The sequence below is a fragment of the Herpailurus yagouaroundi genome, unplaced genomic scaffold (assembly GCF_014898765.1).
Source record: "Herpailurus yagouaroundi ecotype Mexico unplaced genomic scaffold, PumYag 205, whole genome shotgun sequence".
In the NCBI taxonomy this organism is placed as follows: Eukaryota; Metazoa; Chordata; class Mammalia; order Carnivora; family Felidae; genus Herpailurus; species Herpailurus yagouaroundi.
This window is the reverse complement of record NW_024412436.1, coordinates 3,028,999-3,101,087: the sequence shown is the minus strand read 5'-3', so window position 1 is coordinate 3,101,087 and position 72,089 is coordinate 3,028,999. Positions and strand designations below refer to the sequence as shown.

The window sequence follows — 72,089 nt, the reverse complement described above, 5'->3', positions numbered from 1 at the left end:
CTGGAGCCTGTTTCCAATTCTGTGTCTCCCTCTCTCTCTGCCCCTCCCCCGTTCATGCTCTGTCTCTCTTTGTCCCAAAAATAAATAAACTTTGAAAAAAAATTAAAAAAAAAACACTATAAACATTTACATACAGGTTTTTGTGTGAGCTAAAGTTTTCTTTTCTCTTGTACAAACACCAAAGAATAAGACTGCTCAGTTTATGGCAAATATATGAATAACTCTACAAAATTGGCAAACTGTTTTCCAAAGTGGCTGGGCCATTTTGCATTCCCACCAATGATGGAGGAGTTCAGATTGATCCACATTCTCACCAGCACTTGGTTTTGTCAAGGTTTTTTGTTTGTTTGTTTACTGTAATTATCCTACCAGGTGTGTAGCCATTTGATTGAAGTTGTATTTCCATGGTGATAAATGGTATGAGCATCTTTCCATGTTCTTATTTACCATTTGTGTACCATGTTTGAAGTCTCTGTTCAAATACTTTGTTCATTTTTATGGTTTTGCTACATTGGTCAAACTGATCAGGGATAGCAACAGACAGAGATGTAGAGAAATTATTGATTTATGAGATGAAAGGCCATAGTTGAGATTTTACAGGTATATATAAAAATGATAAGGAAACACTGTACATAAGTTTACACTGACAAATTCAACAACTTCAAATGGGCAAATACCTTGAAAGACACTTATAGACAAGAAGAAATAGAAAATGGTAACCCTATACTGTTAAAAATTTTGTAAATCTGAGTCTAGTTAACACACAATGTTATGTTAGTTTCAGGTGTATAACAGTGATTCTTCATGTCTGTAAGTTATGCTATCCTCACAAGTGTAGCTGCCATGTGTCACCATATAATGCTGTTACAATACGATATTATTTATTTGAATCTTTTTTTTCTTAGCTAAAGTTTTATCTATTTTGCTTATCTTTTCAAAAATCAGCTCATGGTTTTGTTGATTTAAAAAACGTTTTTTAAATGTTTATTTCTGGGAGAGGGAGCAAGACAGACAGAACATGAGCAGGGGAGGGGCAGAGAGAGAGGGAGACACAGAATCAGAAACAGACTCCAGGCTCTGAGCTGTCAGCACAGAGTCCGATGTGGGGCTTGAACCCACGGACAGTGAGATCATGACATGCCGAAGTCAGACACTTAATTGCTGAATCGACTGAACCACCCAGGTGCCCCTTTGTTGATTTTTTTTCTATTGTTTTATCTAGTCTTTATTTCTGCTTTGATCTTTGTTATTTTTTTTTCTTCTGTTCTCCTGTTTCTAGGTACTTGAGGTATAAGGTTAGGTTGTTTATTTGAGATTTTTCTTTTTTCCTGAAGTAGGCATTTATGAATATAAATTTCATTCTTAGTACTGCTTTTGTTGTATCCCATTCATTTTGGTATATTGTGTTTCTGTTTTCATTCGTTTCAAGATATTTTTTGATTTCCTTTTTGATTTCTTATTTGACCCATTAAGTTGTTCAGGACTGTGTTAATTTCCACATATTTGTGAATTTTCCAGCTTTCCTTCTGCTATTGATTTTTAATTTCATTACACTGTGAAGATACTAGATATGATTTCAGTCTTCTTAAGTTTATTAAGACTTGTTTTTTGACCTAACATGTGATCTATCCTGTGATCTATCATTCCTGGAGAATGAGACACGTGCACTTGAGAAGAATGTGTTCTCTGCTGTTGTCAGATGGAATGTTCTCTATGTATCTGTTAGGCCCATTTGGTCTATAGTGTTGTCCAAGTCTACTGTTTTCCTATTAATTTCGTCTGGATTTTCTATCCATTATTGAAAGTGGGGTACTGATATTTCCTACTATTATTGTATTGCTATTTCTCCTTTCATTTCTGTCAATATTTGCTTTCTATATTTAGGTGCTGTCATATTGGGTGCATATATATTTATAATTATATATTTTCCTGGTTGTCAGCAGGGCTTTATTCCTTTATGGAGGCTCTAGAGGAGAATCCATTTCTTTGTCTTTTTCAGCTTTTAGAGGCCATCCACATTCCTTTACTCATGGCCTCTGTTCTCCATCTTCAAAGCCAGCAACAGTGACCAAGTCCTTTTCAAACTACCATCTTGCTAGTCCGCCTTCTGTCATCACATCTCTCTTTCTTTCTTCTTTTTTTTTTTTTTACATTTATTTATTTTTGAGAGACAGAGAGACAGAGCACAAGTGGGGAGGGGCAGAGAGAGAAGGAGACAGATTCCGAAGCAGGCTCCAGTCTCTGAGCCATCAGCACAGAGCCCGATGTGGGGCCTGAACTCACAAACCACGAGATCATGACCCAAGCCGAAGTCGGACACCTAACTGACTGAGCAACCCAGGCGCCCCTGTCATCACATCTTTCTAAGACCACTGCCAGGAAAGGTTTCCCTAAAGAATTTTAAGGATTGTGTGGGCCCACCTGGATAATCCAATATAGTCTATCTTAAAAAAGTCCTTAACATTAGTTATGTCTGCCAAGTCCCTTTTGCATATAAGGTAATATATTTACAGGTTCCAGGGATTAGGATGCGGGTATTTTGGGGGGAGGACGAGAGCATTATCTTGCCTACCAAAACACCCACTATAATGGTTAATTTAAAACATCAGACAATACCAAATGTTGGCAAGAATATGGAGCAGTTAGAGTTCTACATTGCTTCTGAGGATGCAAAATGGCACAACCATTTTGGAAAACAATTTAGCAACCTCTTCAACAGTAAGCATATATCTACCACGTGACCCAGTAATTCCACTTCTAGATATTTACCCAAGAGAAATGAAAACATATGTCTACAGAAATGGGTGTCCACGAATGTTCATGGCTGTTTGCATAATAATACAAAACTGGAAACAACCCAAATGTCCATCAATATGTCGATTGATACAAATGGTGGGATATTCACATTATGGATATTACTCAGCATTAAAAAAAAAAAAAACCTAATTGCTGATATACACAGCAACATGAATAAATCTAAAAACATTATGGGGGTGCCTGGGTGGCTCAGTCAGTTAAGCATCCAACTTCAGCTCAGGTCATGATCTCATGGTTTGTGGGTTCAAGCCCCATGTCGGGCTCTGTGCTGATAGCTTAGAGCTTGGAGCATGTTTCAGACCCTGCCTCTCTCTCTCTCTCTCTCTCTCTCTCCCTCCCTCCCTCCCTCTCTCCCTCCCTCTCTCTCCCCCTCTCCCACTCATGCTCCGTCTCTCTGTCTCTAAAAAAATGAATAAATGTTAAAAAAATGTTTTTAAACATTATGATAAAAGAAACAGATGGTTTGATTCTGGCAAAGAAGCAAAAAGCAAACTGAGGGCAAAGCACAAGCTAACACCCTGCACCCACCCCACCCCCAGGTGGGGGTGACATGATATGGGTGACATTTCTCAAAGAAAAGAGAAAAACAAATGGTTAACTAATAGAGATCATAATCATTCAGGACACGAGTCTCCATCAGTTTACAACTGTCTTAATGATTAGCAAGAAAAATGCAATCTCCAGAAACCTATAGATTCAATTTCCGGGACTCTAAAGTCACCCTTGCCTCCATAGGAAAGAAAATCTTATATAATCAGTCACTCCTCACAACCCCAGTGCAGCTTTTTCTGCCTATGGGCCCTGTCTCCATACTATAATAAAAACACCTTTTTGCACTGAAAATGTCTCAAGAATTCTTTCTTGGCTGTTGGCTCCCAAACCCCACTTCAAACCACATCAATATCATGAATGAGAAATTCTTCAATATATATAGATTAAAAAAAAAAGGTAGATAAGTGATTGCTTGTGCCAGGCATAGAGGACAGACAGACTGAATCAGGATGGGGAACATTTGGGTTATTTATACATTTGTCAAAACCCATCAAACTGTAGACTTAAAATGCCTTTCCTTTACTGGATATCAATTATTCCTCAGTTTGGTTGTTTTAAAGGGTATAACAAACAAGGAAATTGGAAATTCATATTTAGATATAACATAATTAAATTACATAATTACAAAGATAAAAAGAAGATTTCAAATGCCATCACTGTTTTTAAATATATATATATATATATATATATATATATATATTAATTTAACCTTTCCCTCTTATTGCAACCCAGTGGATTATACATTTTTTGAGTGAAGAAACCAATCCCATTCAGCATGTGGAAACTGTGGTGATGGTTAAGAGCCTGAATTCGGAGTCAGAACTGGGTTAGAATATCTGATCCACCATTTATTTACTCTTTGACCGTGGGCAAGCTAAACATTATAAGCTACAATTCTCTCATCTATAAAATAAGAATGGTAATAGTTTATGTATTTTAGAGTTAATTATGATGTTAAATGAAGTAGCATACATAAATTTATAACAGGGTGATTATGGTAATGTTAATGATTGTTATTAGGTAAACTAGAGGTTCAAAAACCATATGTTCATTATTTGACTCTGAACACTTAAGCTGTGTCTTCTTCATTTAGAAAAATTGGGATAAATACCCAAAATGTAGATTAGGGTGAGTAGGGATGCCTGGGTGGCTCAGTCAGTTGAGCATCTGACTCTTGATTTCGGCCCAGGTCATGATCTCAGGGTCATGGGATAGAGCTCCGTATTGCTTAAGATTCCCTCTCTCTCTCTCTGTCTCTCTCCCTCCCTCTGCCCCTTGCCCCCACTCATGCTCCCTCTAAGAAAAAAAAAAAAAAGATTGGGTGAGTACAAAATGAGTTAATCTTGTAGACCATACAATTATATGAAAATCATTATTTCAGCTTCATCTTTAAATTGGTCAACTGCATTTTTAATACTATAGCAGCAGTGAGGCGTTTCAAAGTATTGAAGAAAGTGATTGCTACTTCTTGAGTCTTATCATTTAACATAGAAGAGAAGGAATACAAAGGTACATAAAGCTCTCTGTGACAGAACCATTTAAATGCAAATAACCCCAGTAATAAACCTGCATTCCAAGGATGGTTCCTGGAAGGCTTTGGAGCTATAACAGTTAGGCTGCCTTGCTTTGTAAGGCCTTCTTGTTACTGTCACAGTTTGCCCCAACAAGCAAAACTTCCTCCTGGAAGCTTTTCCTGAACTCCAGACTTAGTAAAGTGACTTCTTTGTTCTCTTACTGCATTTACTGTATATGAAGGGCATAATTTGTTTATGCTTCTATCTTTTCTAATAAGAGTGCTTAAAAAGGTATAAAATCATGGATTTCCAATTACATTTCTAATCATAGTGCTTGGCACATAGTCACAACTAATAAATGATAACTGCTACTGTATCAGATATAATTACAGCCTTCAAGGAGCCTGTAATCACCAGGTACGTAATCACCAGTTTACTTGTATGTAAACAAATAAATGCTGAACATATTAATGCTTGTCATAATGGCAGCATGAAACAAGTAGAATGTTGGCATAAAGGAGGGAATAACCCACTCATCATGGTGGATAGAGGTAGGGTGAGGCTCACAAAGGATGAAAAAAAATTTTAGCAGAGAGCATAATTGGGAAGGAGAAGGCAATAGTACATATAAAGACACAAAAGCTTGAAACATCAAGGGATGTTTTACTAACTGCAAATAGTTTGAGGTGTTTAGAGAATTAAGTTTGAGTAAGAGCAGTAAAAATAACTTTGAAAAAGCCAGCAGGGACAAGATGATGTAAGAGAATCATCTGGTGTAAGAGAATATGATATTTGGATATTTTCTGCAGGCATGGGGAGCCACAAAACTGTTTTTATTTTTAATATTTTTATTTATTTTTGAGAGACAGCAAGAGACAGAACATGAGTGGGAGAGGGGCAGAGAGGGAGGGAGATACAGAATCTGAAGCAGGCTCTAGGCTCTGAGCTGTCAGCACAGAGCCCAACGTGAGGCTTGAACTCACGAACCACGAGATCATCACCTGAGCTGAAGTCAGACGCTTAACCGACTGAGCCACCTAGGCTGCCTGAAACTATTTTATTATAGGAAAGTCATGTTGAAATTGATTGCTTTTGGCAATACTAATTGTTCTATATTTTACCACACAGCAACATAGGGCAGAGGTGAAGGAATTACATTTTTAGTCTCCAAATATGATGCTTTTAAATTTCCTGATATGCTTCAAGAGTCCATAGAAAGTCCTTTCTTACCTTGTGACTGCCTTTGGGATATCATCAAATGGCCATGGTGGTCCAAAGAGTCCACATCCACTGGCTATTAATGCAGCCATCTTCTCACTTTTCAAATTAATTTGAGCTCACAATGCACATCTTAGAGCAAAGAAGATTTCAATTAAAAAGGACCCTTTAAAATACATCCTCTTCTTAAGAGTGGTAACCTCTGTTTTCAACTGGTATGACATCAGACAATAACTATGACATCATTGGGTTGCTGCAAGGGCGAGGACAAGGACCCTCTAGGACAATAAATAATGACACTCTGTGCTTTTCTCCTTCCTCAGGTTCTCTTACAGCCTGAACCATACTTTGAGAAAATAGTTGTGTGGTATGTCAAGCTGGTGATTCTTAAAGACATGCAGTCAAATGAATACTGGGCACAGTGTAAGTGGAAGATGTGCGCATTTAGTCGTACATGATTCATTCACATACAAAACCCCAGTGTTTGTGAATTTACATATGTGAATGTATACATACATGTTCAATTGGAGGTTTCCTGCAAGAAAGCATAGCTGTTGTAGCATAGCTGTTGTTATGCTTTCGGAAAAATGCACATGGCATGGTGAGGAGGAAGATCTGAATATATTCATCCAGATTAGCTGCATTTATTAATTTAACCAAAATTTGTGAGAAGGCATTGCTTTAGACTTAAGTATGCAGAAATGAATAGATGTAGCTCCTGACTTGAAGAATTGTACTAAATCCAGTAGGGATACACATAGGGTGAATAAATGAAATTCAAATACATTCTGTGGTAGAGCTATTATGTACCTCTGTAGAAATCAAGACGATTATGGAATCATTAATCAGGCATTTAATGCCGCTTCCAAACAAGGCATTTAAGAATTGAGGCTATAGGGGCGCCTGGGTGGCTCAGTCGGTTAAGCGTCCGACTTCGGCTCAGGTCAGGATCTCACGGTCCATGAGTTCGAGCCCCATGTCGGGCTCTGCGCTGACTGCTCAGAGCCTGGAGCCTGTTTCAGATTCTATGTCTCCCTCTCTCTCTGACCCTCCCCCATTCATGCTCTGTCTCTCTCTGTCTCAAAAATAAATAAATGTTTAAAAAAAATTCAAAAAAAAAAAAAAAGAATTGAGGCTATAAAGTGAATGAAATACAGACCTTACCCTAAAGGAGGAGTTCAAAGTCTATGAATAGGCAATCAGAGAACAAGTAATTGGTGTCTCAGCCATATTTCCCACACACCTACACCCCAAGTCAAGTTTTAATTGGTTTTGTTTTCTTTTTCTGGATCCTGTTGTTTCAAACCACCTTACCCATTAATTTTGTTCTTATAAGTAGATGACACACCATCTCTTTTCAACTTATTGCTTCAATTCATAATCTCTCACAGTGAAACAAGTTCTGTGCGAGTTGTAGATATTAAGTGCATCCAATCTCTCATTCTGTACACATTTGTTTAGTGCATATTATGTGTTCCAGGCACTATTCGAGTTAAAGTAGAAGTCCCAACAGGGTAAATTCAGGCAATGGCTATATTAGCAACCAGATGTTTCCTCCGAAGTCTTAGTAGCAGAAAACGTATAGAGCTGTAAAGTGTACGACAACTACCACCACATACCTCTGCTGAAATGAGTTGAAAGCTATTTGGTCCCCAAGGAGTGCTCTCTCTTCCTCACCTCTTTAAGAAAGGTATTGCCGTAACATAAATGTGACATACCCTCCGGGTCATTAAGAACAGAACCAGAACTTCCAGTTCATTCCAAGTCAGTTCCTAGCAACAAGGAGTTAGCAATAATATCTTTGAAGTTGGGTGAGAAATGAATTTGTGCTTCTAGGGTCAAAATATACTATGTCTCAGTGGGTGACATAGTCCCATAAGTAGGGGGCTGACATTAAATCACATGTTACTTGACTTTAAAGCTTTTAACTTTGGGGCGCCTGGGTGGCTCAGTCGGTTAAGCGTCCGACTTCAGATCAGGTCAGGATCTCGCAGTGCGTGAGTTCGAGCCCCGCGTCGGGCTCTGTGCTGACGGCTCAGAGCCTGGAGCCTGTTTCCGATTCTGTGTCTCCCTCTCTCTCTGCCCCTCCCCCGTTCATGCTCTGTCTCTCTCTGTCTCAAAAATAAATAAACGTTAAAAAAAAATTGATAAAGCTTTTAACTTTGATTTTTCTTTTCTTCCATTTCTTTTCCCTTCTCTTCCCCCCCCTCCTATTTTTTCCTCCCTTCTTTCCCTCCTTCCTTTCTTTCTTTTCATGTGTAGACAGCACATGTGGCATAAAAACAACCACATTGGAAACAGAATTGTATCTGATTTTGAACATTTCCTACCAAATCTGTCTCTCTTCAGTGTAGACTTTGCTGTATCAGGAGACAGAGTAGGTATATATCAACAACCCTGAGAAATGGTTGCAATGAGGTCAGATTCTTTCCTGTGTGTGTTAGTGACAAAACAGCTTTAATTAATTAATTAATTAATTATTTGTGACAAAAACAGATTTAAAACTCATTTCATGTTAGCTCATCTTTCAGTACCTTGTCCAGGTTGCCCTTTTGGTTTTTTTCTTCAAAGAGGGAGGGGTGAGAAATAAGATGATCCTATTCCAAACTTGACAAGTTGTAAAATATTTCTCTCAAATCAGTCTTCTTTCTGCGTTTCCCCCTCATTGGGATGGTAACTGCTTTTTCTTTCCAAAATGAGTCAGGTGAGGATGTCAACATTGCTCTGAATAAAATATGCTAGTATGCCATCACAAAAACAAAACAAAGTTGAAACAAAGTAGGGAAAACGCTGCTTGTCCACTTCCCTAAATTGTTCTCCTTGGAGCATGGTGATATGCATTTCTTTTTGAATCATTTCGTTGATATTAAACCAGGCCCTTGTGCTTTCTAAGCAACAGAAATTGACAAGAGGCCAAATGGACGTTTCATTCAAGGCTTTATTGGGGCTTTTGCTTGAGCACAGGGGAGGCAGAACAAAGCAAGAATCCTCAGGCTGACTCTCCCAGGAAAGGTAGAGTTTTTTAAAAGAAACTTGGGTGGAAAAGGGTGATACCTAAGCAAGTAGAAATGGGGATTTATCAGCACCTGTGTATTTTTTTTAATGTTTATTTTTGAGAGAGACAGAGAGTGTGAGTGGGGGAGGAGCAGAGAGAGAGGGAGACACAGAATCTGAAGCAGGCTCCAGGCTCTGAGCTGTCAGTACAGAGCCCGGTGTGGGGCTCCAACCCATGTACTGTGAGATCATGACCTAAGCTGAAGTCTGATGCCTGACTGACTGAGCCACTCAGGGGCCCCAGTACCTGTGCATTTAAAGGAAAGGTCATGTTTCTTCATGTTAATTGCACCTGTAATTAACATGTTAAACCTCTGCCCTGGGTGTGATTTTTCCTATTATAATGAGGGGAAAAGTCAGTGAAAGTTCAGCACTGGGGTCCACCTGGGTGCAGACTGGTTTAATGTGTCTTGCCTACTCTCCATAGTAAGCATCCTCCCAAGGACATAGAGTTTTAGGTGTTTGCTTGTTTGTTTGTTTCCCTGGTGGAGGCAGCCAAAGAATGCTGGATTTGTGGTCAGGGTTGAGGGGACCCGAGTCTAGTCCCTTTTTTCTTATCCTCACTGAACTCTGTCAGCTAATCAGCTGACCAAGTTGACAAGCTGATGGAAATTCCTCCATGTGAACTAAGGAAACATTAACAAACATTTTTAGTAAGATTGATTTTATTTTACTTTATTAAAATATTTCCATGGTTCCCAGAATACCTTTTGTTTATAGACCTTCAGATTTGGGGCCAGGATTGATTCTAAGATTATTCTGTTGCCTATACATTTGAGTTATAATATCATTAAAATTGAATAAATCTGAAAAACTTTGGAAGTTCAACTCTATCAATTAAAGAAACTCATATTCTACTTTTTTGTTTTGCTGGTTCATTAACTCAGAGCAAAGAAAAAACAAAACAGGCCACAGGAAATGCTCTCAGCAAATGAGTTTTGAAATACTACTTATAGACAAGGAGAGAAATCATCAAATAAATTGAAAATTACTCTTAAACTTTGTCATAAAGTAGTAGGTTTTGTGTTTAATTTTTTGCATGTAGGCCATTAGGGTGAAGACTATATAGAAACTGGGGCTTTTGCATCTTTTTTCTATTAAATAATACTGTCCCTTGTGGAAAGAGTAGTCAAGGAGAGGAAGATTGGATGATTGTCCTTTATTTACTTCCACCTTAGTAAACATTTATTTTGTTTCAGTTCTATTGGTTTCTACTGGCTCAAAGGTAAATTTGTTCTATTGCATTAAAAAACTATGCAGGGGCACCTGAGTGGCTCAGTCGGTTGAGCATCCAACTTCAGCTCAGGTCATGATCTCACGGTTCGTGAGTTCGAGCCCCACATCGGGCTCTGTGCTGACAGCTCAGAGCCTGGAGCCTGTTTCGGATTCTGTGTCTCCCTCTTTCTCTGACGCTCGCCCGCTTGCTTTCACTCTGTCTCTCTCAGAAATAAACATTAAAAATTAAAAAAAAACCAACTATGCAGTCATATGTAGAGAAGGGGGATGAATATTGAGGACATCGGTCCTAACAGAAACACAATTATAAGAGGGAAAATTATATTTTACAGATGAGGAAGTAGAGATAGTTGGTATAAGTGAGCAGAGCTCAGACGAGTTTCATAAAATTTTCCTTTTTTATTTTTACCTTTTTTATTATAAAGTAACACAGATATAGACAGCTGTATGAGTCAGGTGCAGACCTTAGTGAATTATTGTATGGCAAACACCCTTGTAATCAGATGGAGATACAGAACTTTTCCAGCCACCTCAGAAGCTCCTCCCAACATCAGCCCCTTTCTTGCCTCCAAAGGTACTCATTATCCTGACTGTGACAGCAGCCACATCCTTGCGTGTGCATCCCTAGATACTGCAGTTAGATTTTGCCCATTTTTAACAACTTGATATGTCTCTTAAGTCTCTGTTTAAATTTACATATTTTTATTCTATCCCCTTCTTTTCCTTACATTATAGCTATTGAGGAGACAGCAGATTTTTACCTCTAGATTTTCCACGTTCTGGATTTGCTGAGCACATACTTATGATGGAGTCTAGTCTCTTTCTCCTGAAAAAATATATTTTGTACTAATTTGCAGCTAAATCCAGAGGCTTGATCAAACTCATGCCGGACTCCTTTGGCAAGATAATAAGTGGTGTTGTATTATTTACTCAAGGAACACAGTGCCTGCTGTTCACTTCTTTTTGCTGTCAGTAACCCCCAGTGCTCAATGCTACCAGTGTCTTTTCAATGTCTTTGTAGTCACTTTGGTTGCTTGAAGCTCATGCTTGAGTATATTTCTTAGGAAGGGCTCATGGTGAATTGCCTGTTGATAACAGTTGTCTGTGCTTTTTGTACTTGAAGTTCAATATTACCGGATACAAATCTAGCAGGGGAGGGCCAGAGAGAGAAGGGGAGAGAATCTTAAGCAGGTTTCATGCCCATCATGGGGCTCGATCTCACAACTGTGAGATGTTGACCTGAGCTGAAAGAGTCGGGTGCTTACCCAACTGAGCCACCCAGGTGCCCCTCGATGCTATCTTTCTAATGTGATTTGGAAGGATCACCCAAAAAATTATGCTGCCACTACCATCATTCTAGAGTATGCTCCAGGGAATCTGAAGCCCAAGGAGATAAAGTTATTTGTCCAAGATCACACAACTAGCGGCTGAAGATGGACGTATACGTAAAGCATCTTGATAATGCCAGGTACAGATAATCTGCCTGACGCATGCTCTTTCCTTCCTTCTTTCCTTCTTCCCCTCTTCTTCCCAGCCTTCTTCCTTTCCTTCCTTTCTCCAATTCTCCTCATTCCCTCCAGAGCCTATATTTAAAACCAGTGATTTCTGACTTCAAAGCCTCTGCAAGCTCATTTAATGTGCTATGCATCTACCCCATAATGTGAAGTCGCTAGAGCTTGTCAACAAATTTAAACAAAATTAACTTTACTAAAACCTATAGTCATCTTGCTCTAAAGAACACTTTCCACTATGTTTTTATGCTCACATTCTTTTCAAATGGAATCTACAAATGTTAGATTCTTTGACACATGCCTCATGAAAATTGGTTTGTTAGAAGTAAATTGGTCCCCTTATTTTAATTAATCCATTTATAGAGATTTTATATAATCCTTTAAAAGCCTTCTTTCTTATCTTCTACTACAGGCCTAGGAAACTACATTTGATTAGGAGTCAATGAAATCTGAATCTGAAAAACCTTGATTTCACTTTCAAATTTACAGAATTTCACAGAATTTAAAGAGATTTTTTTAAATTAACATTTCTTTTTAAAAAAAGAGATTTTTAAAAATTTCACAGAATTTAAAGAGATTTTAAACTTGGCCAAAGTTGAACATTCCGCTTTTGAAAAATCTTCTAAAAGATCAATTTTGAATAGAAAGTTATGCAGCTCTCAGACACAGGTCCCTAAAATTCTAAGCTCCATTGGTTAGGGTGCTTGTCTACTGATGATACTTGACTGAAACAGATTCATTCAAAAATTGAATGCCCCATGAAGGCTCCCAAAGAATTTACACTGTATACTCTGTCATATAAACATTCCAACTTACTAATTCTCCATAATCCTCTATGTAAAGCCAATCAGTAATTAGATCGTGGGGAGCAGAGTTTTGCTTCAGGTATGAAATCACCACACAAGTCCTAAGGGATTTATAGCTCTATTTTAAGCTAGCGCTTTTATAAAATCCTGTTCCAGTTTTTGGCTCTGTAATGGATTTCCCAGGTTGGTGATACACCACACAGAAAACACCGTTTCCTTATTTTTCTTTCCTTGAACTTCCTGCTCTTACTGTGCAGGCTTAGTTCATACTGTTTGAATTTACTTATTGTGGTTTGCATAAAATTACCATTCACTCATCTACACATAGTAGATAATGGTTATTTGCCTATAAATCTAACAGGTACTGAGTTTTATTTACCCTCCTGCTCTGTGGGCACTCTCTGAACAAACCGGCAGTTGTTCTTGAAACATTTTCCATTTTTATGAGATTTGGACCTGTTTCTCCTTGTTGCTTTGTGTGCTTTTTAGCAGCTTGAGGCTCCTTCTTTCATGGTGTTTACTCTGGAGCTGGTGTGAACAGAGGCCCTTGGAAATGGTAGAGTGTTAATATCCTGGAGTGTGTCCTGCTACATGTAAAAGATCGCGTCGCTAGGCTGCCGGGAGCTGCAGCGGAAGCCGGGCTTTCACAACATGTGCAGATACACTCACAGTCATGAACGGTCACACACCTACGCTCACTCTCTCACGCTCTCCGACTGCGCATGTGCAGAAACGGTCCAGGAAACCCGACTCCACGTTCATCGGGATGTTGCTTTGCATTCATTCTCAGAATATTTGGAGCCTCGCGTGTGTTTCTCATTAATGCTCATGTTTGATTGTCCTAAGTAATTTTTTTTTAAGTTAAATCAACCTGAATCAAAAACTGTCACTTTGCTTTAAAGGAGCACAATTAGCTTGCTCTGTGGGCACAAAAAGCAAAGAAAGAAAGAAATGAAATATCTGTGTTTCTTTACATGTGTTTCCATAAATGAGAGTGGCAGTAAGACACGGGAGTACATTTGAGGTTCAGGGGATTTTAAGGAGCTTTTGAACAAATCAAGCACAAAGTAGCATTACTTATACAAAGAAACTCATTCAAAACAGAGCTTGTTAACGGAATGTGGTTTAAAATCATGTGTTTTAAATAGATCTTCAGAACTGAAAGTTACTGGGCCAGAGACTGAGAGGTAATATAAGCTGATAGCTGAATATAGTAACTATAAATTTGGAGGTGCATTGTTTCACCCCAATCATATGCAGGATAACGTACTTGGGCCTGAATGACTTCATAAATTTCCCAAAATGCAGTTTTTGAATCTACTTCTGTTTTGCCTAACTACATAGGGGCTCTCCCCAATCTCAGCTTGGTAATGCTGTGCCCCTTTTAGGACAACAGGGAGAAAAAGCTACCTGTCTATCTGTCTATCTATCTAATCTGAACCTAAGTGGCTAAATCAAGTGTTTTAAGATCCAGATATCAGTTTCATGTTGCCTTCTGACTCTTAATTATTCTTTCAGTTCACTCTTTCATTCTACATATTTTAAAGTGTTTTTTATATTAATCTTTTTTTTTTTTTTTAATTTTCTATATTTGACATCTTGGGTGGCTTGGGGAGGGATTGCCCTCCAGAGGCTATCTAGTTCCTAGAGATAGCAAACGCCTGGCTTATGAGCACGCCTTTCATATGCAAACCAACCAATCATAGCTCATACCTCCAATCCCCTCCATTTTCAAATTTTCACACACCAGGCCAGTAGTCTCCCTGCCCTAAATCACCCCAGGGCCATGTACTAGACAACGAGGGACCACCCTACCCACTGAAATTATTCAGTCTATCCAATCCTAAACTTATGCAATGTACTTACCCTGCTTCACTCATTCCTTCCCTCAAACCCCTAATTTTCCCTTTTTTCCTTCTGCCTCCTGACAGATCCAAGTGCTTCTCCATGTGGCTCTGCAAGCCATGAGAGTTGAGATTTGTAGATAATAAACCGTCTTTTCAATGGTAGTCATCTTCGGATCTGTCGACCCGCCATACCTGATCTAAACAAATCCTGGGTACATTTTCATACCCTTTGGCACCCATTCCTGTTGTAGACTCCAGGCTTCTCTCTAGCTCTTTTTGTTTCCTATTACTAAAGAACTTTCTGACTGTGGACCATGGCTACAGCTATTAGACACTTCTTTTCAGTGAGGGACCCTCTTGTAAAACTCCTGTTCCAGGGAAGCTCCTTGAATGACGGACGGTTAGGCATCAGCCTGCCCCTGGCTTTTGTGGTAAAGGTACTCCGTTCTGCCAGGCATAACCCAATCTCCACTGCTGCCTCAGGGGTGGAGTAGAGTACATTTGTGATGTGCTTCTCCTGCTGCACCTGCCCTAGGCTCTGCCGTCATCTCAAACCACAACCAGCCTTATGTCCTTCATTCATCCCAACTTCAGATCCCAATCCTCCCATGAAATATAAGAGCCTTCTGCCCAATCGTCCAGGCTCGTTTCTGTTCTTTCTTATATACTTTCTCCACCATCTCCACCCAACCATCTTTCTACTATCTAGTCAAAGTTGTACCAGTACTTCAATCTTCTATGAAATCTCCAATAATGCCCTCTTCCTTGCATTTGACTGTATTGAATTGAACATTTTATTATTTGTTGTCTTCTTCTATTTTGTGTGCATTTTTCTTATCTAGTTGGGTTACTAGCTTTTAAAATACTTGTAAAAAAACCTGAACTGTAAAAAAAAAAGCTTGAAATTTGACAGAGGACTTGAGCATATTACTTACAAGTTGTATTAGTCTGCTTGGACTTCCACAACAAAATCCCACAGGCTGGGTGACTTAAACAGCAGACATTAATTTTCTCAGAGTTCTAGAGGCTAGAATTCCCAGATCAAGGTCAGGTAATGTGGGTTCCTATAAGCCAACTCTTCTTGGCTTATAAACATCCACCTCTCACTGAATCCTCTCATGGCCTTTCCAAGATGCTCTCATACGTAAAGAGAGAGAAAGACAGTTCTCTGGCATCTGTTCTTCTAAGGACACCACTCTCACCAAGATCAGGGCTCTTTCCAATGATCTAACTTAACCTAATCCCTTTCCTAGAGGCCCCATCTCCAAATACAGACAGAGATCTGGTGCTTCAAACATATGAATCGTAAGGGGACAGAAGTCAAGTGACTATGACCATATCTTTACATTTAAAAAGAAAGATAATACTACTCAAGATTTCTGCCCAAAGTCTACCAAAGGGCTGGACCACGTTAAGTGTTCAGAATATAAATCTTAATTTTTTTTTTTCAACGTTTATTTATTTTTGGGACAGAGAGAGACAGAGCATGAACGGGGGAAGGGCAGAGAGAGAGGGAGACACAGAATCGGAAACAGGCTCCAGGCTCTGAGCCATCAGCCCAGAGCCTGACGCGGGGCTCGAACTCACGGACTGCGAGATCGTGACCTGGCTGAAGTCGGACGCTTAACCGACTGCGCCACCCAGGCGCCCCCAGAATATAAATCTTAAATAAAGAATTAAATTCTGTGTATTTATCAAATTGATATAGCAGAACAAGAAGTAAATTTGTCACCTGAGATTCTGGAATTAACTTTTCTGGCTTTTAGTGTTCGGTATGGAGAGCTGGATATTGGATACATAGGAGAGCTACTAGAAAGCCTTCACATGTTCACAGCTGGTTCTTTCCATTGCTACTACACACAGGATGAAATAGTCTATGGTGTAAAATTCTCCTCCTCTCCAAAAGGAAAATTTTAAGAATACTTCAGAGAGAATCATCTTGTTCATTGTATTATCAATCTAGCATCACATTCCAGCATGAAAATCCCAGAATTCTAGCAGAAATATGGAGAGGCCATTTAAAATCACACATCATAGCTGTAGAGGCCAGTTTTTTTTTTTTTCCATTTGGAATTTAGGACTCTTTTTTAGTAAGCTCCACCCTGTCCTTCCCAGGTTGATTAGACTTTGTGTCTTATACTCTTCCCAAAGAAACTCAAATTCCTTTTGGTGAGTATTAGGCAAAAAATTCAATTCAAGTTAAAATTGCCTCCCCAGGCCACTCTCTAGAATTTCAAGTTAGTCATTCAGTCCATCATGGTTCCTAAATCATGGATCTTTTGAAATAATATTTCCTGGGTGCTGCCACCTGTTATTACAAGCACTTCTTTTGATTTACCCCTAACTTTCTTCTTGTTCTTACCTTCTTTCTGCTTTATTCCACATTGTCACCATGCCCAAGAAAAACATATATTCTCTTCTTTAAGAATTCTCTCGTATGAACTACTTTTCTCAGTTAATGGAATCACTTTTGATTCCTTCTACTTTCACATCCCACAGATGTAACTGATCACTGAATCATGAAGATTCTCTCTCTTAAACACTTCCAAATTCATTCATCCATTCAACAAGGATTTCTTGAGAACCTTGTATGTGCCAGGCTATATAGGGGCTTGATGGTGAATGAGAGGGGCCCAGTCCCCACCCTCATTGGTTTTAGAGTCTAGTGGGCAATGAGTTTTCACTCCCTGGGAAAGTGCTAGGCTGAACTCCCCATAGAAGCGATGTCAGGGCACAGAGAGAGTAGCAAGTACAAAAGAAGCGATGTCTATTAGCGAAATGGAACTGACTTCAGCAATTAGAAGTGACTTCTAGATGGTTGCCTCACCTCTAACTGATCTTATATTTGCTGATAAATCTTTCTTTTTTTAAATTTTTTGATGTTTATTTATTTTTGAGAGCGAGAAAGACAGAGCGTGAGTGGGGAAGGGTCAGAGAGAGAGAGGGAGACACAGAACCTGAAATAGGCTCCAGGCCCTGAGCTGTCAGCACATAGCCAGATGCAGGACTTGCACTCATGGACTACGAGCTGAGCTGAAGCTGAAGCTCATGACCTGAGCTGAAGTCAGACACTTAACCAACTGAGCCACCCAGGTGCCCTAAACCTTTCTTTCTAAACACAGACTTTATGACATGCTTGTTTAGGAGCTACTGTTAAATTTCCATTACCTACAGAAGAGCTAAACTCAGCATATCATATATAACCCTGTGTGGGATACCTGTAGCCATTCCACATTAGCTGGGGAAGTGCTCAAATAAAAATACACTTTGAACTTCCATGAATTTTCTTCTTCCTCCTATATTTGTTCACCTGATGAACTCATTTTAGATTCAGCTTTAATGTCATCATTATGAAAACTTTCCTAACCCTTCAATTTCTCAAGTAAAATTAACTGATTTTTTTGTCTGATTTTGTAGCTTGTCACAAGCGCATATTGTTCCCGTGACTGCCTCTTTGTCCAGACTATATATTTTTGAGCCGTCAGACTATTTTATTTTTGTTATTTTTCTAGCTCTGAAAATGGCACCGAACACATCAGAGGTCTTCCGCAAATACATCCTCAATTAAGTTAATAAAGAGTGAATTCGACTCTTTTCTCTCTTCACTAGGATCAATGCACTCAACTCCTTTTTGTTTGGTTTTTCTCCTTCTCATTTGCAGAAATCATTTATTCCAAGAAACCTCTTTAATAACAGTTGAACTACTTGTGGAGTGCACTGTTGAGTTAATAGGAGAATGATCAATCTTTAGTAAAGCTGGGCTACAATGACATACATTTTCCTATGCAGGTAATAACATCTTGATATTGATTCTTGAAATATAAAATGATATTGTCATTTGACTTTTTCAATTGTTGGTTTTTTTTCTTCCTTTTTTTTTTTTTTCAACGTTCACTCATTTTTGGGACAGAGAGAGACAGAGCATGAACGGGGGAGGGGCAGAGAGAGAGGGAGACACAGAATCTGAAACAGGCTCCAGGCTCTGAGCCATCAGCCCAGAGCCTGACGCGAGCCTGACGCGGGGCTCGAACTCACGGACCGCGAGATCGTGACCTGGCTGAAGTCGGACGCTCAACCGACTGCGCCACCCAGACGCCCCTCAATTGTTGTTTTTTAAAATTTTTTCCCATGCTAACTAGCTTAATACAAATTTAAATAAATAAATAAATAAGTATAACGTTGAGTTTGATTCTGTTGAAGTGTTGACCAACAAATTTGCAGGTCAAAATGTAAGGACCACCATAATAAAACTTATATTATTGGCAAACAGAGAGTAATCTGAATTCTTCCATGTTTTAGGATCTCCCATATTCAAACTACCTATCTAGGACTTGATAATACAGAAAAAACCCACCCTGCATATTGTTCTTTATACAAAGGATGCTGTTTTACAGGTGTGCATTTGCTTATGCTGTGTTCTCTACCTAGAATATTCCTTGCCACTCTCATTCTTTTAAAGAACTGCTCTTTAAGAAGTAGCTTTATTATTGCCTCCTCTATGAACCATTGCCCAAGCCTCCTGACAGGGTTAAAGTAAGTATCCACAGAACCCTGTTTTTATTTTTATCAGAGCACATTCTGTATTATATTGGAATTATTTTTTTACCATCTATTTTTCCCAATTAAGTGCAAACTCTTCAAAGAAAGGATCCATGTTTTATTAATTTAGTTTATTTTAGTGTTCCTGATATACAGTAGGTAGTCAGTAAATGTTTATTTACTTTATTGAAATTTGATGATTAATATATTGTATATACCAAGTGTATTTTGGGGGCTGGCACACATCCAATGTCTTCATGTTTTTCCAGCAGGTCTCTTTCATGGTTAAGAATATGTGTCTTAAAGCAGGAAAGACTATCCAATGGAAAAAAGACAGTCTCTTTAACAAATGGTGCTGGGAGAACTGGACAGCAACATGCAGAAGGTTGAAACTAGACCACTTTCTCACACCATTCACAAAAATAAACTCAAAATGGATAAAGGACCTAAATGTGAGACAGGAAACCATCAAAACCCTAGAGGAGAAAGCAGGAAAAGACCTCTTTGACCTCAGCCGTAGCGATTTCTTACTTGACACATCCCCAAAGGCAAGGGAATTAAAAGCAAAAATGAACTACTGGGACCTTATGAAGATAAAAAGCTCTGCACAGCAAAGGAAACAACCAACAAAACTAAAAGGCAACCAGTGGAATGGGAAAAGATATTTGCAAATGACATATCAGACAAAGGGCTAGTATCCAAAATCTATAAAGAGCTCACCAAACTCCACACCCGAAAAACAAATAATCCAGTGAAGAAATGGGCAGAAAACATGAATAGACACTTCTCTAAAGAAGACATCCGGATGGCCAACAGGCACATGAAAAGATGCTCAACGTTGCTCCTCATCAGGAATATACAGATCAAAACCACACTCAGATATCACCTCACGCCAGTCAGAGTGGCCAAAATGAACAAATCAGGAGACTATAGATGCTGGAGAGGATGTGGAGAAACGGGAACCCTCTTGCACTGTTGGTGGGAATGCAAACTGGTGCAGCCGCTCTGGAAAACAGTGTGGAGGTTCCTCAAAAAATTAAAAATAGACCTACCCTATGACCCAGCAATAGCACTGCTAAGAATTGACTCAAGGGATACAGGAGTACTGATGCATAGGGGCACTTGTACCCCAATGTTTATAGCAGCACTCTCAACAATAGCCGAATTATGGAAAGAGCCTAAATGTCCATCAACTGATGAATGGATAAAGAAATTGTGGTTTATATACACAATGGAGTACTACGTGGCAATGAGAAAGAATGAAATATGGCCCTTTGTAGCAACATGGATGGAACTGGAGAGTGTTATGCTAAGTGAAATAAGCCATACAGAAAAAGACAGATACCATATGGTTTCACTCTTATGTGGATCCTGAGAAACTAACAGAAACCCATGGGGGAGGTGAAGGAAAAAAAAAAGAGGTTAGAGTGGAAGAGAGCCAAAGCATAAGAGACTCTTAAAAACTGAGAACAAATTGAGGGTTGATGGGGGGTGGGAGGGAGAGTGGGTGATGGGTATTGAGGAGGGCACCTTTTGGGATGAGCACTGGGTGTTGTATGGAAACAAATTTGACAATATGCTTCATATATTGAAAAAAAAAAAGAATATGTGTCTTACAGGGGCCACCTGGGTGGCTCAGTCGGTTGAATGCCCAACTCTTGATTTTAGCTCAGGTCATGATCTCACTGTTTGTGGGATCAAGCCCCACGTCAGACTCTACATTGACAGTGTGCAACTCCTTGGGCATCTCTCTCTCTCTCTCTCTCTCTCTCTCTCTCTCTGCCTCTACACTCTTTGTCTCTCTTTCTCAAAATAAACTTAAAAAAAGGAATATGTATCTTCCAGTAGTTAATATCAAGATGTTAATGAGGAATATAACAAAAGAATGAATTGTATAATTTTAGGAACCAAGGCATCTCAGTAGAGGAAATCTATTTTGGTGGACATGAGACTTTCTAGTTCTTGTTAAATTATGCTAAGTAAGCCACTACCTCCTATTGCTTTTTACTGCTACCTTTAAGCAATTTTGGAACTCCACAGATCAGTTCACTGTGAGTTTTTCCCACATGACCAAACCTCCCAAATGACCAAATCCAATTTGGAGAAATTCTGGCTAAAAATAATCAAAAGGTTCCTTTTAAGTGAGCTAACCAGCATTTCTCTGATGTATCCAGCAGGAATGTGACATTTTGATTTATTGATCTCTTCAGTGTTTACTCTTTAGGATACTGGTTAATGACGGCACGTTATTTCTGCACCAGCTCTGCAAACCCAAATCCCAGCATAGTAATTGGACTTGTATACATTAAATGCCACTTGAAGACCTTTCTAATCTGGCTTCTCATTACCTCCTCTGTCTACCCACCACATATTCTCTTTTCGAGTCATATAAGAGTGTTTCTTCGGTACTCTATAACTTAGCTCATATAGTTTGCTTTCCCTGGATTTCTCTTCCCTTGCTTATTCTCTTTAAAATTCTGACTCATTTTCAGTGCCACTTGTCCTAGGAAAATAGTCATTGCTTCTCAAAATAAAATGAATTGCTCCTTCTTCTCCCCTAGCACTTTTATCTTGATTATAGAATTTATTACAGTGTTATAGTGTTATAGCTTGATGCATCCTTGTCTGCACCACATATTTTGAATTCTTTGAGATAAAGGGTTTTATCTTTCACATACTTTTTTTTTCTTCTTCTCAGCTATTTCAGTTCCTAGAAACCTAGAGCAGTTTGCCTCAATGGAGGCTTGTAGTAAGAAGTAATATCAGTAAATTAATGAACCAGCATATCCTGGACACTAAAACCAGGTTATATAATTAGAATAAATATTTCTTTTTGAGCTTTAGAATTGCATTAGTCTTGTTGTTTTTTGTTGTTGTTGTTGTTGTTGTTTTTTTATGTTCATGGCATTAGCAAAGTGAACTGTGTATATTACTATAACATAGAATGATGCTAATCATCCAAGCTAGAGTCTCAGTGGCAATAGAGAAAATTCAGGGATTAAATGGATGGTTGGTTGACTGACCTAAGGATTCCTTAACCTCTGAAAGCAAGTGATACCTGTGATATTCATTGCTAGCCAATGCAGAAACTTATAGGCAAAGTAGATGCTGACCATGGTGCTGAAGAGTTAAATTGCATAGGATGATCTCAGCCATATGGTCTTACACAATATAAAATTAAATCAGTGCCAGTCTAGTGCAATTTTATTTCATACATTATATTTTAACATGTGCCTATATATAATGCTATCAATGCCCACGCCACTTACCATTTCTAACTAGTGTTTCTTAACACAGAGTAGATTGAAGTAAATCATTCCTGAATCTTTTCATTTTTCTTCAGAGGCTTAAAATGTGAGTGTAGTTATCCATCATACTCTTATCACAGCTAATTGTGGAAGGACTGTAGATGACTTCATAAAATTAAGGCTTAGCCAAGAAAATCATGATACAGGTATCCATAAGCATGAGAGGCAGGGAACTTCATTGAGGAAAATCAGATTTACTGTGTAGACTGATATTCATCCTCAAATCTACTTGTTGGATAACTTTTTACTTTCAGACATACTTTTAATACTTGTAGTAAGAAGTAAGGAAAGCTGCTTAGAGTAGGAAAGTTCTGAATTAAGTGGACCTGATGTTATTAACCTTGAAAAAAATTAAACATTTTTTTCTATTATGTTAACTTTACTTGTGGATGAATATTTTCATATGAGCATGTAGCTTGGGCCTAAATGGAAATGCAGTGTGGAAGTATTGAAATGTCACTATATATATTTCTTCCAAAGTCTGTTTAGGTGAAGATCATTGGATAATAGTATCTGAATGTAGAAGAGAAGAAATAAAAAAACAATCTTTCAAGCACTGTTGCCAAAGCATTTTAAAGGAGAATATCTAAAGCCACATTTTAAGGTTTTTTGTTCTGTTCTTTTGTCTTACTTATCTCACCTGATTCCTGAAAGAGTGTATTGAGATAATGAATATAAACACATTTTATGAACTAAAACTTCCTGTGCAAATGGAAGATTTTGTTATTACTATTTTAAATTGGGTCTGGATTCTAAGCCTTTTCAGCTTTTATCCTAGTCTTGAACTAGAATGTAGAGACCCTGGATAGTATGTGAAGACTTCCTCAGGGAGAAAATGCCTGAAGAAAAAATTAAAGGAATAGATCACCAGATCTTTGACCTTGACAAATATTTGTTCTCAAAATTGATCTGCCTGACAAAGCACCTATCTTGGAGGGGCAGGTGTTACTTTCCTAACTTCCTTTTTCACAGATGTTTTGTTTCTTTTTTCTCATGTCCCAATATAGATATCATATTCAGCATAATATTATGATTCAGGCTTTTTTGGGTTAAACAAATCTCTATGGCTCCAATCAATAGGACAATGTGAAATGTTAATATAATATTGAGTAAATGGTTCCTTCTGGATAACAGCTGCATCTGCAAATAAAATTTCCGCTTTTTTGCTTTCAACAAAATGGAAGGAAGTTAAACATTAGCTAATATCTAATTAAAAATAACTTTTGGGGGGCGCCTGGGTGGCTCAGTCAGTTGAGCGTCCGACTTCAGCTCAGGTCACAATCTCACGGTTTGTGAGTTCGAGCCCCCCGTCGGGCTCTGGGCTGATGGCTCAGAGCCCAGAGCCTCCGATCCTGTGTCTCCCTCTCTCTCTGCCCCTCCCCCATTCATGCTCTGTCTCTCTCTGTCTCAAAAATAAATAAACATTAAACAAAATTAAAAATAACTTTTGGTAATAGGTCATATGGGATTTTTGATATAGAAGATAAGTATAAATAAATATATAGCTATAGTGTAATAAAACTTCTATTCCCATACCATAAGAACTGTTTCTCAGTGTCTACACATATTAAAATAAATTGTAATAGCATTTATGATCATTCCTGTTTCATTTTAGTTATAAATTATTTATCTACAGATATATTAAGTAATTGAAAAATGAAGCTCAACCTATCTTATTAAAAGATGGCTTTCCAATAAAAATTTTATTTTCTTTAAAAATTATTTACTGAATCTGAACAATACTTATGTTTTGACTTCTTAATTTTGGAATGCCTAGGGTTTTTGGTATTTTTTCTCTGTCCATACTCAGTTCTTTCTCATTCCATCTACTCTCTGGACTTTAAATTCTACATGTATGCTGATAACTCCCAAATTTATATCTCTAACCTACCTTATGAACTCCAGAATTATGAATCCAACTACTTCCTTAACATCTCCACTTATATATCTGACATCTTAAAGTCCTGAGGTTTTCTCAAAACTTGCACTACTCACAGTCTTTTCCATTAGTTATGGGATACTTCATCTTCCCAGTAGTTTGGACCCCAAACTTTTAATTTATTCTTGATTCTTTATTTTACATCTCACATCCAGTCTGTTGAGAAACTCTATTAGCTTTACCTTTAAACTATATCTGGAATCTGATGGCTTCTCACTGCTCCAGTGCTAACAACTTGGCTTGAATCTCCAAGATATCTTATCTGAGTTAATGCGGTAGTCTCCTAACTGGTAGCCTGAATTCACACTTGTCATCTTATAGTCTATTTTCAATCAGCAGTCAGATCATCTTGTTAAAACAGTTGTATTATGTTATTCCTCTCATAATCCTGGAAAGGTAACTGTGATAGTTAATTTTATGTGTCAACTTGGCTGCGTCACAGTGCCCAGATACTTGGTCAAAAATTATTCTAGATATTTCTGTGAGGGTGTTTTTCAATGACATTAACATTTAAACTAATGGACTTTGAGTAAAGCAGATTGCTCTCCATAATGTGGGCATGCCTCATCCAATCAGCTGAAGGCCTGAATAGAAAAGACTGACCTCTGCCAGCAAATAGCCTTAGGATTGGGGCTGCGACACTGACTTTTCCCTGTGTTTCCAGCCTTGCTGACCAACCCTGCAGATTTTGGACTTCGCAGTTTCCATAACTGAATGAGCCAATTGCTCTAAATCAGTATCTATCTATCTATCTATCTATCTATCTATCTATCTATCATCCCATTAGTTTTGTTTCTCTGGGGAATCCTGACTAATAAAGTAAAATTTTATAAGATTTTCATTTTTTACCATATGGATATCCAATTATTCCAGAACCATTTGTTTTGGTGCACTTGTAAAAACCACTGGACTCTACATGTGTGAGTCTATTTCAGGTTTCCATTCTGTTCTATTCTCTTTCATTTTGCCAATAACACACTGTCTTGATTACTGTAGCTTAAAAAAGTTGCCATATATATATGGCTCTCTCTCTCTCTCTCTCTCTCTCTCTGTATATGTATATGTATATGTATATATATACATATATATATTCTTTTTTAATTACTATTTTATTTCATTTTAATTCCAGCATAGTTAACATACCATGCTATATTAATTTCGGGTATACAGTATAGTGATTCAACAATTCCATACATTACCCAGTGCTCAGCACAACAAGGGCACTCCTTATCCCCATTTCCTATTTCCTAAATGTGAGACCTGAAACCATAAAAATCCTTGAAATAGCACAGGCAGTAATTTCTCTGACATCAACCATAGGAACATTTTTCTGGATATGTCTCCTGAGGCAAGGGAAATAAAATAAAAAATAAATTATTGGGACTCAATCAAAATTAAAAGCTTCTACAGAGGAAAGCAAACAACAAAAAGTCAACCTACTGAATGGCAGAAGATATTTGCAAATGACATATCTGATAAAGGGCAGTATCCAAAATATATAAAGAAATACAACACAACACCCCCAAAACAAATACTCCAATTAAAACGTGGGCAGGAGGAATGAATCGACATTTCTCCAAAGAAGACATCCAGATGGCCAACAGACACATGAAAAGATGCTCAATATCACTCATCATCAGAGAAATGCAAATCAAAATTATGATGAGATATCACTTCAGACCTGTCAGAATGGCTAAAATAAAAAACATAGGAAACATGTGTTGGCAAGGATATAGAGAATAAGAAACCTCTTGTACTGTTGGTGGAAAGAAAAGTTTTGAAACCGAGTGGTATGAGTTCTTCAACATTTTTCTTTGTTTTCAAGATCTTTTCGACTATTCTAATGTCCTTAGATTTTCGTATACATATTATAGTCAGCTTATCTATATCTATCTATCTATCTATCTATCTATCTATCTATCTATCTATCTCTATCTATCGCCTTCTGGGATTTTTTAAAGTTTATTTATTTTTGAGAGAGAGAGAGAGGGAGAGAGAGAGAGAGAACAAAATCAGGGAAGGGGCAGAGAGGAGAGAGAATCCCAAGCAGGCTCTGCACTGTCAGCACAGAGCCGATCATGGGAGATCATGACCTGATATCTGAAACCATGATCTGAGCCGAAACCATGATCATGACCTGAACTAGAAACCAAGAGTCAGATGCTTAACCGACTGAGCCACCCAGGCACCCCACCTTCTGGGATTTTGAGTGGAATTGCATTGAACCTAAATCAATATGGTGATGACGATGGGAATGGATTGACAAATGCCCTGCATTTGATGTATCTTCATGTAGGTCTACTTTAGTTTCTTTCAGCAGTGTTTTATACTTTTTAGAAGAAAAGGTTTACCCGTCTTTTGTTAAATTTATTCCTAACATTTTAACGTTTCTTGATGCTATTGTAAATAGTACGGTTCAAAATATTTTTCTAATTATCTATTGCTGCTACATAGAAATGCAGTTGATTTTTATATATTGACTTTGTACCATGCAAAATTGTTAAAATCACTTATAATTCTAGTAGGTTTCTTATAAATACCTTAGGAGTTTTTCTCTTTCTTTACTTTTCTTTTTTGTTTTTTATAAGTAGGCTTCACACCCAGCACAGAGTCCAGTGTGGGGCTCAAACTCACAACCCTGAGATCATGATCTGAGCTGAGACCAAGAGTCAGATGCTCAACCAAATGAGCCACCCAGGTGCCTCTAGTACCTTAGGAGTTTTTATGCATGTAATCCTGTCATCTGCAGGTACAATTTTTCCTTTTTACATTTTAATGCTATTTTTATTTTGGTTTAGTGTACAAGCTAGATCTCCTGTGATTGGAGTGGGCATCTTTATTTTGTTCCCAGTCTTAGGGGAAAAGCATTCACTATTTCACTATTAGGCATAATATTAATAGCAAGGTTTTTGTAGATGTCTTTTATAAGGTTGCACATGTTTTCTTCTGTAATTATGTTGATGAAATTAAAAAATGTTTATTCATTTATTTTTGAAAGGTAGAACAGGGAGGGGGGGAGAGAGAGACAGAGAATCCCAGGCAGGATCCGTGTTGTCAGTGCAGAGCCTGACTGGGGTTTGAACTCACGAATGGTGAGATCATGACCTGAGCCAAAATCAAGAGTTGGACACCCTGAAAAATTTTTGTATCATAAATGTGTGACATCTTTTTTCTGCATCTACTGAAACAACCATAATACTTTTTTTCCTTAAGTTGTTGATGTGGAGAGTTATACTGAGTATTTTTCAAATGTTAAAAAAAACTTTGTATTCTGGTGCTAAATCCAATTTGTCATGGTGTGCTATCCTTTTTATGTATTGCTGGGTTTAGTTTGCTAATGTTTGCTAAAGAATTTTGCATCTATGTTCATAAGGTATATTGGTCTGCAATTTTCATTCCTTTTTTGTTTTTCTTTTCCTTGATTTTAGTATCAGGGTAATACATTCTCATGAGACCCGCCGCTAAGTGTCCCTCCTCCTCTTTTTTTGAACTGTTTGTACAATATTCATAGTATTTCTTTTTAAAATGTTTTATAGAATCCACCAGTATATCCTTCTGGGTTTGTTCAAAGATTCTATTTTCTGCTGTTTCTAACTTATTGAGAGTATTATCTATCTCGGGTATTATATTTTTTCATTTCTAGATTCCCCATTTGAATATTTTATATAATCTCTTTGCTGTAATTTCCCATCTCTTCATGTAGGTTGTCCATTTTTCCATTAGATTTTAAAAACATTTTTATCATGATTACTTTAAAGTTCCTGTCTGATAATTCCAACATCTGGGCCATCTCTCGGTTTGTTCCATTTTATAGTTCCATGATGGGGCATATTTCCTTGATTTTTGCCAGTCTTGAATTGTTGATTGAATGGAAGATGCTGAGTAGAAGTGTACTTTGTAATGAGGTAAATAACATTCCCTCTCTGAATAGGGTGTTTCTCTTTTTCTGTGAGGTCATTAATTACAGAATGAAGTTAAAGTAGTCTGTAATTGAACTGGGTCTGGGTCTAGTGGTTGCTTTAATTATGTTCAGGGCACCGTGGGCTCTGCATTTTCCCCATGGTGGGCTATTGTTCTCTTGTACTTGCTATAAAACCTGGAGTGCCAGACACATATCTCAGTTGTCCTTCCCTGGCCTCAGAATTTAACAGGCCTGTGCATCTGTGCCAAAAGATGGGTCTCTCTCAATGCTCTTTCCTCTTCTCTAGGATTAGACTGCTATTGTCTCATATTTGTCAGTGCCCAGGATGCAGGAGGGTTTTCTCAGTTCTGTTCCTCATCCCTTAAATTTGGAGAGATTTGTGTTCTTGTGTCTTTAGAGTGGGGCCTCTCTACACCCTCCTTTGCTTCCCTTAGCATCAGACTGTTGTTGCCTAGTGCTTGGTGCAAGGCTTGGGGTGTGTGTCGGGGTGGGGGAGGGACAGAGGGGAGGTAGAGGGGATTCCATCTTGTTTTCCACCTCTGCCCTTGGACTTAAGCAGCCCTTACTTGCAAGACCCTCAGAGGGAATCTCTTTCAAGTCTCGTTTTTCTTCTCCAGTGGCAGACAGCCACTGCCTTATACTCAGTACAGGGTCCAGAGCAGAGAGAGGCTTCGCTCACTTTTCCCACTCTGTCCTCAGGTTTTGGCATGCCCTGCGTACCTGTGACTAAGCAGATGACTTTCTATCCTCCTGTCTTGTTCTCAGTCATTTCATGACCTCTCAGTTATAAACACCATGAAAAGAGTGGACGAACATTGCAGACCGTCCTTGTGTCCGGAACTCTCGAGATCCTGTAATGCCATGCCAGCTCACATGTGGCCTTTTGACATTTAAAATTTCCACTGTTTTGTCTTACTCATGGCTGTGGTAACTTCCTTTCCATCCTGCTGCTCTGTCAAAGGGAAACAGCCGTGTCTCTCCAGCTTTCTACCCGTCTGGGTCTAGTTCATTAGGCTACCTTATGAGATCTGACCGAAGTCTTTGCCTAGTTAACTCGTATTATCACTTACATTTTAGCTCAACCTTCATTTCTTAAGTGAGAGTTGCTGTGTTCTAGACCATAGAACACCCTTGCTTTTCCCTCCCACAGGTTTTTGCTCCCCTTCCCTGTTTATAATAGTGATCATACTTTTATAATAGCTATCATACTCCAAAACGTCTGGAGCTTTCTTGAAGACAGATATTATGCCTTTATTAACTCACTGCTATATACCCCAGACTGTACTGTAGAGACTGGGATTAATAGGCACTCAAGAAAATAACTGTTGGGTGGAATTGAAATTCTCACTTGATTTCCTGGGAGATATTTTGGGTTCTTGGCTGAATGATAAAGGAAGGGAGAGCACTTCTTTTTGGATTTGAACAGCACCATCTAAACCCTAGTCATTCCTCTAACAGTTTGAATTATCATCTCCTTCCATTCCTAGTGTTGATGGGAATGTCATATGTCTTTGAAGTTATGATCATGGTCTCTGGGCTTATATAGTCTGTTTCGTGTCCCATCTCCTCAACCAGTAGCCGAATGACCTTGGGCAAATTGCTTAATGACTCAGAATCTCATTTTCCTTATTCATTAAATATCTATCTCATTGAATTGGTGTAAGAATTAATTGAATTAGTGTGTACAAAGACCCAGAACCTAATATACATTAAATACAAGGAAAGTATTGTTTTCACTACTTTTTGATGCCTTCCTTGTTGTTTTTCCAAGAAAGGAAGAGAGTTACTATCCATTAAAAGGGCTTTCTAAGAAGGAACAAGAAATTACACATATTTCTGTCCTCTAGACCCAGTATATTATTAAATTCCCTCTTTACTTTCTTCTTTCCTTGGTCCCATCTCAATTAATTTACTCAGGGGCTATTGAACAAAAGGGCAAAAGAAAGCCAAAAAAGAATTCGGAGAGTCAAATATGAGTGTGTCAGTATTAATCTACTGAAATTTAATCAGGCAAGAACTATTTTATCCACTTGGAGGTGGTTGCTGATATTTACAGACTGTGCATTATCCAGAGGCCTAAACATTCTTTGTCTTTAACAATTCCAACATGAAATTAGGTTTACAGACATTGTGGGAGTGCTGAAAGGTAAGCCTTCCAACCCTAAAGTATACTCAGGGAATTCCTGTGAGAGCTGACGTTCCTGTATGACCTTTCCAGCTCTTTCTTTGGACTCTTTTCCTTCTCTGGGAAAAAGGGCCTGAAGAGCAGGTTTCTTTGTCCAAGATTCTTTGTCCAAGAATCTCCTATTGTGACTTGTTCATCCCAGGAGCAAATTTCAATTTCTTCGTTGTCAGTATCTGATCTAACCTGTCCAGGCTTCTGGTTTAACTGCGGATATATGGTTTGGCCACCACCCCTTTTCAGTTGAAGCCAACCAATGCTGGCACAGTAACAACACTGTCAGGAGAAAAACTTTGGACCGTATGGCAGTATTAATCAGAAATTGTATCGTGAGTACTAAACCAAACCTTCTGTCAACCGTGGCAGCCAAAGATCAAGGTTAGGCGACCAGGCTGGCCAGAGAAACAGATTAGCATGAAGGACATAACAGATGCAGCAAACTGCAAGAAGATCAAGAATGCAGAGAATTAACATCAGATTTCTGGGCCACAGTTAGGAACATTAGCAATAAGCGTCAGATGGTTAAGACAAGAAGGGGACTGTAGAAAAATCAGAAAACAGGACAACTGAGGTAGATTGTTAAGCCCAGGTCAGGAACTCTTTAGGTCAACATCAGGGTCAACATCAAAGTCTATTGATCCAGTCTCCCATCAAGGACAGCATAGTATCAAGGAGGTAGGTCATCAAGATGAAGAACGCCTCAGAGCCTTAAATACTTGGCTACACCCGGAAGTAATGCTGTCTGCCCCTTATCCTGCCTTGTTTCTAATCTGCCTTTTCCCCGAAGCTTCATGGAAAAGGAACAGAAGTAAGGCCATCAAGCGCCTGTCCTACTTTGCTAATCTCCTCTCTAATCCTAGGTATCTTTGTTGCATTGGTGAAACCTAGAGCACCCCCCCCCCATAGCCTTTAAATTATCGCACCATCTTAGGGGTGCCTGGTGGTTCAGTCGGTTAAGTGTCTAACTCTTAATTTTGGCTCAGGTCATGATCTCACAGTTTGTGAGATTGAGCCCCACGATGGGGCTCTGTGCTGACAGTGTGGATTCTCTGCTTGGGATTTTCTGTCTCTCCCTCTCTCTCTGCTTCTCCCCTGCTCACTCTCTATCTCTCGAAATAAATAAATTGCTTGCACTATTTTAGACCCTGAGGGTCGATATATTCTGATGGTAGTGATAACAGGGTTCACCAAAGGTCCATTAGTCTCCTGCCCCAGCCCAACCACCTATTTCTGAGTAGTGCTTTCTAGAGGCAACTCTTTTGGCTGTTTCTTCTGCACTTTCTAGATGACCTCTAAATAACATGCTTCTACTACTGCTTGTCATTATTTTTCAGCTCTAGATATTACCTGTTGACATCCTTATAGTGGACAATGAAGGTTCAGGTTTCTCACACCCCTGTCTCTTATCCATACTTTACTCTTGTTTTTTTTTTTAAGGTGTTAAATTGCAATGTTTTTGTTAAATTCATATTCACTATTTGCAATATTATAATTGTATAAGTGACATTCATAGCTGGGCCATGTCATTATTATTTCAATTTTTATTCTTTTATGATGTTTAGCTTTCTCTGGAATCACTAAATCCCTCCTTTTATAAGTCTCTTAAGGTTTATACCCACCTATCACAAATTTTGCCTCACACTTTTTTTCACATTTATTTATTTATTTATTTATTTATTTATTATTTTGTTTAATGTTTACTTATTTTTAAGAGAGAGAGAGAGAGCCAGAGCATGAGTCGGGGAGTTGCTGAGAGGAAGACAGAGACACAGAATCTGAAGCAGGCTCTGGGGTCTGAGCTGTCAGCACACAGCCCGACATGGGACTCGAACCCATGAGCTGTGAGATCATGACCCGAGCCGAAGTCAGATGCTTAACTGACTAAGCCACCCAGATGCCCCATCGTTTACTTATTTTTGAGAGAGAGAGTGCAAGTTGGGGAGGGGGCAGAGAGAGACGGAAACACAGAATCCAAAGCAGGCTCCAGGATCCGAGCTGTCAGCACAGAGCCCGACACGGGGTTCGAACTCACTGACTGTGAGCATGACCTGAGCCGTTGGACACTTAACTGGCTGAGCCACCCAGGTGCCCCACCGTCTTACACTTCTCATCTCTCCCACTATATCCAACACATCAGGTAGTTGATTCGATTCCTCCTGGAGACTTCCATCCTCTTGTTCTAAACTGGACCAGTGAGTCTTTAAAACTGCTGCATGCCTGACAGTAGGGAGATTTTTCGTTAACATTTTCATATTAGGGATGTTCTTCTTCTTCAATGACAGATTCCCCATTTTCCCAGATTTTGTAAATCCAAAACTACTACGTGCCCTGTAGTCCCTTTTTATTTAAAAAAAAAAATTTTTTTTTTTTCAACATTTATTTATTTTTGGGACAGAGAGAGACAGAGCATGAACGGGGGAGGGGCAGAGAGAGAGGGAGACACAGAATCGGAAACAGGCTCCAGGCTCTGAGCCATCAGCCCAGAGCCCGACGCGGGGCTCGAACTCACGGACCGTGAGATCGTGACCTGGCTGAAGTCGGACGCCTAACCGACTGCGCCACCCAGGCGCCCCTGTAGGACCTTTTTAAATAATTACATTCTATCCTTTCATTTCATAATGTGAACTTTGAGCTACGAGGGTATTTTTTTTTTTTTTTTTTTTGTCTCAGTGCTATCTAATAGGATTCCAAAGCTTAGCTTTAACAATCTCAGACCTTCCAAACAGCTGGTGAAAGAAATATGAGAAAGATCAAAGGGGGGGGGGGGGGAAAAAACAATTCCTCATTCTTTTCAGTTGCATAAATCCATTTTTCTTAATCAATTAACTGATTTTTTTTTTTTTACAGGTTTCATAACTTCATGAAAAAGTACTGGTGAAAAAGGTGGCATTGAAAAAAGACTGAGTTTATCTTGGAAAACTGGACTATAAGACAAAATGAAAAAAAAAATTAACAAAAGAAGGTTAAGAGGTCTTACTTCAAACAACAGCAAAATACAGCAAATACATTTTGAGGCCATTGAAATTTACACAACTGAAGGCTGCTTCATTCACTCGGGAAAATCCTGCAACAATAAAACTGTATATCCCTGACTGAAACATATCAGGGAAAGTTATCATTCACCTTGATAAAATGATGATTTGGAAAAGCCTTTAGAAGTCTTGAGTCTTAAGGATTGCAGTCTTAAGATTTGTGTAAAAATAGGTTTGATTATCGTGTTAGTTGTTCAAAACTGTTTGGGAACCATTATTTGTACAAGGGAAACTTTTAGACCCTGGACATTAGAATTTGTGGCTATGTCCTTTGAAATCTACTTTTTTTTTTTTTTTTAAAGTTTATTTATTTTTGAGACAGAGAGAGACAGAGCATGAACGGGGGGAGGGGCAGAGAGAGAGGAAGACACAGAACCGGAAGCAGGCTCCAGGCTCTGAGCCATCAGTCCAGAGCCTGACGCGGGGCTCGAACTCATGGACCGCGAGATCGTGACCTCAGCTGAAGTTGGACGCTTAACCGACTGAGCCACCCAGGCGCCCCTGAAATCTACTTCTGAACATAGCACAGCTAGGGATGTTACTTCTGAAATCTGTAAATCTGACTGGCTGTTTTACTTAACAATTTGCTGCCACGGCAACATATTCAAATGGTATGTCTCTCTTTTTTTTTTTTTGGTGAAAAATTATAAATGCATCTGAGGTTTATTTGTTGAGCTAGAAAAGGACTATAAATTAAAAAAAACTCCATGACTTTCCTGTGTTCTCTACTCAAATAAAATGCTAAGGGCTCTGTGTCATTTAGAATTAACAATCCAATGTAGCACATTTTTTAGTATCTTCCTGCAAAACGGTGCATGGCAGGTAATTTTTGGTGCCTTCTTCCATGTCAAAAAATTCTTTCAATACTTCATAATCGATAGTTCAGCTGAGTAGCAGCATTTTAGTACTGAAATAACGTTTTTCTCATAATTTTGAAGATCTTCTATGATTTCTTCTAGCTGTCTCTGCTACCATTCACAAGGCCAGTGCTGACAGTCAGAACCACGGTCATCCCTCACCTGGCTTACTGGAGAGACCTTCTAACTGGTCTCCTTGCTTCCCTTCTTGTCTTGCCAGAGAGCTTGTTCTCCACATAGCAGCAGGGTGAGTGTTTTCCTTATTTTACTTACCTTTTAAAATGGTAGATGATCAAAAAAACTATTTTTAAAAGAATACACAGGTGTAGAATAGTTTTAGACACCAACTTTCATTCCGACTGCCAGTGTTCCGTGATTTTCCCAAACAACTGTTCTAACCTTTGGGGTTTGCTCCCTTTCCCTCAGATGTTGTGCAATACAGTCTACAAAAGTCATTACTGATCTGCTCACCTGCTTTTCCGTTGGTCCTCCTTTTGTTCACAGCGGCTTCGCGTGGCTCTTCAAATCTGGAATTTTGCTTTCAATCACTGTATTGAATATTAACGTTAATTAATATTAAAATTGCTGTTAATTTTCTATTATTCTGGTCGCTCTTTGGCTAATGCTGATTTTAAATGTGGTTCTAGAGTTGCCTAACTTTAAGAACCACCAGTTTGGGGCGCCTGGGTGGCTCAGTCGGTTGAGCGTCCGACTTCGGCTCAGGTCATGATCTCACCGTTCGTGAGTTCGGGCCCCGCCTCAGGCTCTGTGCTGACAGCTCAGAGCCTGGAGCTTGCTTCCGATTCTGTGTCTCCCTCTCTCTCTGCCCCTCCCCCCCACACGCTCTCTCTCTCTCTCTCTCTCTCTCTCTCTCTGCCTGTCAAAACTAAAGAAAACTAATTAAAAAATAGAACCACCAGTTTTCACGGTTTCCTAAAAATGTGCACGTCCTAATTTTTTAAACATTTGGTAAAACTGTTCCGAGTATGTACAGAACTTTCACACACCTCAAAAACCAACGATGGGTTTTGGGCCGTGATAAAACCTCCAGAGTTCAGATAAAGGAAGTATAGGCGATGAGGAGAGGAACAGGGAATGAGCAATGGGAAAAAGGAAAGGCAAGGAGAGGACAGAGTGGATAAGTGAATTACAGCCAGGAATTTTTTTTGCACTAGGTTTCTACTCCTTATTCTATAGAATATGTGGAAGTGTAAAAAAAGAAAAAAAGTCTTGTGATGGTTGGCTTATGACAGTTGGCTTCAAGACTCATTTTCGTGTTGAGAGGGAAGAATTCTCTGTATAATGATTATTTTACTGACCTAGTCAGTAAATCTAGGAGTTGTTTTCTACCAGAGGTGATGGATTTGCTGTGATCTGGCCATAATCTGTTATGCAGTCCTACCACTGGCAGGTTTCACAGATTTATAAAAGAGATGAGTCAATTAGGAATCCGGTTATAAAGTGGAACAAAAGTTAGGAGGCTTAATTTGGCTTCAAATGCAAGTCTGCCTTGCTTATTCTCTAGATACCCTGGATGTATGCGTACAAATGTGCGCAGAGAGACCGGTTATTTTAAATGACGTCCCTCAACCCGTCAGTGTTCCCAACTGCACAAAATATACATGCTGGCCAAAGCACTGTTAAAATCAGCCTGGAAAAAAATGACCCCAGGGAGTCACGTAATTTATGACTTTGGTTGTCACTAGGTTTTGAATTCATCCAAAGTACTTTTATAACTGGAAAGATAGGAGATTTCACAGTGATCCCAGAGATCTTGATAGATGCGCCAAGAGCAAAGGGGGGACAGCTTTTCAGCCTCACTTCGTTATTGTCTGGCTTTCGTCAGAGCCAGTGTTGGAGAGAGGTCCACTGAGCCTGTGCAGAGAAGGACCGGTCAGTGAAGCTTCAATGCTTACCCTGGCCTGACGTTGGCATTTCATGCTAATGCTTCTGTGCTATGTGTACAATTTAATAGCTGATGTCACCTGTAACTAGGATTTATACAATCATTCTTCTGGGCATGCTGGAACTACAAAAATAAAAACACGGAGACAAATCTGCTGTATCCTTAATATCAATCAAAAGACAACGTTAGTTAAAAACAAAAGGAAAAGCAAAACATCCTTGGTCTAATAAGTTACCTTGTGTGAAAAAGGAAGATTGTCCAACATGTATAAATCATGGCAACTTCTGTCTGCAGTAAGCACTTTTTCCCCCCTCAGAATTATCATTCCGTAATCAGAAAATCCCTGGAGTTTAAAGTGTGCCTCGTACGAATGTCACTTCCAAGCTTCAGTGCTAATCCAGAGGAAATATTATCCTAGCGGTCTCCAAGGTCCAATGTGTAGGTGTTGGATACATGATAAACTCACATGGAGCTTTCTTAGTGAGATATAGTCCTCCAGAGGATTGAATTTTTTAAGGCTTAGTACAACCCAACCCTTTAAATAAGATTTAAGCTTCCCTTGTCAGGTTCTTTTAAGAGCTTTTTAAATTTTTTTTATTTGCTGCTTTGACCAGGTTCTAATCCCTAGTCCCTGGTGACAACCTGGCCATCTCAACTATTTCATGTCTGGTTTCCCAGGGCCCCGTATGGCTTGTACAATGGAAGATATTTTTTCCCCTCTCCCACTGAAGAGCCTCATTAAAATAATTTGAGACGGAAAATTGCAACAGCAAGACTTTCTTGCTGCTTTACTGCTAATATACTGGTTTTTTTTTAAACTATTACTGCCCCCCCCCTTTTATAGGTACTTCTTTTCAATAGATTAAATCATGACGGAATACTAGGTATTGGGGATAAAGAATGGGTCTACTGGTCTGCTCCTTCATCTTGGACTTCCCAACCTCCAGAACTGTGAGAAATAAATGTCTATGTTTAAGCTGCCCAGTCAATGGTATTTTGTTATACTAGCCTGACAACAATTAAAATTTGTGAATACTTTCTTGTGCTTAAAATTAATGGGGAAATTTCAAGGTCCCAGAAACAAAAAGGGGACTCGAAGCAAGAATGTAAAGTTGGAGCTGATACTATGGCATCCCACAGGATTAGCTGATATATATACACACACACACACACACACATATATATATATATACGTATATGTATATGTATATGTGTATATATATATACATATACATATATATATACACATATACGTATATATATATATATATATATACACACATATATATATGTTCTTTTCAGATTCTTTGCAGCATATTCTTTTCAGTATTTAGGGCTCCTAAAAATTGATATTTGGTCCTGACATATGTTCAGTTTCACAATATCAGAGGCTAATTTAAATAGAATGCTTAGCTCCAAACTTAGTTTGCTAAATGCACAGTAGGATAAGTAGGGAGGCTCATATACTTATGAAGACATTGTTGAGTAAAACACTAGGGACAAATTAAGTAGGAGCCAGGATATCAGGTACACGAGAAGTATTGTGATGGGCCAGGATATCAGGTATACGAGAAGTATTGTGATGGGAGCACAACACCGTTTTCAAGGGCAAGTCTACGCGGAATTCTCATATATAAAAATTAAATTCGGCTCCTCTGGCCAATGAGAGGGTAGGGAGGCCAAGGCCCACTTGCTTGCCCATCTCATTGTGCTCGTTCCCTAATCCATAAAGAAGACCCATAACTCCTGATAAGGCAGATCTTTTTCACATTCCAACCCACATTTCTACTTCTTCTTTCAACTTGCCTTCCTACTGAAAGGAGAAAAAAGGGTTGAAAACTGAAATATGAGGACGTCAACCTGAGACTTCATCGTATTTCTGAACTCTTTAAGTATGATAAAGAAAAGAGGTATACTTTTATTTTCTTTTATTAATACTTATCTAATTTTTTGGTTAAGGAAAATGTGCAAAGATTAATTTGCCTGGATAGTGTTCTTTGCACTTTTACCCATCCAAAGTCCTGTTGAAATATTAGATTATGGAAATTATGTGAAATCAAGCTTAATTATATTTTAAAGGAGAGTGTGATAAGAAGTTGAGTGTTTTATAACTTACGTTATTATATTATATTTATTATATTATATTTTATTATGTTATATATAACATGTTATAAAGATACATGTAATATAAATAATATATTATATATAATATATTTTAAGAATAGATCATATAAAAATCCACAATAATACAATTACATATAATATATAATTTATATGTACTATGTACAATTTATGTGTAATGTTTTATAGTTTATAATTTCATCAACTAACATAAGTGAGGGAAATGAGCAAAGTACAAACACACACACACATACATGCACATATACACACACCAAACAGATGCTTTAGGCTGGGACATTATTCCCTTCATTAGAGATGTGAATATATTTATTTTTAATTTAAATGCTGCGGAATCAAACCCCCTAATGAGAACTAGGCAGCCCAACTGATTTCTCTCCTCCTCAGTAGGACGGGAAGGGGTCCTTCAAGGGCTGCTCCAGCCTTCCCGTCTGTTGAATTGAATGACTTCACCTGAACATTATGGGCTTAAATATTTCTTCAGCTGCAAAGGGTCATTTGCCTCAAGCCCCATTTGCATTTAATAATGAACGTGAAGTTGAAACCTGACTGCTAACATTGAATCTGATGGCTTCGTATACCTAACACGCAGCCTTTCTGTATTCTGTGAGGCTCTACCGTGGGTGAAAGTAGTCATCTAAATCTCCTCTTGGGCCATATATTCCAATCACATATCAGGTAATGGGCTTTATCAATGACTTCCAAGTTATAATCAGGGGTGATTTTGATTGGGTGCCTCTTCCTTAAAAAAGCAACATAAAGAAACAGGCAGATACTCTAAGTACAAGGTAAATTGAGGCCTGGTGATCTGTTTGAGTTGCTCTTTTTTTTGCACTATTTTTCATAGCGATGTCTCACCTAGCTTAAAGTCTATTTCCATGCCCATTTTAGCAGAAAGGCACATTGAGTTTATCAAGCAGAATTACTCATTCTGTATTCTCACCACTGATTTTCACTGAAACCTGTGTACAAGAATATACATTGATGATTTTATCCTAAATTTAATTTCACTGATTTTGGCTTATCGTTTTAGCCTTAGTTAATTATATATATTATCATATATATATATTACCATATATCATATGATATATGACATCATATATATGATATCATGATATATAATGATATATGATATATGATTATATATATATATATATATATATAGTTAATCTTTCATTGAATGCCTATGAATGGTAAACTCAATCTTGGCCTGAAAATATCTTTATTTTATCCTCTTTGTTGAATTTTCACTTTAAAGTATAATGGAATCTTAATTTGATAGGTAGTTTACATTGAGTGCATTTTTCCAAGTATTTAACTTATCACACTACTGAATGAATATGTTCTCTATAGATTTTTTTCCCCGTATCCTTTTTTACTTCTGAATCTCTCTTCCTGCTAATTTACTGTTTAACAGTGGTTTATTCCTCACCAAGTGATCCCTTGTGACAAGGCAAACCAATCTGAATAAACTTGAGTTCCCACCTTCTCTTGCTACTGTTGTATTTCTTTCCTCTACATTCTTTGCTTTCCTTTCCTGCCTGGAAATTAGATGCCTGTGGTAGACTGGAGATCTATATCATAACCTCACTCACTCTGTGTGAATGTAAGTGAGTGCTGTGAGGGGGTAACAAACAGAACGTCTCAGCTGGGAGAGAAAAATTATTCGCATAAAGAAACAAACGCAACGAGCCAGAAACTGGTGCAAGCTATACCCGTATGAGAAATAGTCGCGAAATCTAAGACGACCCACCGAGATAAACAAAAGCTGACAAAAGCATTTTGTATAAACCAGTGAGCCTTTCCTCCCCACTCAGGAATACGGGTCTGCAGTATAGAGATCTGAGAGCATTTAATGATCCTTCTCCAAACATAAGTAATTCATGTCCATTTTAGAGCGAAAGAAATTAGTTCTGTAAAAACCGAGACACCTGCCGGTATCGACTGCCAGAGAATGGGGAGCAGTTGGAGTCAGTGGCTGCCAGTCTGTCTCCTGGGACCAAACATCCTGACCTTTTTCAGCCTAGGAGAGGTTGTCAAAACATTACGGATGTTGAGGTTAAGAATGTGCCTCCTGTTAGATGCATTGACAAATACAGGTAACACAAGGGGATCCTTTCGTTCTCCTTGGCCGCTGCTTAGTTTTCCCTCCAGCAATAGAAAATTCTGAAGGATAGATGAATGAGCTCTAATAGCACAGTTCATTTGGATGTCTTTTCTCTTCAACTTTGCAATGTATCCAGTGAGAATAATCTCCTGCGTAGGTGGTGAAATTTCATGGGAAGGGACAGCGTCCCACTGAAAACAACCCAAGAAGAGCCACAGGTACTAAGTATTTTCAGGACCTGTAATTTATCATCAGCCTTCTTCCAAAGACTGTAACGAGAATACCTACCACTTATTGAACATGGACTGTGTGCCAGGCACTGTGGTGTTCTACTTGGAGTATCTTTAGTCCTCACGAAAATTATATGAGATATATACTATTATCATTATCTTTGTATTACAGAAGACGAAAGTGAGGCTCAGAGACCCAGAATTTGTCAATGTTGCTCAGTATGTAAGTGGTGGAAATGAGTTTCTGACTTCATCAAATCTGTTTAAGTTAAGAGTCTTTCTTCTTGGGGTGCGTGCACCCCTCAGCTGGTTAGGCCTTCAGCTTTGGCTCGGGTCGTGATCTCCCGGTTTGTGAGTTCAAGCCTCATGTCGGGCTCTGGGCTGACAGCTCAGAGCCTGGAGGCTGCTTCTGATTCTGTGTCTCCCTCTCTGCCCCTGCCCTGCTCACACTCTGTCTTTCTCTCTCAAAAATAAATAAACATGAAAAAGAAATTTGTTTTAAGTCTTTCTTCTTAACACCATGAAATGCTCCTGTGGTTTCCCTGTTCTGTTTGATATCAGCTGCTTTCTCTCCATCCTCATGAAAATTGAGTGCAAATAAAGCAGGATGGTATTTGTGTTAGATGAGACTCCGGGTGGCTAGCACAGAAAACCCAACCCAAGCTGGAATTAACAACAGATTTAGATAAATGTGCCGTCTTCCAAATGAAAACTGGACCTGAGAGAACACTGTGTGTTGATTGGCTCAGGGTGGGATGACATATCCCTTCATGAACCACACGCTGCAGCAAAGGAAATGGTAACTTGGATTACAGTTTGGGCAATTCCTGAAGCCAGGGATGGGGACGATTCCATCAAAATTGAATAGCTGCCCCTTGAGGTAGGGTGAGGGAAACGGGAAAATAGAAGCAGAGGAAAATGAAGGGAAATAAGTCAGAGTCAAAGAAATAGAACCCTTACTTTCTTGGCCAGTAAGACTAACATGTCACTGAAACATAAAGAAGGATCATGACTAGATTCCACATCTTAGAAAACTTCCACTGATGATTTGTGAATTAGCTATCTATCGCTGCATTGAGACAAATTATTCCAAAATGTAGGTGCTTAGAAGATGAGACATTTATTTCTGTAGGCTGGTTACTTGGGTATAGCTTAGCTGGCTTGGCGTCTTTTATTGGGTTGGCTGGGGGAAGATCTTCCAAGCTCACTCAGGATTGTTGGCAGAATCTAGCTCCTCCTGTTGGACTCCAGGCCTGTGGCACTGAGACACTTTCCTTGCCATGTGGGCCTCTCCACAGGACAGCTCACCAAAGGCACTGGCTTCCCTCAGAGCAAACAAGCAACAGAGCAAAGGAAAATGTCCAAGACAGGCTTTTTCACAACCTAATCTTGGAAGCGATACCCTATCGTGTCTGCCATATTTTATTCTTTAGAAGTGAGTCAGTAAGTCTACCCCACTTTCAGGAAAGAGGAAGACACAGATGTGTGACTAGCAGGCAGGAGCGGGGGATCTTTGGCGGCCATCTTAGATGCTGCCTACCATAATGCATAAGGTGCGCATTGGTGCATCTGTGTGTGTGCTTATGTTTGGGGCTGGTGGGTGGTCTGTGGTCCCACATGATATGGGTCCAATGGAGCATTGAGTTCTTATGGACTCTCCTGTTAGGAACATTAGAGGGATAAAAGGGTAGTCATGGTGCCTATAGGAAAGAGACAGCCTTCACAAATTGAGAGTTTGAGCTGGTTTAATAAAGGGATTATTTATGGGTCTCCGGGATGGCTCAGTCAGTTAAGCATCTGACTTTGGCTCAGGCCATGATCTCTCATTCTTGGGTTTGAGCCCCGTTCCAGGTTCTGCACTGACAGCTCGGACCCTGGAGTCTGCTTTGGATTCTGTGTCTCCCTCTCTGTCTGCCCCTCGCCCGCTTGCGTTCTCTCTCTCTCTCCCTTTCTCTCTCAAAAATAGATAGTCATTAACAAAAATTTTTAATTAAAAAATTAAAAAAAAATAAAGGGACTATTTAAAAAGGTGTAGGTAAGCATAGCAAAATTGCAAGGAATAGCGCATTACTCCTGGGCTTGTGACAGGATGGCACGTCACTACCCGGAGGGCTGAGGCAGTAGAGGAGGGAGCAGTTATGAGAAGTAGGACAAGATATCTGCATGAGAAGACGCCAGCCAGGAGCTATGACTTTCCACCAAAGGAAGAAGTCAGCCTATGGCATCTCCACAGGGAAGGTGCCAGGGGAATAAATACATCGGCTTATTCTCCTCCAGTCTCCTGCTGGCACCACCCATTGGCTGGACCCAACTAGAATCCAGAAGGCAAGAGAGTCCGCTGATCTCAATACAGGTCAGCCTCCAGGGTACAAAGTATGTGGGAAGGGTAAAGGGCCTATCAGAGGTACAGACACTAAGTGAATACTTATGAGGAAAACCATCCCCACGATAGACAGAGAGGAAGAAACAGGCTAACCTGATGAGGTGTTGTTTAGAGCAATCTAGAAGGAAAGATTTGCTGGCAGAGATGGGTAGTGAATATCAAAACAGGTTTTCATATAACTGCGTCTCTTGGAGAATCCTTAAAAGTGGGAAACCCATATCCGCCTCTACGAAATGATGTGGGCAAACTTGCACTGATGAGAGGAGCCTGGGTGGCGAGGATGACTTTGAAGGGTCCTTGTAACTTGAGGATTCTGTGTTCCAGGGGGAGTGATGGAAATCAGGAAACAGGATCTCCTGCAAAATGTTCCCAGCGCTTTGAAATGGAAATTAGGCTAATTCCAATTTAGGAATCAAATTAGAGCAACTAGTCAGGGTGTTAGTGGGTTGTGCTCGTCCCTGTTTGAAGTTACAGACGGACGCTGCTTTTTCCTGGATGAAGCAGGATCCCACTCAGCCTGTTTTCATCTTTACTTAGCACCTGCTGGCTGGGAGCGGTGTCGCCCAAGCAATCAGACGGAGGCATGCGCCAGGAGCTTGACCTCCTGCGTCTGCTGCCCCTCCCCCACGCCCCATGACAGCCTCTCCTGATATGGATGGGCAGGGGCCGGTTTAAAATGACAGTCTCAAGTTCGTGTAGGAAGGGAAGGCTAATTCAAAGAAACGGCCAGGCAAGCTTCCTGCCTCTGTAGGAATAATTTTCATCCCCCTTCACCATGGCCCACCTGGGAGCCCATTTTGCCTTTCGATCCCGCTGGCAGAAGACCGACGACGAACTCTGTCGACATAGCATGTCCTTCATCCTTCACAGAGCCATTCGCAATGACTTCTTTCAGAGCTATCTCTACCTGCTGGAAAAAATTCCCCTGGGTAAGTGAGTCAGAGCTACTAGAGAAGGGACCAGAAAGGGGGGACCGTGGCGAGGTCGCGCAAGAGGAGTTAGAACAAGGACTCTTTTCAGATAAAAAGAACCCATGACCAATGTCAGTGGGCTTAAATGTTTCAATGGCATTCTTTCTCGCAGGGCGCAAAGGCCGGGTGGGGTGCTGCCTGGCAGGTCAGGCCTCCACTTTGGGATTTCCACGCACCCTCAGCCACTGTGATTTGCTTCCCAGGGTGTTGGTTTGCTCACAGAAATTCAATTCCTGTGTTTTAGAGGACATTTTTAATATCTGCAAAAATCGAGACGGGGGGCAGGTTAGGTAACACAAAGGTGAGAGTATTAATGCAGTAGTATATCAACTAAGGGTCCAAAAAAAAACCAAAAAACAAAAACTAAACCATAATAGAGCAAGGTGTGTGTGTGTGTGTGTGTGTGTGTGTGTGTGTGTGTATGAGCCCACGCTCCACACACAATCCTTTCTGGCTTCCCTGAGTCACAATAATAGTGAGCCGAAAAGGAGCAAATTTTACTTTGGTCTTTGAATTTTAAGAAAAAAACTGGGGGCAGTGGTCTGTCTCCATTTTCGTTATTTCCTCTAGCTTTCAGGGAATTAGACAATGGGCAATAAAAAGCTTATCGGGTTTGTCTCCACTACTTTTCTCAGCCTCTGTGAAAGTGGTTACTTCAAGGAACTCTTAACAGCACTGAAGAGGAAATAACTGGCGATTAAAGAGTGAAGTGTCCCCCTTTGATTTATATTTTCCCCCAATGAAAGCAGAAACAGTATGTATCAGCCCCAGTCTGTTTTCTTAAGGCTGTCTCAAAGCCTCATTGTGCCCTTGATGTAGCCAGGCTTTCCAGACGTCGTAGGAACTAATAATTCTTTGTATTGCGTTCAAGAAACTAGATACCAGCAGACCACGAGATTTTCTTTTCATAAATCCATTCCTGAAGGGATATTTAATTCTCGACATACAAATACACTCATCTCATACTTAGACAATGTTTCTTAAAATTTTTCCGTATTTGTGATTTTATTTGATCCTCACAGCCATATTATGGGATAGAAAGGAAAGTAGCATTATTTTTTTCTTCCCACCTGTGCACCTCCGCTCCCCCTCCCGCCCCCCCCCATCTTGTTTCTTCAAGCAGGGAAAAGAAAATCAGAGATGATGAGATCTAATCTAGACAGATCTCATCTAGATACCAAAGCAAGAACCCAAGACCAGGGTTCTTTCTGGTAGATCACACCGCCCACAGTAATTCTTCTAGGATGTGTCATGCATCTCATTTGTATCCAACTGGAGAACACTAGAGCAGTCCATTTGGAAGGTGAGGATGTTCTGGTTGCTCCACACACCAGCAGAGCATTGTTTTTCCAGAACTAATTCTTGAGTATCTTGTGTGCACCCCATCTCGATAACGGTAGCCTGGTGGCCTTAGCTATCCAGAGAAAGATATCAGGAGAAAGATATCAATTACAATTACTAGGATACTCACTAAGGGGCAGATGGCTGCCAGATTTTAAAAATAATTACTAGAGGGGCGCCTGGGTGGCTCAGTCGGTTGAGTGTCCGACTTCGGCTCAGGTCATGATCTCACGCTCCGTGGGTTCGAGCCCCGCGTCGGGCTCTGTGCTGACAGCTCGGAGCCTGGAGGCTGCTTCGGATTCTGTGTCTCCCTCTCTCTCTCTGCCCCTGCCCTGCTCGTGCTCTGTCTCTCAAAAATAGATAAACATTAAAAAAAATTTAACCAAATTACTAGAGAGGAAAAGGAACACACCCCCGAAAGTAGCTGAAGGTGAATCGGAAAGGAATCTTTTCCGTATCATCTGAAAATCAGATGAAAATTGACTGGGACAAGTAGGCTATAATTTATATTTTGCCTAAATCCCTTTTTTCACCCAATAGAGTCATTCTGATTTTACCTATTTTTCTCTTCTGTGAATGTGCTGATAGTTTATCAGTGATTTCCAATCTCTTAAAAATTATTAATAAAAGACAAACATTTTGACAAAGTCTTCCATGTAAGCCCAAAGTAAAACAGGAAACAGTGTACATTTTCTGCTTAGGGTTGGGGACAGGGTCTATCCTCTGCTCTATCTGCTTGGCCTCATCAGTGGCTCTAGCTCCCATGACAATAGAGACTCATTTACTTTTCCTCTTCTTTATCTATATAGTTAGCATTTGCCATGGTTCTTGGCCCATAGAAAGAACTCGATCAATACCTGCTCGCAACAGATTAAATGATCCCTTAGTAATAATCAGTTGCACATCGCTAAAGTCTTGAGTGCGACTTCTGGCACTGCTGCTGATAGAAAAGTCACCAAAGTTAATGCAAATTCCTGAAGTCTCTGAGCATCATTTTCCTCAAAACCACAGGGCAATCGGAAGGATTAAATGCAGTTACATATGTGAAAACCGTCAAGGCTCAATAAGGACTCGTGTTGTTTTTGTTTTTGTTTTTGTTTTTCCTTTTCCTTCCTCAGAACCAGACCTCTTTTAATGTCACCATGTAGGTCTTCCTTAGACTAGGTATCACCAAAGATGTTAAGCTCAGCTCACTCTATGGGACTTCCCAAGCAGCCGTGGGTGTTAACGCTTTTTAGTCTGAACCCAAAACGAAGCCAGTAGTTCTCCCTCCCCAGCTCCACTCAGGTGTTTTACAATTGGCTTCCCCCACCTTTTGATGATTTCAAAACTTCACAGAAATGAAAATAAAGCCCTTAAAAAAAAAAAGGTTAAGGAATGGCTACTGCAGGGTATACACAGAGAGTTTGTTGTTTAGGGTAATTATAGGAAGGATGTGGCTAACCAGACTCTTTGATTCCTTCTTTCCTTCCTCCCTCCTGCTAACTGCCTGCATTGGGTAGCCAGTCCCTCACAGCACGCTCTGCAGGGACATTCAGTCATGGGGACCTTTGCTCAAATATCCTCGGCTAGCTTCAGAAATTCGTGGAGAAGCAAAAGCGTGCATCCTAAAAATCTCCAGTGAAGGCTCAGCTATGCCACTGAATACAACCCCTCTTCAGGAAGGAGTTAAGTAACCTGCCGCGGGTCACGTGGCTTTGGGTGGTGGAGTGGGGTTCGACCCGGGCGGTCTGACTCCAAATCTGCCTTTTTTGAACCTCAAAATCCTGCTGCCTCCCAATGAAAATTTTCAAAGGTGGCTGTTTGTGCACAGATAGGAAATAAACAGGAGAACAATTATATACATCTCCAGTTCATATACCAGGGCTCAAAGGGGCTCATGCAAGGCCTGATGGAGACGTTCCTGTAAGTTAACCAGTCAGTAATTCTTCTAGCACTATCCACCGTGTATTTCCAAGTACACAGAAGTCAATGAATATTTATTAGTTCTATATTGAGCAAGAGTCTAGCACTCCTGGACTTCGTTAAAGTCTTGGTCTAACTTCACCTTTAGAACAATGGTTCCACAGAGTTCAGCAGAATCGGGGTGGGGCGGGACCTGGCCATGACCCTTCGTTTCTGTGTGATATTAAGTTACTAAATCATTCTGCGTCACTCATCACTCATCTGCAAAATGATGCGCATAATCCCATGCGCGAAAGAGAAATCCCATGCGTGAAAGAGAAAATGTGAAGAGATGGTAAGAAAGTGTTTAGTACAATGCCTGGTATACTGTTCCCACAAGTTCTTAGTACCCACCCTTTACTTGACTCTCTCTAGAAGAGTAAGTCTCTGAGGAGGAAATTGATAACAATGGTCACCTTTTTGCCATCACAATTAAAAGCCAGAGTTAATAAAAACACTTCCTGTAAGACACGTGGGACTGCCAAATAAAACTCAGCGTATAACCATTGGCATTTTTCAAATTGATTTCACCCCCGTGGCCGGTGTTGCTCTACAACTCCCTGAACAGTGATGCTTTGTTCAAATGTTTACTGTTCCCTTCGCAAAGCTGCGAGATTATTTTTCTCTTTAAAGAAACGGAGAACCAGATAACTCCCCTTTTTATTTAGCAGACCTTCAGATACACAGCATGAGACGGATGAGATCCGGGTTTGGGATTTAAATAGACCTAGGTTTAGGGACGCCTGGGTGGCTTAGGTGGTTAAGCATCCGACTTGGGCTCAGGTCATGATCTTATGGTTCGTGAGTTTGAGCCCCCCATTGGGCTCTGTGCTGACACTTCAGAGCCTAGAGCCTGCTTCGGATCCTGTCTCCCTTTCTCTCTGCCCCTCCTTCACTTGCTCTCCCTCCCTCTCTCTCTCTCTATCCCTCTCTCTCAAAAATAAATAATAAAACATTAAAAAAAAAAATAGACCTGGGTGTAAATTCCAGTTGTGTCCTCACTAGCTACTCGATCTCGGGCTCGTGTTCTTGCTGCCTCGTGTTCTTCCATGGATAATACCATCTCTCACCTATTCAGTTAATATAAATGCTTAGCATAGGTAGGGCGTACATCCATGTGCGATCAATGATAGTTACTATTTTCTTATTACATGGGTATGCCTAATTAGGAGGATAGATGTCTTACAAACTATATGAAAACTGTAACTTGTGTCACTTATGTCAGCTTTTCCCTATAGCCACTCTCCATTTTGTTGAACCTGTATGTTACTCGAAGAACAAAACGCAAGACAATATTCATTTAGTCAGCGAATAGTCAAAGGACACCTGCTATGGGTTAAGCATAACGGTAAGTCTTGGGGTGGCACAGACAAGTAAGATATCGCCTTCTCGTGAGGAATTCAGTGTAGGGAGACCCACACTGGCAGTTTTCATGGAAAGTGGAAACAGAGTGACAGAGACCCCCACACGATGCCGCACAGGTGCAGACGAGGCATGGCGACTTGCTGAATCAGCTTCTGACCCTTCCGATGATACTCTCACCCGAAATCTGTCCCCACTATCTCGGCCTGACCTCCGGCCTTCTAAAATTTGATAGTAGGTGAGGTAGGACGCTCAAGTAGAAATAGAGAGTTGGGAAGACGTCAGCCAAGTGGGTAGGGGATGTGATGTGTGGTGGGAAAAGTGTGTTGTCCCTCCCGCCCTCCCTTTTGTTACCTCATTGGTGTTAAAGCCTGAAAAGAATTAGGAAACACCGAACTCGTCTTCAGCTGAAAAGGAAACATCCCTCTAAAACTTTTTTAGGGTAGGCAGTGCATTATTTTAGAGACAAGAAACACCAGATGGCTAAGGCATTCAGGGAGCAAATCAAACCTACAGGGCCCCTCAGGGCAATTCTGAGACTTGATAATGATAACTCTAGCATTCTGGCACACCAGACCTTTGGATTCCACCAGAAATACTGATAAAGTTCTACTCCCCAGCCCTGCTGGTGAAAAAAATAGATGAGTTCAGTTTTTTTAAGATTTCACGTACAAGTGAGATCATATGGTATTTGTCTTTCTGCGGTGATGTATTTCACTTAGCATGATACCCTCAGGGTCTATCCATGTATCTATGTTGTTTTAAATGGCAGGATTTCCTTCGTTTTTTTGGCTGAATAATATTCTATGGTACCTAGATCTTTCTCCCTCCCTCCCTCCCTTCCTTCCTTTCATTTTTATCATTAATTATTTAATAGCTAAATTGGGAAGGGCTCATCTGCAAATTTCTTTTATGGAAGGTCTTATCCTTCATAAGGGCATGTCCTAATTGGGCTTTTCTTTTTTAATTTTTCTTCTTTCTTTCTTTCTTTCTTTCTTTCTTTCTTCTTTCTTTCTTTCTTTCTTTCTTTCTTTCTTTCTTTCTTTCTTTCTTTTTCTTTCGCTTATAAATAAAAGGTTAGCATGATCCAATATCCTATCTCAAATCATTTCAAACTAAACGTCTAAACTTAGCCTAACCATCCTCTCAGATAAATTTTCAGTTGACAAACAGTTCTAATGTCTGGAATAAAGTCTAAACTAACTATAACCAACCATTTAGAAAAACAAAAAGGAATAAAAAGGCAATGAAAAGACAAGAAGATATTCAGCAGATGGAAGCACTTAGCTATTTACATTTTCCTCAGAGAGTTCACAGGATCTAGATTCTTCAGGGCAAATCAACTAGTATTCTACTTTCTTTTTTGTAACAAGTAAACTATTGCAAGGTTCTTGGGAGGTCAGCCCATAATGTAGGTCAAGAAACAAGCACCATATCATATCAAGAACGAATAGAACTATATCAAGAACTCCGTCTTAGACTACCCCAAGTTTCACAGAGATCTTGCAGTCCTACAAGAATGAGCTACAAGATGTGTTTCTGTAGTAAAAAGGCACAGGCTGATGACTGATTACCTTATCTGAGTCAACTTGCACCATTGCAGGAGCTATCAGGAGGGGAGAACCTGGGGCTGGCCATGACACCTCATATATCGTTTTAGTGAAACGCTCCTGTCAATTAGGTGAAAATGAGAACTCAAGCCCATAACCATAAAAACCTACCTATTGAGACTGACCCCTGCTGGGCTTGGCATTCACTTGTGGTCTAAATGTTGCTGGCATAATGGACCATTCTCATTTCCAGATTAAGGTTTTTAATGGACTTCACCAACTAGTTGACTTAAGGTGATGATGAGTGTGGCTGCTTTGCTGCTTTGGTTGGATCAAGGAAACTCCTGGGCTGTGGCTCGCTTGTGATCCCGGGGAGCATGGAGCTCGGGGAAGACTATGAACTGTGATTTCTTAGCCTGGTTTTCTGAGACATACTGAAGAATTTGGAGCAGTCATGCTATGGGGACAGTTATGCTTGATTTTTGTCATCCCTGTTGAATTTATTGAGCCACCTGCTGTTTACACAACACTTTACCAAGTGCTAGAGAAGGGAGATTGGTGTAGGTGAGTGGTTCCCAATGTTCACAACATGAAGACTCTCCTTTTAATGTTGTATTTCCCCAGTCAGTTGCTAATATGTGTATAAGATGGCAAAAAGCATCTACATATTTAATACTTTTAGAAGACATTTTAAAAACAATCAATGTATAATAGTATATATGGGAGATATAGTATATAATATTGTTAGTCTCTAGAAATGATGTAGACCGGAACTGATTCTTATATCCCTTTCAGTAAGTTCATGACCATTAAAAGATCCAAACAGTGGCTCCAAAGTCTTTGAGTCGGAAAATACTGATGTAACTCCATAGATGGAATGTATTATGATGGAATATTTTAATATAAGTGGTGTCTGTTGGATTTGTAACTTCTAAAATCACAATTTGGGACTATGTCATTGTTATTTAATCCGGAGACAAATAGTACATCAGTCCAATTTCACAATCTTGGTGTTACCTGAAGAAAAATGATTTCTAGTGAAGGTTAAATAGACTCTCTTTTCTCTCTTATTGTTTCTTTTCTTTCTACTGGCAAATTATGTCTATTTTGGTTTGCTTTACCTCCTGATCAGAACATTTTGTACTGTTGTGTATTTTGCTCAGAGTTTCCACCTATCTTTTATTTGTGATGGTTGAGATTAAAAATATGTCTTCTTTAGAATATCACTAATGTCTCCTTGCTTCTTATCTACTCTGTCTATTGCCCAGAATCCAATGCATTCTACTTCTGGGTGAACTTATGTTTCTGAGGCCCATAGTTCCTGTTGTAATAAAAACTTTCTAGATCTGTTAAGTATCTGTCATTTGGGAATTTGTTTTCTTTGGATTCTTGGATTACTTTCATTGTCTTTTAACATGTATCTTCTCTTGATTTGAACACTCATTGGGCTAGAATATTGCTTCAACAAACTTCTGAAGAATGAATCCATGGTAGGTAAATAGTCTTTCACAGTTTGATGGGGTATTAAGTTTTAGCTTCAAAATACTTTTCCCTAAGAATATTGATGGCATTGCTTCTTTGTTTTTAAAGATTTTATTTGTAAGTAATCTCTTCACCCAACATAGGACTTGAACTCACAATCGTGAGATCAAGAGCCACATGATCTACTGACTGAACCAGACAAGTGCCCCTGTTGTCTAGTGTTTCTAATGAGACTTGTGTTATAAGCCTGACTCTAGTCCTTTGAGTATAGAGTTACCAGATAAAATATAAAACTCCAAATAAATTTGTATTTAAAATAATCAAAAAATAATCTTAGTGTAAGTATGTCTCATGTGATATGCAATATTTCAAGTATATTTATACTATGAAATTGTTTAACTGAAATTAAAAGCTAATTGTGTGCCTCATTTTTATTTGCTAAATCTGGCAACCCTTGAGGGTCAACCACCTTTTCCCCTCTAAATAACTTTAGAATCTTCTAATTCTTACTCTTCGCATTTTGAAATTTCCTAAAGATTTGTGTAAATGTGGCATTTATTTCATCATCATTATTTTTTTCTATCCATGCTGCTCAGAACTTGTTCGATCCTACAATCACTTTTAGCTCTGGGAAATTTTCTTCTATTATTTCTTTGATAATTTTCTTCCTTCTGTTTCTCTGTTCTTAAAAATCCCAATTGGTTTGATGTTTGAGCCTCCTGAATTAAGTCTTTATAGCTCTAATCTTTTTACCTCTGTTTTCTACATCTGTCTTTTTGTTTCTGTCCTGACAAATTTACTCAAAGTTGTATTCCAAAGTTTTTGGTAATCAAAACTTTAATTTCTAAGAAGTCTTTATTATTTGTTGAATTATCGCTTTCTTGGCATCTTATCATTGATTTATGGATGCACCAGTTCTCATATCTCTCCAAGGATATGTGAATTTTCTGTTTAGTTTTGGTTCAAATTCTCATCCATTTCTTGAGTTAGTTCTATTTCCTTTGGGGTCATTTCTGATTGTTTATCTCTATTTTTTCTTTCAGACTGCCACTTTACCCCCATGTGTTTAGAGATCATTGTTCATCCACAGTTAGGAATAAAGAACAGGGTCAATGATTCTAGGTAATGGAGAATGTTTCTTCTGGTATATATGTCTTTAGTAGATCTTACTAAAGTCTCACCTGTGTGAGCAGATATGATGCTTAGAGTCCTCTCTATGACAAAATAAGTGGTATTCCAGGATCCTATACTAACTGGTTTAGGTCTCCTTAGGCGATTAATTAAAAAAAAAATTTTTTTTAAGACAAGATACTTCCCTGCCCAGGATTACAGTTGTGCTATCAGTTGCTTTTGGGAGGGTACATTTGTCCTTTCACTGGTTTTTTATTAACTCTTATTTCCTTTTGCAACTATCTGAGGCTGCAAATTTTTTAGCTTTGTTCCATCTGCTTTTTTGTCTTCCAGACATTTGTTGAAGTCATGAATTCATCGGTGGCGACCCCCCCGCCTCATTTTCTTCAGTTATGTGTTGAGGTTATTAAAACAATTTGGGGGGAATAGGGGGAAGGAGGAAAGACAAATGCATTCAGTTTACATTCTTGAACGAGAAATTCCTTCCTTTCATTCACTCTTTACCATTTCCTCCTGAATGTCCTCTAATATGGCAACCCTTTTATATTTTATACCTGAAGAGGTATAGCATACTATTTTATACCTGAAGAGGTGTATTTTCATCTACAAAGATCATTTAAATGCATGCAAATTTTCCTCTCAGAAGTTGGAACATATGTTTTTCAAAAAATAAATGTGTTAAAATAATACCTCATGTGGTGTCTAAAATAATGAAGTGACGTAGTATATGAGAATGTGCCTAGCACACTGCCTGCTACGGAAGAGTTGCTCAATAAATATAACATTTTTTAATTATTTTATTTTCAGAAGATAGAGCTTAAGCACATTTTCTGTAATGTTGGTACAAAGAGATATTTCAGTGTGAGTTGCTTAAAAAGAGGTGAAAAAATAGCTATCCCAAATGTACTTTGTGATTAGAAGTAAAGATTAACAGTTAAATCCTCATAAAACACTTGGAGCTCAAAGATAAAACTCACTGTGAAACTTGTGACATGCTGTGTTTTTTTTTAAGTTAATTTATTTTGAGAGAGAGAGAACAGGAGGAGCAGAGAGAGAGGGAGAGTGAGAATCCCAAGCAGTCTCCACACTCAGCAAGGAGCCCATAGTGGGGCTTGAGCCCATGAACCATGACCTGAGCTCATGACCTGAGCCAAAAATCAAGACTTGGATGCTTAACCCACTGAGCCACCCAGGCGTCCTTGTGACATTCTTTATTCTATGATAACAAATACTGCCAAACTTAAAAAAATATATACAGTAATAAGCTACAGTTTCATTAAACTATAGGGTCATTAAGTCATGAAAATGCCACTATGCATGAGCTACCCAAAGATCAGAGGGGTTAAGAAGTTTTCTCAAGGCTACATATTGAGTAAGTCACTGAGCCAGAACTCAGACCCAGATCTTCTGACTGTGCCCTTTCCTCCACATGACAAATGGGCAGGCTTCTGAGAAGCAATTCCATGTGTGATAAGATTGAACTTGTTCTGTCATATACATATTGATAAATATTAATATTTCATTTGCAGTGAAATTGTATGCTTTAACAAGTCAAATCGTCAATGGGGAGATGCAGTTCTATGCCAGAGCTAAACTTTTCTATCAAGAAGTACCAGCTACAGAAGAGGGTATGATGGGAAATTTCATTGAACTGTCCATCCCAGATATCCAGGCTTCTCGGGACTTCCTTCGGAAGTTTGTTGGGGTGAGTTATGCAACTGCAGCTTGATGAGGAAGCAAAGTCCTCACAAACATTGAGCTCACATGCTTCTGTGTGGTCATTTAAGTCGTATTAAAGCCATATGGCTCAGCCAAGAGTTGAGCCCGAAAGCCTCTTTTAAAATGTTCAGAAGGGATGGGTCGCATCAAACCACTGGCTTATCCCCCTTGGCCTTTCACCATCCTATAGCCTCAGCTAATCTCTCATGCTTCAGGGGAAAGGGAACTAGCAGTGCTAATACTACGATTGGGGGATTAAGAAGACATCTCTTTTATAGTCTTCCAGATGAAACTGTTCACACCCAGATGACTGATGAGAGATCATGCCATTTGGGATCTTGGGGCGATTTACTGATTTCCTGCAATACAAATGTAATATAGTAAGGAAGTGCATGCCTATGTTTGGCTTGAAAACGAGAAGTACAGTGGAATCTCTTTATATTATTTAATACGTAGTTCAGACTTCGCCTTGAAAGAATGTGATCTCTTTGTAGCCCCGGGGTTGGGTGAAACTGCTTCCTCACTTCCCTGTCAGATGGAGACAAGACAGTAGAGGGTAGGGACAATAATCTTCAGCTCTATAGTCATTAGGTTCTTCTATTTAATGTACAAGCAACCTTGGAATGGTTCCTTAAATGCTGTAAGCTTCAGTTTTCTCACCTGTGACTAGGGCATTAACCATCGAACCTACCTCAGAGGATAATACGAAGATCCAATGAGCCAATGTGCAAAGAAATGTGCTTGCTTTGTTGTGCATAATTATTACCCAATAAATCTAATTTATTGCTACTACTAATAATAACAGGCTTTGGGGTGCCTGGGTGGCTCAGTCAGTTAAGCGTCTGACTTCGGCTCAGGTCATGATCTCACGGTCCGTGAGTTCAAGCCCCGCATGGGGCTCTGTGCTGATGGCTCGGAGCCTGGAGACCGTTTCCCATTCTGTGTCTCCCTCTCTCTCTGCCTCTCCCCTGCTCATGCTCTGTCTCTGTCTCTGTGTCTCTCTCAAAGAAAAATAAACATTAAAAAATTAAAAAAAGTAATAACAGGCTTTCATAAAATGCATTCATTAGAGTTTCAGGAACTTCATTTAGTTGCTAGAATAGATTTAATAAAGCTGCCAATACCACAAAGCTGTTGTTGGTCCTACTGAAGACAAAGTCCTAACTGGCAACCAGGTTTCGTTCCAATTCATTTGGAAGTCATCTGTTTGAAATTTGGAGCCCATTGTATCCTGATAAGGGAAGCATTATCAATATTATAAATATCTGAGTTAGGTTTTCAAGTGCACTATCAAGAATATCCCGAGTGTTGGGGCGCCTGGGTGGCGCAGTCGGTTAAGCGTCCGACTTCAGCCAGGTCACGATCTCGCGGTCCGTGAGTTCGAGCCCCGCGTCGGGCTCTGGGCTGATGGCTCAGAGCCTGGAGCCTGTTTCCGATTCTGTGTCTCCCTCTCTCTCTGCCCCTCCCCCGTTCATGCTCTGTCTCTCTCTGTCCCAAAAATAAATAAACGTTGAAAAAAAAAATTAAAAAAAAAAAAAAGAATATCCCGAGTGTTAAGGTGAAGTTCACTTCACATCCAACCTCCATGGAGCACCAAGTGTCTGAGCAGAGAAGTTAAATCAGGATGGAGCATCCATCGGGGCCGACGTGTCTGAACATCAGCTGTGGCCACGAAGGACCATGAAGCTGGAGATGACGTCCATAAATGTTTGTAGGTCAGGATAACCCGGAGTATTTCTAAATCAGTATCACTGACTGATTTCACGGAGTGCTTTTCCTGCAATAGTCCCTCTGCTAAGCACTTTAGAAGTATCGTCTTGATTACTTTTCAAAAGAATTCTAGAAGGTAAGTACTATTATCATCCGTATTTTTTACATTGGTAGAAACCGAGGTTTGGAGACGTTAACTGAGTCGTCAAGGTTATGCAGCCGGTAAGAGACAGAGCAGGGACTGAAGTCCAGCCAGGCCTGTCTGACACCAGACTCTCTACTCTTAACCGTGACATATTTTTTCCATTTGTCTCATGAAGCAGAAAAATCCTTGGTGTGTGTGTGTGTGTGTGTGTGTGTGTGTGTACCACAGACCTCAATTCTCCTCCGGCCTGGCCGAAAGCTCTCCCTTCTGCCTGCCTCGTGGTGAAGCTGACTTTGATCCCAGTGCATTTCAGAAGCTTAGTTAGTAATCCAGCTGTCTTGTCACTCCATGTGGAGTGCCAAGCTGACCACAGGGATGCTGGTCAGACAGAGCCCATACAACGCCCATGGACCTGGGAAAGGAAACAGCCTTGTGCTTGCATATTTGTGTTGGAAAAGAGGAGCCTGCTCTTTTCAAACAAATATAAGGAGTCCTTCTTAGGAGACAAGGCTCATTGTGAAACCGTGACCTCTAACTGAGTATAAACAGTCTTTTTAAAGAAATGATATTTTTGTACTTTGACCTCAATAATCTGCTAAATTAGTATCCAGGTCAAGATACAAGGAGTTATGGAATATGAGTATCTGACATGATTTATCCTTATGTCAACTGGGAAAAGGCAGATTGTTTAATTTAAAGTTTTGCTTTCCTTTCAACACTTAGGGACACAGGACAGCGAGAAAAGTGGTTTAAACTTGCTGCGTTTATGTTTACTTTAGCAAATAAACAAATGATGCCAAGGTGATGTCAATGGCACAGCTGATAACGGTCCTCAATTTTAGCTTTCTAGTGGGGGAAAGTGGCAATTTGTAAAAAGTAATCAGTATTTGACAGTATTTATCTATTGACATTTCTCAGAGATTGGATGATTAAAAACTCTGGGTCTCACTTGTTATATTTCACGGTTTCTATACAGTGGCATTCAGCACTTCCTTTTGAGTTTTAAATCCCACAGGAATGAACTTACAATGATGTCTTTGAAAACAAAACATATAGGCAGAATCAAAACTAAAAACCAAATTCCCAAGAGTATTTTACTATTTTATATGAATCCATAAGTATGAAGACAATACCATAAATGAGAATGGAATTAACAAAACATCTTGTTTTGAAATCACACCTTGTATATAGGTCCAGTCACATTCATGGAAGGACATCAGATTTCAATACAGGCAGCCTTGGTGTCCAGGAGGCAGGAGATGTGCCTGAGAATGGTCTTTAAATTTTCTTTTTTAATGTCTGTTTATTTCTGAGACAGAGACAGAATGCGAGTGGGTTAGGGGCAGAGAGAGAGAGAGAGACACAGAATCCGAAGCAGGTTCCAGGCTCTGAGCTGTCAGCACAGAGCCCGACGCAGGGCTCGAACTCACGGACCGCGAGATCATGACCTGAGCCAAAGTCGGACGCTTAACCGACTGAGCCACCCAGGCGCCCCGAGAATGGGCTTTAAATACCCCTTCCCATACGAGCTGCATGTGAATGAGAGAGAGAAAGAATATGGGAGGCAGTGGCAGCCGTATGCAGTGAAATATAATAAACACAACTAAGCCACAGTGGTGAGAGGCGAGCAGTACACACAATTTGGGTGAAAGGTACCTTTCTGTATTTGTAAATGACCATTGTTTCGAAAGTAATTATAGTCAAATATCGCACGTCTCCGTTGGTGAAAAATATAAATCAGAGAGTGAGAATTTTCAAGGGAATTCTATTTCAAACATTTCACCTCTCTGAGCCTCAGTTTCTTGGTATAAAAAAGTAGGGAAATTAGACATGAGTGCTTTAAGCACTCTAGGGTTTTGCTGAGATCCTTCAAGGTCCTACTGGGAGAATGACAGGAAGGGTGAGCGGGTGAGGCTCTGCCTCACTTTAACAAGAGCAGCTTCAGGTTTATTTGTTCAATGAGAAAAAGGAGGTCAGCTATTGTAATCTGACGTCTCTGGCATAGGTCTCCGAGCCCTCTTTGCTTTATCCTTCTATGGTTCTAATTCTAAGGCCACTTGCTACAATAATGTGAGCAACATGATCTGTGGAGACTTTAAGGCCAAGTAATGGTAAGAAAAATTTGTAGTAATCTCTGAGTATACACATTTCTACTAAGATCATTTCGACAGCTTACGATAACGTTCCTATACTTATCCTACCCATCGTGTTTATGTTGTGGATTTACTTAAGGGATGTTTTCTTTATGGCGCTCACAGCATAAGCCTTTAGCCTAGGTCTTCTTTTTCTCTGAATGAGTTTAGTTTACGTTATAATATCTGAATGAGGGAGGTGGCATCGTGTAAGTGGAAATGGCAAATACATGGTATGGGTACCACCACGTCCCCCTTCCCATACTCAAGGGAGACATCACTAGTCAATCACAGAGCTCTTTCCTGCTCCGTCTCAGGGAAGCCTTAGAATTTTTTTCAACGTAGCATCGGACAGATACTATCAAGGGAATCGGAGTTGGCGCCTGAGGGGACTGCTCTAAGGTAGAACTGCCTTTGGATTCACACAGTTCCCTGTTCAAGTTCTAGGTCTGCCATTAGCTGTGGAAACCCAAGATTCCTCAGCTTCAAACTGGGGGGTAATCATTATCTTGTGGAGTTGTTTTGATGTTAGTTATTACAGATGCAAAGAGCTTCTATATATAAGCACATGATAAATCATGCTTATTATGATTCCATTTGAAAAGAAGCCAAAATGTCTTCACTTTTTGTTCTTCACTGTGCCTTTATTGCTGTACAGAAGGCCCTTTGAGTGGACTAGAAAGCGGCATTTCTGATGTTTCCTTCTGCTCAAATCTTTTCTTAAATCCTTAGTTCCTGAGAAAACAAGAGTAGGCTTTCTCCTTAAGATCTTGATTGGCAAGATCTTATTATTATAATTTCTAGCATAAAATCTATTTAGCAGTCATCCCAATTATGGACAAATAATTTAGACCAGATAATATAGACAGACCGAATAATATATATCTCAGAGTTTCAGCTGGCCATATATATATATGTATATATGCATATGTGCAGCTGGCCATATATATATATATATATATATATATATATGCATATGTGCATATGAATATACTACTTTACAGAAGCAAGTTTGAGAAAGTTTTCATTGGCTGATTTCCTCCTCCACCATCTATCCATCCTTCACCTCCGGTTAATTTAGTGTACAGACCTACTTTATTTTTATTACTTTTTAAAGTTGATTTTTTATTTTTATATCTTGAGAAAGAGGGGGGTGGTTAGAGAGAAAGGGAGAGAGAGAATCCCAAGCAGGCTCTGCACCATCAGCACAGAACCCCACGTGGGGCTCGATCCCATGAACCATGAGATCATGACCTGAGCCAAGATAAAAAGTTGGACGCTCAACTGACTGAGCCACCCAGGGTCCCCGAGACCTACTTTATAAAAACAATTTTAGGGGGTTTTGTGCACAGTACATCATACAGTTTCTCTTACAAAGACAGGAAACAATTTCTAGCATTAAAAGAGATAAGGAGACTTTGCCACAAACACCTTCTATCCATGTGAATGTGCTGTGTGCCACCGGGGTGGATTTGAAGTAAAATTCTGTCTGTAAGGTTTTCCGGCTTCGCTTCGTTTCACCTCGCGTCTCCTCTCTCCCTTCCCTTCCCTTCCCTTCCCTTCCCTCCCCTCCCCTCCCCTCCCCTTCCCTTCCCTGCCCTCCCCTTTCCTCCCCTCCCTTCCTCTCTCCCCTCTCCTCCCTGTCCTTTCCCCTTTTCTTTCTTTCCTCTTTCTTTCTTTCTCTCTTTCACAAAGCAATAAGCTACCATGCAGGTCCATTTAGCTGTGGGCTTGACCCAAATTTACAGTTAATAACATTCTACTTTATAGGGCTTTCTGTGACCCATTTCTTAGAGGAAATTACTGAGTTTTTAGACCTAAAACATTATTTTCTAAAATCTTACTTTGTCATTCTTTTCAAGACCTCTATTTGGATAAAACAAAGAAAGTAAACACTAGCAGTGTTGGCTATTTCTTGAAAGAGGCAATTGGATGTTCTAGAACTTATTTGTGGTAGTCGGTACGTGCCTGGATGCATTGAATGGTACACTTAATATAGTACATTTTATTATATGAAAATTGACCTAAATAAAGTTGGTTCAAAGAGGTAACCGGAGTATCCTAGACTCAGGGTACGTGTCTGTACTTGAAGCATCCCACAAGGTACCTTTCTGCAGGGCCCCGGGAGAGCTGGGACAGACTGTGCCTTGGATTGTGGCTCTGGAATAGGAAGGGTCAGCAAGCATGTCTTGTTGCCGGTTTTCAAAAGCGTGGAACTGGTGGACATGATGGAATCGTTCCTCGTCGAAGCCCAGAACTACCTGCAGGTCAACGGGGACAAGGTAGAAAGCTACCACTGCTACAACCTGCAGGAATTTACACCCCCACTGGGGAGATATGATGTCATCTGGATTCAGTGGGTCTCTGGTCAGTCCTGCATGGCATGGCATCTGCCTTTGTCCCCTTCCGAGAGAGAGCGAGAAGACAATACTTGGGGCTAATTTGAGGATTTGCGGAGAGGGAGCAAGGACGTTCGGGGAGATGTAGTCGTAGTTGTGCTAAGGGTAGTTAGGCAGCCTTAGGCATCATGGAAACTCCCCCCGAAGCTCTGGTCCTCCCACCGTCTCCCCTGACATCCTCTGTCACGAGCCTGAAAATTCCCGTCCTTGGAGATGGAGTGCCTTTGGACCAACCTAACCCTGCAAAGAAAACCAAATACTTGAAAAACTTGAAAAAGTGGGGTCAAAAAGAGTTTATCCCCATGTAGGGGCAAAACCGGACTTCCTTAGATTTAAATTCCCAGGAAGTGAGACAGCAGTGAGTTAGATATTGGTCTCAGTGTGTGTGTCTAGGGGACACAGAGCAGTAATGACAAAGTTGGGTTGTCTGGGGACGGTGGCGGGGATTCATGGGAAAGGCAATAGTTTATTTCGTGCCTATGAGGTAGATAGAACAGGTGGCATAATATGTAGTTTATAGATGGGACACTGAGCCTCCTCAGAGACGATACCTATCCTCCTATCGAAGCCTCCCACAACCAGAACAATTCAGGCTATTACATAATTCATGAATGAGTGAACCAATGGTCTCCTGATTCTTAGCCTTGTGATCTTTCCTACCTTCCTACTCCCCTCCCTCCCCACCCCCCCCACCATTCCATCCTGTTTCCCCATCTACTTGGCCTCACCTGTAGGGTACCTGACCGACAAAGACCTTCTTGTATTTCTTTCCCGGTGCCGAGCTGGCCTGAAGGAAAACGGTGTCATCATACTGAAGGACAACGTGGCTCGGGAGGGCTGTATCTTCGATCTCTCGGACAGCAGTGTGACTCGGGACATGGACATCCTCCGGAGCCTCATTAGGAAGAGCGGGCTGGTGGTGCTGGGCCAGAAGAAACAGGATGGCTTTCCAGAACAGTGCATCCCGGTGTGGATGTTCGCACTGCACAGTGATGGACAGTCCTGACCAGCAGGTGGGAATGGGGCTGGACTGCACAGGGGCGCTTTGGGACAGAAGTATGCTCCTCATAATTCACGGCGGCGGGGGGGGGGGGGGGGGGGGGGGATGGAGAGAAGGGATCCGATGCATGTCTGGAAATGCTCAATGTAGTATGTACAAGTTTCCACTAATTTTATAAGTACGCGCACACACTCGGTGGATTTCCCGGCAGATAAATGGAGTGAAACATCAGGAAAACTGTTTTAAGAGACTGCCGTGTACACCCAAAATGTACATTGTACACAAAACCAGAAAAGGGAGCAGTGTTCACAAATTCTAAACTGCCCTGGTCCCTGAAGATTTGCATTATGGAGTATTCCGGGATGGATGGGGTAAAGTCTAGGCCCGCCTTGCTCTGCCCTCATGTTAGATGCATTCTATTCCCTTCCTCTCCGGGACGACTGTTTCTCTTAGAAGTAAAAGCTCACCCTAATTACGAAAGGCACGGGTCAAAATAATCTTATGAAAACAAACCCATTGCTTAATCTTGTCTTTAGCTTTTCTCTTCACAGAAAAAGTATATATGGTTTCGCTTTCCATTTGGGGTCAGTTTCACCACCCAGTGATGGAATATGGGTGCAATTTGATAACAGAAGCCTGCGTTTCAGTGATGAGGAAGCGTCTCGTTTCAGGAGAAAACATTGTACCGTTAAAATTTCAGCTGTGAACAGATAAGTAAATGTCATTGATAATCTAATTTTAGCCACTGGCCTCCGACCCCGCTCGCCTCATTGCGTCTGGCCCCGTTGCTTTCATTGATGTGAATGTACGTTGGGAAGAGAAGGGAAATGATAAACCTGAGAGAAATATTAAAATTATGGGTAGGTCGTAACAAAGCAACGCCTAAAATCCTCACCCGTTTCCTGCTAAGCAAAAGCCCAAAGAAACAAACTGGATCGTAGATACAGTTAATCCTTCTGTGAACGTCGAAGGCAAGTAGAAAGTGCTCACCTGTGCTTCCCAGATGAATTAATTGCAAACATGCCTGCACTTCTACGTGAACCATGGAGGACCCTTGGCTCGTACGATGATTCACGAATGGGTGCGATCTTCACCCACCTCCTCTTCCCAGAACCTGAGCCACCACTGCTAAGCCCCAGCATAGGAGCACGCCGAGTCTTAAAGGGTCAGCAGTCTTATAGATGTGGGCCCATCATAAAAATATAAAGCAAAATGCATAAGGTCATCCGTGTGAAAGATGATCTGCTTTGTATTATGGACACATTTTGGCCTGATCCTGGTTTTTTTTTTTCCCTCTCTCTCTCTCTACCGTTTCCTGAAACCGGCCTGTTTTGAGTGATGTGTTAGGGAGAAGACCTGTGTCAGATATATTCGGCTGCCTGTCATGAATAATTAAATCCAGCTGTGTTATGCTTTCCTTCGTTCCAGCTGACTCTTTGATGCTCTGGTGTCCATGCCAGGAAACTACCTCTTAGGATCGTCAGAGGCCAGTGTTTTTGCAGAGGTCAGTGCAAGCTAATTAAGCAAATATGTGAAAAAGAGTTTTAAAGGATCTCAATTAGCGGTGTGTGTGTATAGATGTATCGAGAGTGGGGTATGGGGAGAGACCTTTCAAATACTGGCTCGTGGAGTGAGTGATTTGGCAACAGAGAACCACGCATATGTGGCACCTTTGTAGGTTCATTACGTTGGCATGACTCACCTTTTGCTACGTGACAGGCAAACAAACATATAGCAAATGTCCAAGGAGATCATGGTGTTGTGATAGGAAAGGCAGTTACCTACATAGAAATGAGTCAGGACAAAAAGGACTATAAGAATAACACGGAAAAAGAATTGAAGTAATATAGAGACTTGAGTGACCCACTACATCTCTGGAATTTGAGGGATGCCACACGGACTCCATTCATCCCACCTTTTGGGAATGCCTCCTATGTGTCATCCATGGCTCTAGGGTCTCAGGATACACCAGGGAATAAAATCCAAAGTTCCCTGGCCTCGTGGAGCTTGTATTCCAGGAAGGTTAGGGATGCAGTAAATATAAATTAGTAAATTATTATTGCTGTTAGAAAGTGGTAAGTTTGGGGGGGAGAAGGGAAAAATAGAGAAGAGTAAGGGGGCATGAGAGTCATGGAGGAAGGCTGTAATTTCAAATATCAAGGGAGCATTGGCCTCCTTGATGAGGGTGACATTTGAGCAGAGAAGTGAGGAGGGTGAGGACAGGGGCCGTGTGGATATCTGGGGGAGGAGGGGACAACCAGTGCTGACGCCCAAGTCTTGAGTGTGCCTGGCCTGTTTGAGGAACGGCGAGGGGATGGGTGCAGCTGCAGCAGGGTGGATTAAGGAGAGAGTGCAATGGGTATGAGATTTAGGGATACGACTGTGGCAGGATCACGTAGGGGCTTGAAGATTATTGAAGATTATGGTTTTTACTCTGATCCAGAAGGAGAACCATTGTAGAGTTTTGAGCAGAGAAGTGACATGATCTGACTTGAGAAGAGATCATAGTGGATGGAAACAAAGAGGCCCGATAGATCAGGAGTTGGTAAACTATGGCTTGGGGTCCAAATTCAGCTCATTGCTTTTTTGGAAACAAACTTAACGTTGGAACACAGCCATGCCCATTTGCGTTATAACAGCAGAGATGACTGGGTGCCCCAATGACTAGTATGGCCTCCAAAGCAGAAAATATTTGCTACATGGCCCTTTACAAAACCACTTTGCCGATTCCTAAATGAGAACATTGCAGTAACTCGGGAGAAAAGTAACGGTGGCTCAGGCCAGGGGGATCGCGCTGGAGGTAGTGAGAAGTGTTTGGATTCTGGATATGTTTGAAATGAAGGCCAACTGGATTTGCTGAATGGTATGTGTGGGAGTGTAATAAAGACAGAAGTCAAAGATGAGTCTAAAAGTTTTGATCTGAACCACCGGAAGAACATAGTTGCTATCATTTGAGGTACGGAAAGCGGGTGACAATGCAGTTTTCATGGTGAGAGATCAGGAATCAGAAGAGCTTAAACTCAACATTTCTGAGTTTTTACTTATTTATTTTTTTTTAATTTTTGTTTTCAACGTTTATTTATTTTTGGGACAGAGAGAGACAGAGCATGAACAGGGGAGGGGCAGAGAGAGGGAGACACAGAATTGGAAACAGGCTCCAGGCTCTGAGCCATCAGCCCAGAGCCCGACGCGGGGCTCGAACTCACGGACCGCGAGATCGTGACCTGGCTGAAGCCGGACGCTCAACCGACTGCGCCACCCAGGCGCCCCAACATTTCTGAGTTTTTAGATGACACCAAGAGAAGACGTTGAGAAGTGGAGTGAATGTGCAAGTCTGAAGTTCAGGAGAGAACTCTGGGCTGGAGGCGGAAAATTAGCGTGGAGGTGGTATTAAGCGTTGTGATTCTGGATGAGTTTACTGAAAGAATGAGTGAAAACAGCGAAGAGAACAAAGAGTGAGCCCTAAAGTGTGTAATCATTAAGAGCTTAGGAAGAAGAGGGAAAAGGCAGCAAAAGAGACTAAGGAGTGACCAATAAAGTAAACCAAGGGTTGAGTGTTCTGGAAGCCGCGTGAAGAAAATATCAAGGACAGAGAGACTGACTACATCAAACCTTTGTAATAAGTCAAGTAAGAGGAAAACTGTGAACAAACAGCTTTGGTAGAGTGGGTAGGAAAAAAAAAACTGGCTTGCAGTGATTATAAGTGACTATGGGAGGAAAGGAATTATAGAGAATGGATATAGACAACTTGTCCAAAGAGTTTTGCCAGGAAGGAATACAAATTTGCAAACAAGGCAGTATCAGGCAAGGGAAGTAAGGGTAAGTGAAGGGTTTTGTTTTTGTTTTTAAGATGGGAGAAATAAATTATGTGTTTGTACATTGATGGGAAGGATTTGGTAGAGAGAAGGAGACATTTGTGATTCAGGAAAAGAAATGGGAGGATTTCTAGAGCATTGTCACTGAGTAAAGATGGGATCTCATTTGCAAGTGGGGAGATTGACTTTTGATAGGTGCATGGTTAAGTCCTCTTCAGCTGCAGGTGGAGGTAAGGGCTTATGTGTATAGATTCTGGTGGAAAGGTGGTAATGGTTATGGAAATTTATAGAAGTCCCTTTTTGTTGGCGTTAACTTTGTCAGTGAAGTGGGAAAGATGATCATCACCAAGAATGAAGACTGAGGCGGTGTGCTGTGGGTCTGAGGAGAGATAAGAATGAACAAGGTAGCCATCGCATATGCGGTAGAGTGAATAGGCCAGAAAAGTAGAATATGATCATCAAGCAACATTTAGGTCCACTGGAGGTTCATGATCAAGAGCGTTGGCCTTCGGCTCATTCTTTGGCGGGAACGAAGGCACAAATTAGGTAAAATTAGCCAGGGTTGTAGTTTTGCCAAGCGAGTACACCAAGGAATTAAGGGTATATACAAAGAGGTTGAGTCTATTGATTAGTCACGGACTTTAAGATGAGTAAGGTGGTGAGAGAGAATTTCATGAAGGTTAGAGATAATGAAAAGATAGATCAATGGGTTGGAGATCCTGGTGAAGTTGGAACTGGGTCACTAGAGGAAATGGAGGGATAGATGGATGTTATGGTCAGAGAATGGAATGAATTAAATTGGTGTTATGGAAGGATTATTGGTAAAGAGAAGGTCTAGGGCTCTGAACACACAGATAAATGGCTGAGGTAGTATGGAGGGTCAGATCACTGGAAGAGAGGAGTTCTAGAAATGGAGAGGCTACTGAATCATCTACCGTGTACATGGTGATCATCCAGGAATGGAGACGTTAGCAGGACTGGAGATAGTAAAAGTGAACCAGGAAGTAAAACCAGTGGGAAGTAAAGGGGCATAACTGGGGGGTTGGTTGGTGACATCACAATGAGGGATAGTGGGCAGTATGATTTTTTTTTTAAGTTTATTTATTATTGAGAGACAGAGAGAGACAGAGCGTAAGCAGCGATGGGGCAGAGAGAGGAGGAGACACAGAATCCGAAGCAGGCCCCAGGCTCCTAGCTGTCAGCACAGAGTGCGACATGGGGCTCGAACTCACAAACCGTGAGATCATGGCCTGAGCCGAAGTCGGACACTTAACCGACTGAGCCACCCAGGTGCCCCCAGTATGATTTAATTATAAGAGATTCAATCCCGAGAATGTCTAGGGAAGACAGAGGGGGAAGGGACAATGGTTTGAAAACAGCAATGAGGGGTATGGAGGGGTATCTCATATATGATTTAAATTTTATAGAAGACTCCAAGGATAAGTGGTTGTTCTTAATGCGGAGAATCTGGGAAAGAATATTCCAGACATAGTGAAATGGTTGGGCATTTGATAGCATGTGCCAAGACACAGAACTTAAGAAATGGTGAGTAGATGAATCTGGCCGGGGCATCAGACCGGACCACAGTGGCTGTTTTGCAGAAACCCTGGGGTATGACAGTGATGGAAGAAGATGAAGTTGCTGAAATTTGTAGGTTGGGGCAGACTGTGATAGATCCTCTAGATTAAGGTTTTCCTTTTAGCTAAAGGGGCTACTAAAGGCTTTTAGACAGGGCACGAACTCACCAGGTTTATTTCACAAAGGTGAACTCTGCTACAATGTAGAAAGTGGCTGGGGACAAGGAAGATAACCAGAAAGCTACAGCAGTGGTTAAAACCACAGATCAAAGGGCCTGAACTTAGGCAGTGCCCGAAGGAGCAAGGGAAATTCAGGGGAAGTGAAATCAACAGGGGTGGCAATGGTTTGGGTGTAGTTAGGAAGAGAAAGAAAGGAATCAATGAAGTACTTGAAGATTTTCAACCACAGTCACTGGGAGGAGTAGCTTTTAAGTGTTGGAGTTTAGGGAATAAATGAGAATAACTAAGATACCTTGGCAGATGATCCACCTTTTTTTTTTTTAAATTTTTTTTTAACGTTTTTATTAATTTTTGAGACAGAGACAGAGCATGAACGGGGGAGGGGCAGAGAGAGAGGGAGACACAGAATCGGAAGCAGGCTCCAGGCTCTGAGCCATCAGCCCAGAGCCCGACGTGGGGCTCGAACTCACGGACCGTGAGATCATGACCTGAGCTGAAGTCGGATGCGCAACCGACTGAGCCACCCAGGCGCACCAGATGATCCACCTTTTAACAGGCAATCACTCAGCAGAGGCTTAATGAATACCTTATTCTGTAGTTAGATATTTGTTTCTTTTGTGGAACTCAACATTCCTTAAAGGATTTTCAAGCCTGGTGGGGATGCTCAGGGACCGATCATATTTTTCCCTCTAAATAGTTTAGCCCATTTAGATATGGACTCAGAGATCAAAGATGAAACGTTAATGTAATTAACTATAAAGCAAGGCCGGAGCCCAAATAAGACTTCTTCCCGTGCCCGTCTCCCCGCTACCCCACAAGTCTAGATCTTGGGGCTTGACTGCCCCCACCCCACCCCCAGCAGGAGAGACTCAGGTCTGAAGCGTTCATATTTGCCGAGAGATATTTGCCGAGATCTGCAATCTCTCCTGACCCAGCGAGGATGGAAGGCCGGCAAGAAAAGCTTGTCCGGCATCTATGCTTTCTTTCCCCAGTGAAACTAGAGCGAGAGGGAAGATAAAAGAGAAGTGCTCCTTCCTCCTTTCTCCTTTTGATCTCTCCTGGAAGTGGAAAGAAAATCGTGCCTCTCTCTGGAAACTGAGGAACAGCGTAACGAGCATTTCCCCTACCGATGACAGGGCCTCTGTTAGACGCAGGCAAAGTAGAAATATAAACTCGGGTAAAGCGGCCTAATCATATGGAGGCCCTAAATAGGAAATACGCCTTCTTGTGTACAATGTGCGGGGCCAGGGCGCTAAGGGAAACGGAAGGTAGGGAAATACGCCGGATCACTGGTCTAGCTGGGCCAAAAGGGCAACATTTAGTACATGGAGGCAAGAGTGCCTTATAAAACTCAAGGGCGAGAGTGCAGCTGGGCCTCAGGGTGGGACCAGAGCCAAGGAAGCCATGCGAACCCAGGAAACAGACCCTCTCCATCTCAAGTCTTGGCTTCTCCCGGAGCACCTGCTTCCCTTTTCTCTTTGCCTGAGGGTGACTTTCTTTGTTCCCTCATCTCCTTAACAGAAAACAAAGACGAGCAGGGCTTCCTGGTTTGCCTGTTCTGGATTCAGCCCCAGAGAGTGCCTCACAGAGTGACTGACTCTTTCCCAGTAGCCCTTGATCTTGTTCTCCGTTCTCATTTCGCAGGAAAGGGTCACCAGCTGGCCTGGCCTAAGTCAGAGCCTCATTTCTTGTCCACTCCCCTGTGCTGGGTGGCTGTGTGTATCAGATCCCGCCCCCACCCCCTCCCGCTGTGGGCTGCATCTGACGCGGTTCAAGGAAGTGGGCTGGGAAGATACTCCAAAATTGTCTTCGGTGTCTGAGTGTTTTTGGTGACTGAGATCAGGAAATATTCAGGAAATTTCCAATCACGTAGCATGTTTATGCCATGCCATAAAATGCAATTAAGCAGTCTCTTGGTAGGAACTCTTTAAAATAGTGTCTTAGGGGGGCGCCTGGGTGGCTCAGTTTGTTAAGAGTCCGACTTCGGCTCAGGTCATGATCTCACTGCTCGTGGGTTCGAGCCCCGCGTCGGTCTCTGGGCTGACAGTTCGGAGCCTGGAGGCTGCTTCGGATTCTGTGTCTCCCTCGCTCTCTGCCCCTCCCCCGCTTGCACTCTGTCTCTGTCTCTCTCTCAAAAATAAATAAACATTTTTAAAAAAATTAAAAAAAAAGTGTTTTGGAAAGGCAGCCAACACCTGCCCTTGGGATCTTAGCAAGAATAAGTAGGCTACAATTTTCCCGTACCCCTGGATTAAACCTGCGTACAGAAAGGATCTGGGTTATTGTAAGAACAAAAGGATGTCAAGGAAGAATGTCTGGATCTCACCCGCTCTAGGAATATTTGTCAAGAAGGAAAAAGGAATGCGACAGACAGGCCCTCTGTGTCTGCCAGATGTTCTGCGACAATACTTATTGTTAAACTGAAATTTAAATTATGAGAGCCAGGCCCGCCAAACGATGAAATAGCCAGAGGCATTTTGAGTCCCATTCATTCATTAGTCCTTTCTGGGTGTGGTTCTCAGTCAAGCCACCATTTCTTGACGTGAAATGTTAGGGTGTCTCTGGAATAATTAGCCCTTTGACCCTTTCCCTGGCTCCAGAGTTAGAAGGAGAAGTACTTTTTTCTGTTTCCTCCTCACTCCCGCTTTGGGAATTTCCTTTCAAATGTAGGGTATTAATAGCAGTAACCACTCAGCGAATGCTAAGTTCTTTACATCTATGATGCGATTTAACTTTTTCAATAGCCCCGTGAGATACATGTTTTACATGTTTTTATGTAGATTTCATATTTTTAAGTTTGGAAACTGAGTTTAGTTTTTTTTTGAGAGAGAGAGCATGTGTGTGTGAGTCGGGAGGGGCAGAGAGAGAGGGAGACACAGGATCTGAAGCAGGTTCCAGGCTCTGAGCTATCAGCACAGAGCCTGACAAAGCTATGATATCATGACCTGAACCCAAGTTGGACACTTAATCGACTGAGCCACCCAAGTGCCCCTGGTTTTAAGAGTTTAAGAGAATAGCCCAGGATCAGTGGCTGGTTAAAGGACCAAACACAATTGGGAACCCAGGCCTGCCTGATAGCTAAGTTTGTGCTCTTGATATAATCTGTAGGGATGATGTCTGGGAACATAAAAGTATTATGTTTATAATAAGTATACATTTATGTCGTTTGTTCCTCTACGTAGATAGATCTAGATATTGTGTTCTACATGAGGAAAACTTGTAAGTAAGTTAGCGAGTAGAGTTTCCTAAACTTGATTTAATAATTTTCCCACCTATGCCTGGGTGAGAGTAATGACTTTTTCTTCCCAGCATCCAGAAAATCCTTGTCCCACTCACGTATAATGTCAGAAGATTCTTCAGGTTATTTTTGAAAAAATTGTTTCAATGTTTGTTTTTGAGGGAGACAGAGCAGGAGTGGGGGAGGGGCAGAGAGAGAGGGAGACACAGAATCCGAAGCAGGCTCCGGGCTCCGAGCTGTCAGCACAGTGCCCGACGCGGGGCTTGAACCCACAAACCATGAGATCATGACCCGAAGTTGGACGCTTAACCCACTGAGCCAGCCAGGTGCCTGTCCCCCTCCTCCCCCTCCCCTTCAGATTATTTTTAAGAGGCGTGGCCATTCTGGAGAGGACTGGCCTTGGAGCTTGCTCCCAAGATGCTCCCACTGCCATTGATTCCTGGTTTGGAGAAATGGATCTATAGAGAAAAGGATAATCCAGAGTGGCCCCGCCCCACGCCTTCTAGAAGAGGCCGCAGGCAGACATTCACTACATCAGATGATTGTCCAAAAAGAACTGCTAACCCTCCACTGGTCAAACTCTAGGCTTGTCCTTGGGCTTTGGCTCTCTCTGCTTGTTTTCATGAGATTTTTCATCTCTTCTTTATTATTACAGTGTATTATTAGATCAGTGCTCCAAATCTACAGCAAGGACACCCTGGGCAAGCTTTTATTGCTTTATCATGATTTACAATCCATTTAACTAACTTGAGCACATTTTAGAAATGTTTCCAATGTAATTCCTTTATTTTTTGTTTGTTTACATATAGAAAACACACAGGGTAATTAACCACACAAGTAACTTGCATTTCAGATTATTCTGATTTATACGGTGTGTTTCAGTAAACCAAATTTTTGAAGTTTGAAATTTGATAACAGTTATGAGCCCTTTTTCTGTATGTATGCACCCATACGCAAAGAATTTTACATATCGCTTCAAGAGAAGTGCTATAGTAAAAATTATAATAGTGGTTACACTATCTCCATTTAGATTGAGTCTCTTCTCCAGGCTTAAGATTCATCTCAACAGATTCCTTCATTTTTTTAAATACGTGTGTGTCTGAAAAAAGAGCCCTTGTATCCTGGAATCTTAGAGGTGGAACTGACTTTGGAAGTTTCCAATCCAACATCTCATTCACACTTTTGATGTTAAATAATAGTAGCAAGTATTTGTTGCTATTTCCTAAGCATTCCTATAAACACTTTAGATGTATTAATTCACTTGGCCCTCATGATGTTCCTAGGTAGTCAGTAC

At 40.5% G+C, this 72,089-nt stretch overlaps 2 protein-coding genes across 2 annotated transcripts in view; one reads left to right on the top strand and one right to left on the bottom strand.

The window, feature by feature from the left end:
* The window catches only part of KIFAP3 (kinesin associated protein 3), a 177,713-nt gene extending 169,878 nt beyond the window's left edge, over positions 1-7,835 (bottom strand). The window contains exons 1-2 of the mRNA XM_040451611.1: positions 7,721-7,835; positions 6,114-6,233 (exon numbers count right to left, since the gene is read on the bottom strand). Of these exons, the coding sequence (XP_040307545.1) occupies positions 6,114-6,193 (80 nt within the window). The 5' untranslated portion in view covers positions 6,194-6,233; positions 7,721-7,835. The remainder of the gene's footprint in view (positions 1-6,113; positions 6,234-7,720) is intronic.
* A 35,751-nt stretch (positions 7,836-43,586) lies between these two features.
* Positions 43,587-62,819, top strand: NTMT2 (N-terminal Xaa-Pro-Lys N-methyltransferase 2). Its single transcript, XM_040451637.1, has 4 exons — positions 43,587-44,028; positions 54,410-54,585; positions 60,704-60,953; positions 61,720-62,819. Exons 1-4 carry the CDS (start codon positions 43,875-43,877, stop codon positions 61,989-61,991), a joined length of 852 nt encoding a protein of 283 aa, XP_040307571.1. The 5' UTR covers positions 43,587-43,874; the 3' UTR covers positions 61,992-62,819.
* Positions 62,820-72,089: the final 9,270 nt, after the last annotated feature.

Bases quoted from the DNA above. Each gene is read 5' to 3' on its own strand.
- NTMT2 (XM_040451637.1), top strand. From the start codon at position 43,875: ATGGCCCACCTGGGAGCCCATTTTGCCTTTCGATCCCGCTGGCAGAAG. The intron at 44,029-54,409 runs GTAAGTGAGTCA...TTTCATTTGCAG, and splicing joins GCTGGAAAAAATTCCCCTGG to TGAAATTGTATGCTTTAACA. The intron at 54,586-60,703 runs GTGAGTTATGCA...ACCTTTCTGCAG, and splicing joins TCCTTCGGAAGTTTGTTGGG to GGCCCCGGGAGAGCTGGGAC.